General features: G+C 53.5%; 2 protein-coding genes, 1 long non-coding RNA gene and 1 other non-coding gene across 8 annotated transcripts; 3 read left to right on the top strand and 1 right to left on the bottom strand.

Moving 5' to 3' along the window:
* Window positions 1–9,921: 9,921 nt before the first annotated feature.
* Window positions 9,922–14,131, top strand: LOC144381024 (uncharacterized). The gene is made up of 2 exons (XR_013445429.1): window positions 9,922–10,085; window positions 13,325–14,131. It is a non-coding gene; the product is annotated as an uncharacterized LOC144381024 (long non-coding RNA).
* A 4,814-nt stretch (window positions 14,132–18,945) lies between these two features.
* On the top strand, window positions 18,946–34,428 carry SLC4A1 (solute carrier family 4 member 1 (Diego blood group)). Its single transcript, XM_036071252.2, has 20 exons — window positions 18,946–19,052; window positions 22,594–22,676; window positions 22,802–22,892; window positions 23,920–23,999; window positions 24,864–25,044; window positions 25,147–25,282; window positions 25,728–25,851; window positions 25,996–26,074; window positions 26,234–26,415; window positions 26,910–27,120; window positions 27,347–27,559; window positions 27,738–27,886; window positions 27,999–28,193; window positions 29,360–29,533; window positions 29,993–30,082; window positions 30,575–30,741; window positions 31,258–31,511; window positions 32,501–32,670; window positions 32,764–32,940; window positions 33,428–34,428. The coding sequence occupies exons 2-20, from the start codon at window positions 22,662–22,664 to the stop codon at window positions 33,506–33,508; spliced, it is 2,769 nt and encodes a 922-aa protein (XP_035927145.1). The 5' UTR covers window positions 18,946–19,052; window positions 22,594–22,661; the 3' UTR covers window positions 33,509–34,428.
* A 9,954-nt stretch (window positions 34,429–44,382) lies between these two features.
* LOC118522332 (U6 spliceosomal RNA) lies at window positions 44,383–44,489 on the bottom strand. The gene has a single exon (XR_004910574.1). It is a non-coding gene; the product is annotated as a U6 spliceosomal RNA (small nuclear RNA).
* A 7,527-nt stretch (window positions 44,490–52,016) lies between these two features.
* Window positions 52,017–68,619, top strand: UBTF (upstream binding transcription factor). 5 transcript variants are annotated; one of them, XM_036071257.2, is made up of 21 exons: window positions 52,017–52,970; window positions 55,916–56,052; window positions 57,496–57,671; window positions 58,207–58,290; window positions 58,388–58,543; window positions 60,975–61,039; window positions 61,325–61,445; window positions 61,807–61,917; window positions 62,257–62,390; window positions 62,545–62,686; window positions 62,994–63,035; window positions 63,161–63,274; window positions 63,368–63,523; window positions 63,930–64,085; window positions 64,188–64,298; window positions 64,673–64,761; window positions 64,864–65,053; window positions 65,783–65,830; window positions 65,938–66,009; window positions 66,104–66,247; window positions 66,343–68,619. In XM_036071257.2, exons 2-21 carry the CDS (start codon window positions 55,995–55,997, stop codon window positions 66,466–66,468), a joined length of 2,295 nt encoding a protein of 764 aa, XP_035927150.1. In that variant the 5' UTR covers window positions 52,017–52,970; window positions 55,916–55,994; the 3' UTR covers window positions 66,469–68,619. The 5 variants fall into 5 exon arrangements, with proteins under 5 accessions (XP_035927150.1, XP_035927147.1, XP_035927146.1 ...); XM_036071254.2 differs by lacking the exon at window positions 52,017–52,970 and adding an exon at window positions 53,278–53,433; XM_036071253.2 differs by lacking the exon at window positions 52,017–52,970 and adding an exon at window positions 54,659–54,788.
* Window positions 68,620–68,871: the final 252 nt, after the last annotated feature.

Raw genomic sequence — 68,871 nt, 5'->3', positions numbered from 1 at the left:
GAACTGTCTTTGCTGATCCAATTTCTTTAATAGTTGTGGATAATTTGGGTGTTCTGTTTATTCTTAGTTTTTTATTTTGACTTTGTCAATTGATTTCTCCATTTTTAAAAATCAACATCACTGAAGAATAGTTTACACACAATAAATGCACCCGTGTTAATTTTACAAGTCAGTGAATTTTGACAAATGTATACACCCGCAATAAAGATATGGAATATTTCCATCCCCAAAAAGATTTCTTTGTACCTCTTCCCTGTCAATCCTCTGCATCACCCCTCACCTCAGGCAACCATTAATCTACTTTCTGTCACTGTAGACTAGTTTTGTTTTTGTTTTTGTTTTAGAATTTCATTTAAATGAAATCATATAGGAGGTACAGTTTTGTGTCTAGCTTCTTTCACTTGCGTAACATTTTGGAAATTCATTCATGTTGTTGCAAGTGTCATTAATTCATCCCTTATTATTACTGATGGGGATTGGTGGATAAATATAGTGGATAAAGTGTATTATCCCATTGTATGGAGGTAACACAATTTATTTGTCCATTCACTTGTTGGTGGACATTGGGATTGTTTTGATTCTTTTTTACTATTTTTTTTCTTTTTTACTATTTTGGCTAACGCTACTACAAATAGTATTGTATAAATTTTCAATACTTGTAATCAAATATTTTTGTTTCTCTTGGGTATGTACCTAGAAATGGAATTGCTAATCATATGGTAAGTATGTGTTTAACTTTATAAGAAATTTCCCAAGTGGTTGTACCATTTTACATCCCTATCATCAATGTATGAGAGGTCCACTTGCTTCATATAGTTGCCAACATTCAGCATTTTTTTTTTAAAGATTTTATTTATTTATTTGACAGAGAAACAGCGAGAGAGGGAACACAAGGAGGGGGAGTGGGAGAGAGAGAAGCAGGCTTCCCGCTGAGCAGGGAGCCTGATGTGGGGCTCGATCCCAGGACTCTGGGACCATGACCCAAGCCGAAGGCAGACGCTTAACGACTGAGCCACCCAGGCACCCCAACATTCAGTATTTTTATTCTTTTTAATTTTAGCCATTCCGGGGGGTGTGCAGTGGTACCCCACCATGGTTCTTCTTTATTGAGGTATAATTTATATATAGCAAAATGTTTAGATTTTGAGCACGCCATTCACTAATTTAATAGATAGATGCACTCATGTATCCCACATACCAGTTAAGGCACAGAACATTTCCATAACCCCAAGGACATTCTCCTGTGCTTTGTCCCAGTTATCCACACTACCACAGAAGCAACTACTGACTTCTTTTTTTTTTTTTTTTTAAAGATTGTATTTATTTATTTGACAGAGAGACACAGCGAGAGAGGGAACACAAGCAGGGGGAGTGGGAGAGGGAGAAGCAGGCTCCCCGCCGAGCAGGGAGCCTGACGCGGGGCTCGATCTCAGGACCCTGGGATCATGACCTGAGCTGAAGGCAGACGCTTAATGACTGAGCCACCCAGGCACCCCGATCTTTTTGCATTTTAACCATTTAAGTGAGTATGTAGTGATATCTCATCGTGGACTTAATTTGCATTTCTCTGATAACTAATAATGTTGAGGTTTTTCATGAGCTTGTTAGCCATTTATTTTTGTAAGGGTGTGATGTGTCTGTTCAAGTCTTTTCCCATGGTTTTTTTTTTTTTTTTTTTTTTTAAGATTCTATTTATTTATTTGACAGAGAGAGACACAGGGAGAGAGGGAACACAAGCAGGGGCTGTGGGAGAGGGAGAAGCAGGCTCCCCACCCAGCAGGGAGCCCGATGCGGGGCTTGATCCCAGGACCCTGGGATCACGACCTGAGCAGAAGGCAGACGCCCAACAACTGAGCCACCCAGGCGCCCCCCCCCATGTTTTTTATTGAGTTGTCTGCCTTTTTCATTATTGAGTTGTAGGAGCTCTTTATATAGTCTAGATACAAGGCTTTTGTCAGATATGTATGTTGCAAACATTTTGTCTCAGACCATGACTTATTGCATTACTCAAGGTGCTGGATTTTGTTGTTTTCCAAAATGCTGGACTTGCTTCTAACAGGCAATTAGTTAACTTATTCATGATAAACTTAATTCTTTTAAAGCTTATTTTTTAGATGTTAGGGAAGGTCTAAATTTGCCTTTACTCTAAGGTTAAAGTTGCCCTACTAACTAAAGTGTTTGTTACCTTTCTGGAGTCTCTACTGAGTGTCCCGAGTGTTTTGTTTTGTTTTTGTTTTTGTTTTTATTCATTTGATACACAGAGATGCAGAGAGAGAGAGAGAGAGCATGAGCAGGGGGAAAGGCAGAGGGAGAGGGAGAAGCAGGCTCCCCACTGAGCCAGGAGCCCAATGTAGGGCTCGATCCCAGGACCCTGGGATCATGACATGAGCCGAAGGCAGACACTTAACCATCTGAGCCACCCAGGCACCCCTGTCCTGAGTGTTTTAACAAGGATTCTCCACTCTGGATGGCCAACTTAACTATATCCTAGTCTTCTGTAATCTCTGGGAAGTCTTTAGCTTACAGCAGGCCACTGCCTCTCTCAGATGTGTGGAGTTTCACCCCCACATACATGGCTTAGTCTTCAACAGCAGTCTCTAGGACACTCTGATGCATATTTCTGGAGCTCTTTGCATACATAGCTCCTTTATCTTTAGTATTCCATTCTGCAAATTCCAGTTGTTACAGCTTCCCCAAACTCTGATCTCTCAACTCAACCCAGCAAACCCACTGCTTTAGGAAAACTTCCCAGCACTGTGGTCTAGACAGTGCCTCCAGGCAGAAACTGGAACAATCATAGGGCTCACCTTGTTTTTCCCCCTTCTCCTAGAGATCTCGGCCCTTTACTGCCTATCATCAGTGTCTAAAACAGTTGTTTCATATATCTTTTCTAGTTTTCTAGTTGTTTACAGCAAGACAGCAAGTCCAATCCTTGTAACTTCATCATGATGAGATAGAATTCCATTTTTTCTTCTTGGTTTAAGTCAGAATTATTTTAAGTCATAATTTTCTAAGACATTGTCCATTTTATTGAAAATTTAAAATTTTTGGCATAAATTTATCCATAATGTCCTCTTATTTTTAATGCCCTTAAAATTGGTAGTGAAGTTTACCTTTTCATTTCTTTTTAAAAACATTTTTATTGGGGCGCCTGGGTGGCTCAGTTGGTTAAGCGACTGCCTTCGGCTCAGGTCATGATCCTGGAGTCCCTGGATCGAGTCCCGCATCAGGCTCCCTGCTCGGCAGGGAGCCTGCTTCTCCCTCTGACCCTCCCCCCTCTCATGTGCTCTCTCTCTCTCTCTCTCATTCTCTCTGTCTCAAATAAATAAATAAATAAATAAATAAAAATCTTTAAAAAAAAATAAAAAAAAAAAAAAACATTTTTATTTATTTTAAGTAATCTCTACACCTAACGTGGGGCTTGAAATTACAACCCCAAGATCAAGAGTCAGATGCTCTTCCAAGCGAGCCAGCCAGGCGCTCTATCACCTTTTCATTTCTGGTATTTGCAATATGAGATCTTTGTTTTCATGATAAATCACATGGAGGTTTTTAAATTTTATCAATCTTTTTAAAAAACTAACTTTGGGGGTGCCTGGGTGGCTCAGTCGTTGAGCGTCTGCCTACGGCTCAGGTCACGGTCCCAGGGTCCTGGGATCGAGCCCCACATCGGGCTCCCTGCTCAGCGGGAAGCCTGCTTCTCCCTCTCCCACTCCCCCTGCTTGTGTTCCCTCTCCCGCTGTCTCTCTCTGTCAAATAAAATCTTTAAAAAAAAAACAAAAACTAACTTTGTTTTTACTCATTCTGTCTATGATATTTTATTTTGGGTTTTATGTATTTTTACTCTTAGTTTTTTTTTTCTACTTTTAAGGGACTCATCTTGTTCTCCTGCTAAATTATAGAAATGGTACGTAAATTGTTTATTATAAACTTATTTTCCAATATATACATTTAAGGCCATAATTTTTTCTCTGAGTATTGCTTTAGCCATATCCCACAAATATTTTTTCATTCAGTTCAAAACATTTTAGAATTTCCATTTTGGTTTCTTCTTTAACCCATGCGAACCAGTAGAACAGATAGAGCGTCAGAGACATACAGATAGAGATATATAAGCACGTCTCTCTCTCAGTGAACATATATATGTATATACATGTTTATATATTTATAAATATATTTTAGATATTTATAGATAAATGTTTATATATTAAAAATACATATAGATATTTATATATAAGTACATGTAAATATTTATATTTGGTACATTTGATTTACTGCTTTATCACAAAGAAATTGGCTTACTCAATTGTGGGGGGCTGGTTAGGCAAGTCCAAAGTCTGTGGGGCAGGGGCTGACGCTGCAGTCCACAGGCAGAAGTTCTTCTCCATCAGGGAGCCCTTCCTTTTGTTCTCAAGGCCTTCCAACTGATTGGAAAGGACAATCCATATTATGCTTTACTTAAAGTCAACAGATTGTAGGGGTTAATCACATATACAAAATACCTTCACAGCAACACCTAGATCAGTGTTTAACTGAATGAGGGAGCACGATAGACTAGTCAAGTTGACATGTAGAACTAACCCATCACGCTGCTCTGTTGGAATCTGATGCTTCTCTCATGATTAGAGGTTATGAGTTTTAGGAAGGAAGAGCATGGAGTCCCATATTCATCCAATCATATCAAGTATACATACTATCGACATAATTAATGGCTGATGATGTTGACCTTGCTCATGGGTGAGGTAGCATTTGTCAGATTACTACACTGTCAAGTTATATGCCTCTTCCCCCCCTACACACTTCCCAAACTTCTTGAAGGGAGTCACTATGCACGGCCTACACTTGAAGAGTGGGAAGTTATGTTCCCCCTCCTTGAGGATGGAGTATCAATGTATATTATCTAGAATTTTTCTGCTTGGGAGATTTATCTCTTCCCCTCCATTTATTAATTTATTCAAACATTTAAATATATCAATACAGACTCATGGATATTTATTTTATACTTTGGGTTATAATCTAATACTACTTTGTTTATTTTTTTGCTCAAATTGTTCTAGGTTTGACCATTGGGAACTGCATGGTATGTATTTTCCCATCTTCTTACCTATACCTTTCAGCATCAGCGTGCACATTCAACAAAGATTTATTGAGCATCTGTGTGTGCCATGCCCTGTGATAATCATCCACGATCTACATGTAGTTTACTGTATTAAGTGGAGGGAATGAAGAGGAAGAAGGAAACTGGAAGTTAGAGCTATGAGATTTGAACATTAGCAAGGAGTAAAAGGCTCCGGTTTGGGCTATAGAAAGGTCATCAGTTATAGGGAAGCCAATGGATAGCTCCTTGATGATTTGGCCAGATAAGGTGGAAGTTTTGCAGTTACTCCCGGGTGTCTGGCTTGAGCAATGGGTGGATGGGGATGAGCTAGGGCAACCTGGAAGAGGACCAAGTTACAAGAGTGTGCAGAGTGTAAGGAGAAGACAGCTCAGGAAAGACAAACTTTGGGGAGCACCGACAAGGGCAGAGGTGATAGGAAGAAGATGAGCCAGCCTAGAAGATAGAGAAGAAACCATCAAAGAGATAGGAGGGGCACTAAAAGCAGACATTTCCAAGAAGGGAGAGGCCGCACATGTCAGATGCTACAGAGAAATCCAGCTGGGGAGCTGGGCAGTGTCCATTAGATGTAGCAACTAATTGGTTATTAGTGGAAAGGGGAGATGGGGAGATGCTGGACAGTCTTGGGCAGAGGAGGGAATGAGGGGTGAGGAAGAGGAGTTGAGCTGTGAATGGGAGAGCAACAGGGCAATCGTTGTAGGGTCAAGAGAAGATCGGTTATTTTAATGGGGTAGGCTTAAGTTCATTTGGGGCTGTAGAGAAGGAGGGGGGCGGGGGGACGACATTGAGGGAGGAAGACTGGAAGTGGGGGGGTGTGCTCAGGAAAGGTAGGGCGTCCCAAGGAACAGCCTGAGCCCCCTGGAGGGCGGGTGGTGTCACTACAGACAAGTTTACAGGAGTTGGGGGTAGGAGAGGTTATTTATTAAATTCTTTAAAGTCCAAGGGCCTTGGGGCGCCTGGGTGGCTCAGTCATTAAGCGTCTGCCTTCAGCTCGGGTTGTGATCCCAGGGTCCTGGGATCGAGGCCTGCATCGGGCTCCCTGCTTGGCGGGAAGCCTGCTTCTCCCTCTCCCACTCCCCCTGCTTGTGTTCCGTCTCTCGCTGTGTTTCTGTCAAATAAATAAAATCTTAAAAAATAAAAAAATGAAGTCCAAGGGCCTTTACTGGTGGAGAGAAATCCTCACTGGTATGCAAACTTGGTTTCATGTCCCATTTATTAACCTTCTGAATCTACTGAGGAATTGATATTGCTTTAAGCAATCAACATCTCTCTAATATTCACCCAACAAATTCACCCAAATTAGGAATTTGACAAATTTCTCTAAACATTTTTTTTTCTCTAAACATGTTAAGCATGAATTGCCTTTTGGCAATGACAATAAAACTAGGGAACGCTTACTATTGCGTTTACTACGTGCCAGGCACTGTTTGATGTGCTTTATATGCTGTATTTCATGGATCCTCACAACCTTGGGAGGAAGGTACTAGATATCACCTGGTTCCAGTTTGGCATCTGAGCAGACACTGAAGTCCAGAGAGGTGAAGTAAACTGCCCAAGCTCACACAGCTGGAAAATGCTAGAGTTGGAATATGAGCTCCTGGGCCATGGTAACTCTACTACAATTAGGCGCTGTAATGGAAACATGCTGATTTTTCGGAAGGCTTTACACACCTTAAACAATTGCCAAAACAGACACAAAGTCATTTCCAAACATAATATGTCTGGTTACCAGGCCAACTGAGGCTTCTTTGCAATGGTTATTTTCCAATGATCTAAACTCTGTCTTTAAAGTACAAAATGATGGGCACCTGGGTGGCTCAGTTGTTAAGCGTCTGCCTTCGGCTCAGGTCATGATCCCAGGGTCCTGGGATCGAGCCCCGCATGGGCTCCCTGCTCAGCAGGAAGCCTGCTTCTCCCTCTGCCACTCCCCCTGCTTGTGTTCCTGCTGTCGCTATCTCTCTCTCTCTCTGTCAAATAAATAAATAAAATCTTAAGAAAAAAAAAAAAGTACAAAATGAGGAGAGGGAACTTAGAACAACCTGGGTGTTGGGCCACATGTGGTCTGAGTCTGAGTGAGGACCTCCACAGCAGAGTCCTGGATGTGAGAGGACACGCCTGTGGTGGGATCATGCAAGGCTTGGGGGCTGCTGGGCAGAGGAGGCAGATGGAGGGGGGCCTACACACCGCAGGGCCTGGCCAACCTTGCCAGCTGCCCTCCAGGTCTTCCCATTTGAGATGGAGACGAGATGGCGGGACCCACCAAGCCGTGGGCCCACTCCTTCATGGACGTAGTACCTACAGCGTTTTGAGCACATCTGTTTACCTCTTTGCTACATCACGGTTGGGGGGCGGGAATCCCTGCTCATCCTGAGGTTTATAGGCCAAAACGATGTGTGACTTGGTGCCTGGGAGGCTTGCATGGGTTCTGGGCGGCTGCCTTTCTCTGCACAGTCCCAGGACCATGGGGTTTACTCTCTCCCAGACTTGAGGCCCCAGGCCCCTCAGCATGGGTTTGAGGCTTTTGTATCTCCAAGTACTAGTACGGTGCCAAACACATTATAGGGTAAAATAAATGTTATGGACCTACTCCTTGGATGAATAAATGAACTAACTCCCCGTCTTGTCAGAGCTGAGGCTTAGCAAACCCCATGTCTTGCAGCTATCCAAAAGACAAACTGAGACATCGACTGGAAACCCTTCCCCCCATCCTCTACTTCCCGCCCATATCAGACCTAGTATTTTTTCTCCAAGGCAAGATGGGTTAATGTCCCCTCCCAAGTCTCCCAGCTGACAGCACTGGATTCTGAGATAGGGGCCTGGGCCCTGCAGACACCACTCCCTACTCCCCACCCCACCCTACTCCACCCAGGGCCCCTTCGGCACCACTGGCTAGGCCCTAGTTGAAATTAACCAGTGTGGGGGACAGGCCCGAGGCTCTGGGTCCTGATTGGCTGCTCCAAGGCTTATTCAAAAAGAAACAAGGAGGGGCGCCTGGGTGGCTCAGATGGTTAAGCTTCTGCCTTCGGCTCAGGTCATGATCTCAGGGTCCTGGGATCGAGCCCCACATCTGGCTCCCTGCTTGGCGGGGAGCCTGCTTCTCCCTCTCCCTCTACTGTTCTCCCTGCTTGTGCTCTCTCGCTCTCTCTGTCAAATAAATAAATAAAATCTTTAAAAAAAAAAAACAAAAACAGAAACAAAAAGAAACAAGGAGCAGTGGGGGGGGGTGGGGAGGGGAGGTTGGTGAGCTTGGACTTGGGGGGCTCCCTGCCCTCCTCCAGGCTCTGGGAGGAGCAGCTGCTATTGAACTGAGTCTGTTGGAGCCTGTTGCTCTCCCCCCGGGACACAGAGGCGCACGGGAGGAATAGAGGTTTCTGAAGGTTCCCCCACGAGGTCTCCCCAGAGCTCAATCTTCCTGTTGGGTTTGGGGGTGGGCAGCTCAGGGTCCCCTGATTGGGACAGTCTGCAAAGGAGGAGAAGCTAGGGTCTGGGGTTTTGGAACCCGGAGGCCTTGCACCTCTCCTTCCCCACCAGCCAGGGCTTTGGGCGTCTATCCCCACCTGCTGGGAGTATCACACCTCAGGGTCCAGCATATGGAGGGCTCCCTCGAGAGACCCCTGTGCTGACAGGGTTTTCTCCTAACCATGGCACTAGGTCCTAATTATTATTACTATTATTTTTTATTTTATTTTATTATTTTTTATTATTTTTATTATTTTTATTTTTTAAAGATTTTATTTACTTATTTGACAGAGAGAGACATAGTGAGAGCAGAAACACAAGCAGGGGGAGTAGGAGAGGGAGAAGCAGGCTTCCCGCTGAGCAGGGAGCCCGATGTGGGACTCGATCCCAGGACCCTGGGATCATGACCTGAGCCGAAGGCAGACGCTTAACGACTGAGCCACCCAGGCGCCCTATTACTATTATTTTTTAAAGATCTTATTTATTTGACAGAGAGAGACACAGCGAGAGAGGGAACACAAGCAGGGGGAGTGGGAGAGGGAGAAGCAGGCTTCCCGCGGAGCAGGGAGCCCGATGTGGGACTCGATCCCAGGACCCTGGGATCATGACCCGAGTCGAAGGCAGACGCCCAATGACTGAGCCACCCGGGTGCCCCAATAGCTACTAATTATCAAACATGACTATGTGCCTAGAGCTCTGTACAGGGCTTCCTTCACGAAATCTCACACTACCTCATAGCCTCTCTGGGAGGCTGAATGTTATGAAGGATCTGAGACTTTATTTTATTTTATTTTTAAAGATTTTATTTAGGGCACCTGGGTGGCTCAGTTGGTTAAGCGACTGCCTTCGGCTCAGGTCATGATCCTGGAGTCCCGGGATCGAGTCCCGCATCGGGCTCCCTGCTCGGCAGGGAGTCTGCTTCTCCCTCTGACCCTCCCCCATCTCATGCTCTCTCTCTGTCTCATTCTCTCTCTCAAATAAATAAATAAAATCTTTAAAAAAAAAAAAGATTTTATTTATTTATTTGACAAAGAGAGACACAGCGAGAGAGGGAACACAAGCAGGGGGAGTGGGAGGAGAAGCAGGCCTCCCGCAGAGCAGGGAGCCCATGCGGGGCTCAATCCCAGGACCCCGGGATCATGACCTGAGCCGAAGGCAGACGCTTAACGACTGAGCCACCCAGGCGCCCCAGGATCTGAGACTTTAATGATATCTGGGAACTTACTCAGGGTCACACAGCTAGTAAGAGGCACACCACAACGCCCCTGCCCCCCCCCCACGCGCGCGCGCACATACACACACGCACATACACACACACGGACACACCCATAGGCCCAGGCCCTGGGACAGACCCTGCCATCAGCTGTCAGGCAGAGGTGCCAAACATCTGGCTCAGCAGATAGGAGGGACAGAGAAGGGATGGAACTGTTCGAGGCGGGAAGAGCTGTCCCTCACATCAGGCCTGGCCCTTTTCTCGAGGAACTTTCTGTCGCCTCCGCCAGGAAGGACGGTGAGAGAAGGAGGGCTGGGAGGGGAGGCCCAGACAGACAGGGAGGCCTACCTGCCCTGGAGGGGCAGCCACAGAGCGAGACCCCAGGGGACGCATATAAGACACAAGCCAAGGACAAGACAGGAAAGACAGAGGGGAAATGGAAGAGGACCTCCCCCAGTCCTGCTCCTGGTCAGGTGTGCCAGCCGCCATCTGGCCACAGCGACTGAACGGGAGCAAGTTCCTGCGCCTCCTCCCGATAGCCCCCTCCCCCCTCCCCCCTCCCCCAGCCCCCGGCCAGCAAGTGTGGAACTGCCCTCATTGTTTACTGCGAAGGCTTCCTGTGGCGTCACAACTGCAACGATCCGCATTCCATCAGCACTTTACTTTAAAACAAGCGGCACCGAGAGGGTGACTAGGGGAGACCCTTCCTTAATGCTGGGGTTCCTCCCACACAGCAAAAGTTGCCCTGGGGACCACAGAGGCAGCCTTCTAGACGCAGCACCCTGCCACCTTGGCTCCTGGCGTCAGGGACCCTCCGAGCCCAGAGGGATACTGCCTGGGGCCGACCCCTCGCTCCCATGCCCCCAGCGAAAGAGGCTGCGGCCTACTTCGGAGTAGGCCTGGGAAGGAGGGGGCAGGGACAGGCAGCTTCCCAGCGGAGCTTGATGGTTGGTAGCCCAAGTGAGGCCTGGGCGGACCCCACCCCACCTAGTTTGGAGCTCCCGCTGGGTGCGGGTCAGCCCTGAAAGGGGGACTGAGTCGCAGGGGGGCCGTCGGGAAGGGGAGGAAGCGCATGGTGGGGGTCCCCGCAGGAAGACCCAGAGAAGAGCAGCCACAATGGGGAACACGTGGCAAGTCAACTGAAGGGGAGGTGGCTGGCCTGCCGAAGGAGAGGGATGGAGCTCAGTTTTAAACATTTAACCTGGGGAAGGGAGAGTGCAGAGACCAGGACTAGGAGGGCAGGACCTGGGATCAAGAGCAAGTTCACAGCCAGGAGGCCCGGCCAGGATGTCAACAGAAACTAGGTCAGAAGGAAGAATTTGGACTTTATCCTGAGGTCGCCAGAAGCGGCTGGGAGTGGACTACGGAGTGCAGGGTCAGGGGGCCCCTGGTTACTGTGTGTGGTTCCCCGTGTGCCCTAGCCCTGTGGGAGGGAAGAGGGGACCGCTCTCCGCTCCCATGCATGGAACCTCCATGTATGGGGCCTCTCTCCAGCCCACTCACCTGTGGGTTCTCTGCTCCTCCCCAAAGGTCCTTCAGGTGTGGAGCTCCCCACAAACAGGCCTGCATCGCCCCTCCCCCTGCTGTCTGGGCCCTAGGTGGGCAGAGGTTGGAAGGATTCAGGCCTGAATGTGGATTCCGCTGGAAGGAAGGGGTTGGCCAAGCTGTCTGGCCTGCCCTCCAGGCCTCTGTAAGCCAGTAAGCCTAGTGCAGCCCCACCTGAGCCTGAGGGTCCCACATGGGTCTGGCTCCCTGGGGCGGCTTGACCCGGAACTCTCACTGACTGAGAAGAGCCATTTCCTTGAGGGTTTTCCCTCCCTGTCCTCATCCTAATCTTTGTACCCTGGCTGCCCTTGTGGGAATCCCGTTCCAGTTCCACGCTTATGAGCGGTGTGACCTCTGGGAAGTTACTTGAACTCTCTGTGCCCCACTTTATTCAGATATTGGGAGGATTAACAAAGAACTGCCTGTAGGACAGCTGGCCTTGTTGAGGGTGGTCTTTGCGCCCTGTGATCAAGTCTTTTCGTATGGCTGAGGAAGCAGAGGGTCAGAGGTTGCTGGTTAATGGGAAAGAGCGAGCTGGGAAGGGCCTAGAATTTAGCCTCCCCACCCTTGGCTGAGGTTTGTCCCAAGTCTAAACTCTTCCTCATTCCAAAGCCCTTCAGTCTCCGGGGATTTGTGTGCCATCCTATAGCTTCTCTCTCCACCTGTGGGCTGTGCTTTACCCCTGGGGACAGAGGCTAGACCACAGGGTCAGTGTTGGATGAGAAAGAACCAAAAAGGATTATTTGGACCAGGACCTGCTGGGTTGGGAAACAGAAGGAGCCAGCACTACGGGGGACAGGGACAGCACTGTCAGTGTTCTGCACCAGAGGGTCCCACTTGTCTGGAAAGAAGCCTCCTCCTTGAAGCCTTCCCTGACCACTTTGCAATCTAATCAGAGAACTCCTGGGGCCTGAGCAGTTGCAGCTCAGCCTTGGCGAGCAGGGTGCCCTGTTACTGCGTGTGGTAAGGGCCAACCATCTATGCGTCACTGAGGCATTTCTAGAGAGCTTTCCCACGTATTAGCTCATTTAATCCTCCCAAGGGCCCTGGGAGGGAAGGAAGATATGTTTACAACCTCCAGCCTAAGGTTCAGGGAAGTTTGAATGTCTTGCTCACCGAGCATCAGCTGAGACACAAGTCCTGGCCCCCTGGTTCCAAGTCACATGGTCTGTCCACTCCAGCCCTTCTCCTGAGGGTGGGGCTGCCTCTGGGCACGAAACTTAAAGTCCAAATTTCCTAGCAGCCACGGGAAAAAGGAAGATCTGAAAAGATAGGTAGGTAGTTCTCCCTCAGCTGAAACAAAGTGAAACAAAGAAACCTATTAGTTCGCCTGAAGTTTCAGACCTCTTCCTAGCGCTGGGTTCCAGGACGAACTAATTCATGGCTTCTATGTAACATCCTCACCCAGTGATCTGCGGAAGAGTTACAGAAACCTGTCCAAAATAACCAGCTCTTGTGTTGATCCCATTAGAAGCTAAAGGCATGCCATGGTGAGAACTCGAGGTGGAATTTCCCAGGGAAACAGCACTAATAGACTCCACGTGATTGTTTCCTGGCTTCTAACTTGATCCAGGGTGGAGCTGAGTGCTCAGAGGAGCGGGCACGATAGGTACAAAGAGTTGAACCAAAGCTGGAGCCACAGAGAGCAAGGTTCACGGCCCTGTTACCTCCTCTGTCACCTTAGGCAAGTTCCTTAATCTCTCTGAGCCTCATTTTCCCCATCTGTTTCCCTGAAATAGTTATTGTGGGGAGTCATTCATTCATTCAGTAAAAATTCAGAGCCTACCTGTGCCAGGCTCGGGAGATACAGTGATAGACAAGTCTAGCAAAAAACTTGCCCTCATGGAATTTATTTTCTAGTGGAAAGAGATAATTAAGCAGGAAACTATCAGCTGGTCAGAAAAAGAAGAGGATTTAGCAGGTGATATGATTCTGGCAGAGATGACAGGGCATCCTCCAATTTTCATTCTCCTTTTCTTCCCATGAACTAGAACTCTGGACACAAGACTTCCCAAAATAAAGACTACATTTCTAATGGAATATTACTCAGCCATCAGAAAGGATGAATACCCAACTTTTACAACAACATGGATGGGACTGGAGGAGATTATGCTAAGTGGAATAAGTCAAGCAGAGAAAGTCAATTATCATATGGTTTCATTTATCTGTGGAACATAAGGAATAGCATGGAGGACATTAGGAGAAGGAATGGAAAAATGAGGGGGGGGGAATTGGAGGGAGAGATGAACCATGAGAGACTATGGACTCTGAGAAACAAGCAGGGTTTTAGAGGGGAGGGGGGAGGGGCGATTGGTTAGCCCGGTGATGGGTATTAAGGAGGGCACGTACTGCATGGAGCACTGGGTGTTATACGAAAACAATGGATCGTGGATCACCACATCAAAAACCAATGATGTATTGTATGGTGACTAACATAACATAATAAAATTAAAAAAAAAAAAAAGACTACAGTTCCCAGGCTCCCTTGAAGCTGAATGGCCATGTGACTAAGTCCTGACTAATGAGGTGTAAGCAGAAACAGCCTCCAGGAAATGTCCTTCAAGGGAAGGGACACATCGTCCTTTACCCTTTCCTCCTTCCTGTTGGCTGGAATGCAGAAGTGATGGCTGAAGCTCAACCAGCCATAATGAACCACGAAGAGAAAGCCACTTGCCAAAGATGCCACAAAATACAAGTTACCTGGGTGGAGTCCCTGACACTACAGAGCACCAGGCCAGCCTGGGACCTCCTACTCCAGGTTTTACATCAAAGAGAAATAAACTCCTGTTTTGCTTAAACCACTGAGATTTTGGGTTTTCTCTCACACACAGTCCACCCTGATTTTCCTTGACACTGTGATAGAGTGGGGTGGTGGGTATCTCTAAATGGTTGGTCGAAGAAGGTTTTTTGCAGGGGTAACATTGATCAGAGGCCTGAATGGTGAGCAGGAGCAGCCGGGGAGCATCCAGGCAGGGTGGAGAGAGACAGGCAAGAATGATGCAGGTGCCTAGGGCGCCTGGGTGGCTCAGTGTCGGTTAAGTGTCTGCCTTCGGCTCAGGTCATGATCCCGGGGTCCTGGGATGGAGCCCAGCTTTGGGGGGGGGGTCCCTGCTCAACGGGGAGCCTGCTTCTCCCTCTCCCTCTGCCTGCCACTCCCCCTGCTTGTGCTCTCTCTCTGTCAAATAAATAAATAAAATCTTAAAAAAAAAAAAGAATGATGCAGGTGCCTTAGTGGAGCAGGAAGGGGGGTGGGGTGAGCAAAGGGCAGGAGGGGCCTGCAGTAGGGAGTGGGTGTCACCCCACGTTGGGGGAAGTCATGAAGGATTTTACACAAGGGAGTGATGTCTTCTGACCTGTTTCTAAAAGGTCACTCTGCAGGGCGCCTGAGTCGCGCAGTCAATTAAGCATGCGACTCTTGGTTCCGGTTTAGGTCCTCATCTCAGGGTCCTGGGATCGAGCCCTGTGTCAGCTCGGTGCTTAGCATGGAGTCTGCTTGAGATTCTCTCTCCCTCTCTCTCTCTCTGCCCCTCCTCCCCACACTCTCTCTCAAATAGATAAATAAATTTTTAAAAATAAATAAATATATAAATATATAAATAAATAAAATAAAAGGTCATTCTGAGTGCTGGAGGGCCCCTAGGGGGCCCAAGTGAAGCCAGGTGATCAGATGGGAGGCTCCTGGGGTGGTTGAGGAGTGAGATGGTGGGGGTATAGGATTCCCAGAGAGGAAGGCTGGGCTGGTTCATCCCTGAGCTCCTTTCCACTCCCACTCCCATCCCACCGCCTCCCCTGTTCTCCCACCCCCACACCCCTCACCTGCCCTAATGCTGACTGGTCCATTCATAATGTGCAGGGATTACCGCCCCACTTCCATTAACCCCCGGCCGGCTCTGCACCTCCGACTCATGCTGTACCTTACACCTCTGGTCCTTCCATGTGGGAGGCCTTGCTCCCTCTTCTGATGCACTTTTCTAAGACTCAGCTCAGAAGACTCCCTGGGGACATCTCCACTTCCCAAATTACTTGTCGTTCAGGCCCGCCCATCCTTTGTTCCTAGCCCTGTCATTGCACTCTGTGGTTGTTATGTGCTGCCATCCGCCCTGGACAGGGCCTCCTTGAGGGCGGGTGCTGTGTGGTTCAGTCCCCACGGCTCCTTCGCCCCCTACATAATCGGTCCCTTACCTGTGTCCCTTACCTAGAGCACAGGGCCTAGCAGGGGGATGTTGTCAAGCTCGATCCCTTCTTCATTTCATCTGGTCTTCACAACAGTCCAGAGAGGAAAACCAAGAGTGGAGAGAAGATATGGCCAGTTCAAGGTCACGTATCCACCTGGGTCGCAAAGCCTCCTGCCCCAGCAGTTCCACTGAGCCCAGATGTCCCAGCCATGGGGCACTTTCCCAGGGTTTGAGTCCCCAGTCCATTAGGGCACAGGAAGTCATATCTTCACCAAGAAATACCCACGGGCCCCTCCATGTCACCTGGCCAGATCCTGTCCCATCTGGCAGCCTCCTGGCTCCCTTCAGTGGGTTACACCATGCCATCTGGACATCCCCTCCCCTTAGCGGCCACTGCAAACCACGGCCGTCTTTGTCCTGAACGTGGGCCCAGATCTTCCCTCCAGTGCCTGCAGGGGGACTGTCCAGCAAGGCTTTGCTGGGGGCTTGGGGAGAGCCGCCAAACTCACCCAATGGGTACCCAAGAGCAGGTGTGAGATTATGAGCTGCGTCTGCCTTCAGTGGTCACAGGCCCAAGCTACTCCAACTAACACCTCATTGCCAAGTCTATTGCAAGGGATAGCTAGCTGAATTGCCATGAATTCCCCCCCACCCCACCCCCATGCCCCGCCCCGCTTCTCACGTGGAATCTCAGCCTCTGCTCCTTCAGGCCAAGAGAGAGAAGGCAGCCTCCTTCCCAAGGCCTGCTGCCAAGTCCTCACCTCTCACTGAGGACTACTACATCCGGGGATGATGGAAAGTGAGAAAGTCTCATCCTTCAGGAGAACTGTACTCCCTGCCCAGAAGTTCTCCCTCTGGGGTAACGTGTCCCAGTCCCTGATCTGGGCTGTGTGGTCTGGAATAACATCATACGGAGAGTGCAACCAAGTCACTGCTCAGGGTGGGCGTCCTCAGGCTCAGCCCGGGGGTCCACCCTTAGCGTCCCTTGTTCCTGCTGACACTTGGCCTTGGCTCCCAACCTTCCATGAGCACAGACTTGGATAAGGACACCCATGAACCTTGGAGAGGGGAACCTGGTAGGCTCTTCCCTTAGAACTAGGAAATGGGGGCGGGGTGGGGGGACAGGAGAGGGTGGTAAGAGGGACTCCATGGGAAGAGGGAATCAGGATACACACTCAAGGCATCCTGGGGCCCTGCTTCATTCCCCCAAATGCCAGGCTTTCTGACCATCTCCGTCCGGCCCAGGGCCATGGCTAAAGGGAGGTAAGCCCCTCTCTTATTTCCCCAGCGCCTCGCCCAGTGCCAGACTCATGGAGCCTTCAGATGAACCAAAGCCCAAGTTGGAATAAAATGAGTGATAGGAGCCATCGCTTCTTCCTGGAAAAGCATAAACAAGCAAAACGTGATGTTGGGCAGATTTGGGGAAACATCAGCATTCAGTTAGGGCAACGAGAACGACCCAGAACACGTGGTGTGAGTAGAAAGAACCAGAAGCCAATCCACTCTGCTGCTGCTTGCGTGTCTGGGGGGCTGTCAGGGGGGGTACCTGCAGAACAGCCCAACAGCTGGGCCGACCGTCCTCCTAGGCCAGATGTTCCCACGGCCACCCCCCAGCTGCCAGTCCTTTCTGGGCCGGGGAGAGGGGCTCCCGTGCTGCCTCCTGCCCCCAGCTACCTCTCGCTCCCGGGGCAGGCAGCAGGGCAGGGTGCCCGGGCCCTCCGGGCTGCGGTGAGAGGGCAGGGTCTGCACCTGGCGTTTGCTGTCGCCACCGCAGCCCAGTCTGGCTAGGGCTTGAGACAGATCCTCCCAGCCCAGAGTGAGCACCAGTCCTGGAGAAGGAGGAGGCATCCCCCAGCTGCCTTCAGCCAAGGCCTCCATTAGCGACTAGCATGGAGGCCGGGGCGGGGGGGGACAGGAGGGAGCACAGGGCCTAGCGTCAGGCGGGGAGTGGGCCCAAGGCCCTGCTCCTGCTCCCCCAGCCAAGAGGCCCGGGCCAGTAGCCCACCTCTTGGCCCCTGGCTTCCTCATCTGTCAGAGAACAGCAATAAGGACCTGACGTCTGCAGGGCTGGGCGCAGGGCTGGGCGCAGGGCTGGGCGCAGGGCCCGCACAGAGCCCCCATCAGTCCATCGGCTCTTCTCTTCACCTGGAAGCCGCTGGACTACTCTGTCCCTGCAGTTGCCGTCTGCGGGAACTGAGGAGACTGCAAGGATTAGGTATGACCTCCAGGTGAAGCCCCCAGCCAGTGCCCAGACACAGGAGGAATTGGCTGCCCCTTTCCGTCTCCGTCGGGCTTGGCACGGTGCCGGCTTGTGGTCGAGACCCAGGAAAGTGTGGGGAAATTGCTGGATATGCCATCTCTCTGTCCTGTCTGTCTGAATTGGCAATGGGGACTCTCCAAGCTGGTCGCCACAGAACCGGGCCCTCTCACTTTATAGTAAGGACACTGAAGCCCAGAGAGGGCAGACACTTGCCCAGGGTCCCACAGCCAGTGGGTTTTGGTGCTGGGCTAGGTTTCCCCTCTCGGTGCCCAGAGCAGTATCTACAAACCCCCCTTTCTGTCTGCTTTCAAGCCTCTCTTCATTCTTGCCCATCTGAACTCATCTTTCAGTCTCTGCTTCTTTAGCAACCAGAGCCCAGGGACAGGTGACTGGCCCCAGCACCCCCAGGAGCCGAGGCTGCCCTGCTGGGGGGTGTGGGCAGGGGCATGGCGGGGGCGGAGAATGCGGACTGCGCTGGCCTGGGGGCCTGGGCCAGGCTGCCGACAGAAGAGCCAGTGTGCCCAAACATTGGGGCTTTGTGAGCTCTGAGCTCCGTGTGGGGAAGGTTGTTTGTGTTAACCTGACATTGTTTCAGGTTCATTGGCAGCGTCTTAGCGCCCAGGGACCGGCTCTTTGGAGCCATCCGGGGTCTTAGGGAGCAGGTGGCTAAGGAGCCCTAGTCTGGGGCAAGAAGGCGAGGGGGCTGCCTGGATCCTCTGTGCACTGAGCAGGTCCCTGTGGGCGAGGCTGTAGAGCACGAACGAGTTCAGGGAAGTCACCGAGAGAGAAGAGAGAAGGCACCTGTGTCTCTTGGGGCCAGAGCAAAGGAGCCTGGCCAGAGTGAGGACAGAGGCAGGACGGGAGCATCCAGGAGCTGCGGGCACACCTGCCAGGAGGCTGAGAGTTCGAGAACCCAGCCATCGAACCTTAGTCCATGAAGGAAGACCCAGGAGAGTCCTTGGGAGCCAGGAGGGCAGCAGGAGGCCTTGGGGGCTGGCCGGCTGGGGTGGGGTGGGCCAGACGCACAGCTGTCCAGATGTGTGTGAGAGATAACTCTGTTTACTGGGCACCCAGAAGGAACAGGGCGGGGGGGTGGGAAGGGGCTCCCTGGGACGGTGGGGCGGGCAGATTAGGAGGCGGGGGCATGAGTCAGGGGTTTGGGAGCTGCCCCCGGGGTTTGGGAGCCAGGACTCGGCGCTGTTAGAGCAGGTGTGAGCTCAGCTGGTGGCAGAGGACACCCGTGGCTGCAGGAGTTCGCTGAGGGACCCCAAGGCTCGTAAGCAGGTGAGCAGGGCTGGGAGGGGCTGGGGTGGTCCTGCGGCACCTGTCCTGAGGGTTTCTGCAGGCACCTACCCTGAATCCGTGCCCAGGTGGACAGAGGCGCCCAACCTCCAAGGGGGTGCAGGTGGGTGGGATGAAAATGGGAGGATGTGTGTTCTTACCCCTAAGGGCACAGGCCCGTTGGCACCCACAGCTGGGGAGCGCGGGGCTGCAGGTGTTAGGAAAAAAAGGCGGGCACGTGGCAGCGGAGCTATGTGTGGCTGGTGGGGGGGGCAAATCGGATCCCCCTCCAGGTGTGGGTCCTTGTCAGGCTTCTATTTACCAACACCTTGGATCCCACAGACTCAGGTCTTCTCCCCCCAGCCCCCTCTTTCCTCCACACATGGGGACCCACAGGCCATCCTATTCCCCTCTTGTGAGGACAGTTATTCGCTGACACTGCTTCCCATTTGGGACACTTCCAGGGAGTCGAGCAGGCAGACCCGGCCCTGTCCCCAGCCTAGGGATTGTTTGGAGGGAAAGGAGGAGTCCCCCATCACCCGAGGATCTCAAAGCATTTAGGCTAATTCCATGGGAATTGCAGGAAGATCAGAAAGAGATGAAGATAGCAAGTCTGACCTTGATCCCCAGTCACACTGATAATGATGGCCAACATCCACCCGGAGCTCTTTCTGTGTCAGGCAGTGTTCCAAGGGCTTTATGTAGATCAACTTAGCGCTACAACAGGCCTATAAGGTAGGTATCATTACTATTACCCCATTTTGCAGAGGAGAAAACTGAGGTTTTCAGAGAGGTTGAGTCACTTGCCCACGGTCACACAGTAAGTCGCAGGGCTGGCATCTGAACCCAGGCAGGCCGACTGGAGAGTCCATGCTTTCAACCCATTAGCACTCAATCAGCTTAGAGCTGCTTTCTCTTCTGGAGGGCAACTCAGAGTGATGGCGAGAGATGCAGCTGGAGTCAGGTAGGCCAGGGTTTCGTCCTGCCTCTGATACCCACCTGCCAGAGGACCAAGACAAGTTAACCTCTCCGAACCTCAGCTTTCTCATCTGTAAAACGGGGCTAGTGACATTACCCACTTGGCAGAGTGCTTTGAGGATTCTAAGAGATGAGGCCGTATGGCTTTGTGCGGTATGGGGCCGATTACACAGAGACAGTGTTACACCACCAGGGAGCCCTCCCCATCATCTGGTCCCCCCCCCCCCCCCCCCGCGAAGCCTCTACCAGCTGTGCTCCACCTCCGGGGCTCCAGATGCCCTGCTCACCCTTATCTGGCCTTCCCTGGCTGGCAGTCCTGCCAGGTGTTTGATGAGCTTCCAGACGCAGGGCCGTGATCGGGTTCCAAGCTCTTATCAGTACCAGAGCAAGGCCTGCAGCTGGAGGGGGGGGGCCTGGGGGGGGCTGCAATCTGAGTCACAGCGGCACCCTCTAAGGCCCCAGCTGAGCTCCAGGCACCTCCATTCTCCCCTCTTCTCTCTCACTGAGGTCTCAGAACCCTGGTGGGAAGGCCCTCCCATTGTACAGTTGGGATGACTGAGGCCTAGAGAGAGGCTGGGGGCTGCCCAAGGTTATTCAGCCAGTCAGCGGCGGACAGGCAACCTCCTCTGGCTCTGGAGGCCCCTCTGACCAATCCACCTCCCAGACAGGAAACGGAGGGCAGAGTCCCAGCCCCACAGGCGGGACCTTTCACACCTAAGGCCTGAGACTGCTCAGGATTTGAGGCCCAGGCAGAGGAGAGAGCAAGGCCAGAGAAGGAAGAAAGAAAATAGAGGTGGGAGAAAAGGAAAGAGAGGGACAGAAGAAGGAGAGGAAAAGGTGCATGACTAGGGACCTCAAGGGGCAAATCCCGTGCAGTAGGGACGGCCCTGTCCTCGGGCTTTGGGACCGTCCCCTGGTCATCACTTCCCCTACTAATGCAGGAACCACTGCCCTTCTCAGTTTGGTGGGGCTCTGCCATACCCTCTCCCTCTCCCTCTCTTGGGACTGCAGCACCACCAGGAGGAAATGTCCCTGGACCGTTCTGTCCGTACGCCCTCCCTGCCCTGTTTCCCCCCAACAGCAGCCAGCCCCGTCTGGCATGCGCCTACCTCTGCATGCTCATGCTCACACCTGGACCATCCTTCCCCACCTGCCAGCCCTTCAGATCCCACCAGTGCCTCTCGGCCCAGCCCCAGTGTTCCCCCCTCAGAGACACTCTACCCCCAACCCCACCAGTCCATTCTACCTTTCGTCCTGCCATATGATCCTTGGCACCCAACACCTTCCGCTCATCTCTCATTTGTCTGGGGGACGTATCGTCTCCTGAAGCACTTTGCCTGTCACGTGTTCCCAGCTGCCTCCCCAGTCAGGGCTGAGGGCTTTTCGAGAGGAGAGACAGTGTCTTGTTCATCTCAGCTCCCACTGCTCAGCGCCATGTGGGCACAGAGTGGGCACGTCTGTCGCCCAACCCCAATCCCTGTTGCTGGGTGAGGGGGAAAGGGAGCCCCTCCACACCCAGGCTGGGGCCACCCTAGGGGACTTCTGTGCTCCCCTCGGGCTGGGCCTCACATTCCTGGGGTGAGCATACCTTCCTCTCTGCCAGAGATACAACTGAGCAAACCTGAGACACAGGGCTTGGTCTCCTCCTGGCTGGGTCCTAGTCATCCTGACTCCTCAGTTCCAGAGGCCCAAGCCTGCAAGGGGGAGCCACCCTTACCTTCACCCAGCACGTATTTATTGAGCACCTACTCTGTGGCAACCATTCTGCTAGGAGTAGGGGATTCAATGGGGACTGAGACATGGATCTTAGCACTCGAGTGGCTTCCCTTCTAGAGGCCTCCTCGGACGATATATACACAAGTGAATCAAGAAACCAGAAAATGACAGATTGGGTTAGTGAATGTTAGGGTGGTCAAGAAGGGAATCTGAAGAGCTGAGATGTGAGAAGGGATGAGGTGCGGGGGCAGAGGGTCACTGAAGATGTGGACAACTGTGTGTGCAAAGGCCCTGGGGCAGGAAAGGGCTTGGTAAGGCCAATGGGATAGGTGGGGAGCGAGCAAGAGAGATGGAGTTCGTGAAGGGGTGGAGGAGAGAAACAGGGCCACCTCATTCAACACCTGTGAGCCACTCCCAAGGATGCTACAGCCCCATGCCTAGGAGAAAGTAGCTGTTTCTGGGAGAAGGTATGTTGCGAAGACTCTCAGGGGAATTAAGTTCCCTGAAGAAAGAGCAGGTCATGCCCCTGGAGTTGGCTAAGTCCAGGGGATGGACAGGAAAAGAAGCCAGGTGAGGACTGGTGGATGGAAGAAGGAGTTGAATTTGAAGGACACCCCATCCTCTCAAACACCCTTTGACTGATGCCAGCCAAGTTTCCTCTTCCTGCCCCAGCTCTCCCGGCCCCTGTACACCTGCTCTCACCCCACAAATCTAGCTCCTTCCCACCCCCCCAACTTTCTTCCCCTGACCCCACTGCCTCTCAACATCTGGGATCCCCCTTGACTCAAATATAGCCTCCTCTGGGAGGAGGATGCCCTGGGCCTCACTCAGCCTGTGTTCCCCCCTGCAGGGACCCGAGGTGCGGGTTATGCTGGGGGCTTGGATCGCTGTGGACAACTGGACAATCAGGACAGCACCATGGAGGACTGGCAGGTGAGTCTTTCGTGGTGTCTGCCGGGCTCCTATCTGGGGGCTCTGGGAACCCAACCCTGGACTCCTACCTTCGTGGTGGCTCGAGAAGCCCTTCACAGCCCAGCCCTGATGGCCACTTCCTCTAGGAGGATCATGAAGAGGGGCTGGAGGATGCTCTGGAACAGGAGGAGTATGAAGACCCAGATGTCCCTGTGCTTCAGGTGGAAGAGCCAGTAGGTGAGCCCCATCTCTCTCTCTTGCTGGGATGAGCTGCTGAGCCCCAGACAGAGACAGTAAGGGAACTTGTCCTCTCCCTTCTCCACAAATCCCCCCCAAGCCCCAGGGCCAGTTCTCCCACAATCCTGGCTGATTGAAGGATAAACAGAGTTTTGTTTGAAATGATCACAGGAGGGGACTGGGGGGCAGGGGACAGGACTAGTCACCCATGGCCGGGCCCTTTGGTTTGGGACAGGGCAGCCAGGCCCGCCTGCGACAGGGCATGAGCCCACATGCCATCTGTGCCCGTCCCATGCTGACTTCTAGGCCAGGCCCAGGGCCTGTTCTGGGAACATCATTCTGTTTGGGGGCCTAGAGGTCCTGAGAAATGAGGGGCCATGGGGACCCCCAGGGCAGAGAGACATCGGGAAACCTTCCCAGCCCTGCCAAGGTCTCAGTTGGGGAGCCCCAGGTGGGGACCTGTTTACTGTCAATACGACTTAAGTGCTGGCAATTGGTACTGAAGATAAGAGGCCCCTCTGGGAAATGAGAGCTGGGAGTGGGGTGGGGAGTGGGGGGCAATATAAGGCAGACCCCACCCTGGCTCCCAGAGCCCCACTACGAGACAGGGAGAAGTACTGGGCTGGTGGGATTGCTGAGGCAGGGAGGAAGAAGGAAGGGAAGCTGGTCCCAGAAGGTGGCAGGAGAGGGAGGAGATCCAAGGAGAATCCGGCGAATTGCCCTTCAGGACTCTCCACCTTGGAGGTGACCCTCTCTGTCACCACTGAAGATGACTCCCAGGGGTCTTCCCAAGGCTCGGATGGGGCGTGAAAGGGCCAGGCTGGGCCAAGAACAGGCACAGGGAACCACAGACCCTTGAGCAGCAGGGGTGGGGCGGGGCTCGGGCACCCGGGTCCGAGGCAGCAGCAACGGGAAGGAGTGGGGCATCATCTGGGGCGGCTCTCGGAGGCTCACTGTGGGTGGTGCAGGAGGACCCTAAGGGGGGGGATTATCTGGGGGCAACGCTAACCTGCCTCCGGGTTTTCAGCTGATTACGCTGAGCCAACAGCCACAGACTACGACACCAGCCCAGGCCCAGACGCCACATCGCGCGCAGCCACCCACGAGGTGAGGACCCCCGGCATCGCCCAATTCTCTTTTCTGTGCTGCCTGGGGCACCCACCCTTGTACCAGGAGAAGGGAGGTGAAGAGGGATAGGCCCAGCTTCAGCATGGGGGAACCCCACAAACAGGTGGAGAAGGAGCTGGCATCCCGGGAAATAGGCAGAAGGGAAGAGGACACCCCTGCTGAGGGGGGAGACCTGGGTCCCTCTTCCACTGAGCAGGGAGCTCCCTGGGCAGAGATACAGTGACTGCCAGAGGTCTGCGCTCCCGCGGCCCTCTGGCCCTGGCCGGGCTGTCAGGGGCTCCTTGGGGAAGCACAGGATTAAATACGTGCCCCTCTGCCCAGGCCCCACGCGTCCCTGCTGGGCATCAGACTGTCTAGCTGGTTAGGAAATTGGATCTGCCCTCAGCTAGGCCCCTGGGAGCGGCCAGCTGGCCCCAAGGAAACCCAAGTGCATGCTGAGCCCACTCAACAGTCTTGGAGGCAGGAGACCCACCCGATGACTCCAAAGGCTTCTTCTTTTTTTTTTTTTTGCCCCTCCCAAGTGTCCACTCTAGCACCCCTTTTGGTCGAGAGGTTCTCCAAATGCCTCTGAAATGGGGTAAGGGTCTGGTCAGGGATTTGGGGAATAGAGCCAGAGTTGTGGGCTGTACCCGGCCCCCTACTTCCTACCTCGCTTAACGCACCCAGGCTGCTTCTCCTGCCAGTCCCCTCTGAGCTCAGGGTCTGCCCTGAGTGCTCCAGGACTCTGGCCCTCCTCCAAACATCTCTCAGAGCCTGCTGAATGCCCACCAAGCCCTGGACTGCCAGTCTCCGCAGGGCGCTGCCCCGGGCCCGAGACACTGATTCAGGCTTGTGGGGCTGCAGGTGTACGTGGAGCTGCAGGAGCTGGTGATGGATGAGAAGAACCAGGAGTTGCGGTGGATGGAGGCAGCGCACTGGGTGCGGCTGGAGGAGAACCTGAGGGAGGACGGGGTCTGGAGCCGCCCGCACCTGTCCTACCTCACCTTCTGGAGCCTCCTGGAGCTGCAGAAAGCCTTTGCCAAGGGTGAGCCCCGCCGGGCCCCTCCCCAAGACCTGCACGTACGGCGCGGTGGCGGGCCGGGGGGCCACCGTCCAGCCGTCCAGCTCAGCCCTCCACCCCTTGCAGGTACCGTCCTCCTGGATCTGCCAGAGACCTCCCTGGCGGGAGTGGCCAACCAGCTGCTGGACGGGTTCATCTACGAGGAGCAGATCCGGCCTGAGGCCCGAGACCTGCTGCTCCGGGTCCTGCTGCTCCGGCACAGGTGCCCCTGCCCGCCAGGACCTGGACTCCACAGCCCAAGGGCCCGCCTCCCCGGCCCATGGCCCCGAGCTCTCCCTGGAGGCCCAGGGGGCCCCTCCCCCCCCAGACCAGGGCCCACGTTTCTTCCACGATGGCTCCTGCCTCTGACACCCCTTGAGGGGAGGCCGTGTCTCCGTGTTCAGATGTGGGGGCTACTGGTCCTCAGGAGGGCAGGCTCTCAAGGCCCTTCCCTCCATCCGACCTGGCCCCACCCGGTCATTCCAGACGGAGACCACCCACTCGCATCCACAACACCCTGCCAAAGGAGGCTGACTGTCCTTTTGCCCCAGGGTCCCTCCAGTCTGCTCGGTGGGAAGCGCTACTTGATCCCCCCCCATGGGTCTCCGAGCTACTAACAGCCTGGCCCGAACAGCTTACTCAGCCCGTGTCCCCTGTGTGTTCCACAGCCATGCCGGAGACCTGGAGGCCCTGGAGGGTGTGAAGCCCACGGTTCTGACGCGTTCCGGGAACCCCTCACAGCCTCTGCTCTCCCAGCACCCCTCGTTAGAGACGGAGCTCTTCTGTGAACAGGTGAGGCCGTACTAGGGCTGTGGGGAGAGCCAGGAAGCGACCCACCTGAACAGGGTTAGAAACAGAGTGGTTAGGGAAGGAGGGGGCTGGATGCTCGGAGTGGCCAGGGGACTCCCCTCACTGGCCTCCTTCCAACGGGGACAGGAGGGCACAGAAGGGCATTCCCCGTCTGGAATTCTAGAGAAGATTCCCCCAGATTCGGAGGCCACCCTGGTGCTCGTGGGTAAGCAGCTGGGGCCTCCACCCCAACCCCCCCACCCCCACCCCCCACACTATACCTCCTGTCCCGGCCCAGCCTCCCTCTCCCCTCTCCCGAAGCATGGGCCCAGCAGCACCCCCTCAGCCTGGCCCGACCGCCTCCCGCCGCCCCTTCCCCTCGCAGGCCGAGCAGAGTTCCTGGAGCGCCCGGTGCTGGGCTTCGTGCGGCTGCAGGAGGCCACGGAGCTGGAGGCTGTGCGGCTCCCCGTGCTTGTACGCTTCCTCTTTGTGCTGCTGGGACCCGAGGCCCCCAACGTCGACTACACCCAGCTCGGTCGGGCGGCGGCCACCCTCATGTCCGAGAGGGTGAGGAGGGGCTGGGGAGGGGTGGGGGGAGCCTGAGGGCTGGGTGGCAGCTGAGGTCACTCCCTGGACGGGCCTGGCTCACCGGAGCTGTGCTAGACTGGCACGTTCCGTCTCACCCTGCTGCTTCTAGCCTGTCTGGCCAGGGGCAGGTGGTCTGGCCTGGCCCTGCCTGATCGGGCCTTGTCTAGGGCCACTCTGACCTGGGTCCACCCAGTTAGGTCTGGCCTCATCTGGCCTACTCTAGTTCCAGCTGGTCTGCTCTAAGCTACCCCGTTTGCTTTAGTGCTTTCTCCTTTCCCCACTCAAGGCCCTGTCTGCCTCCCCAAAACCCTTTTGTGGTGGGCATGGAAGTGAGGGGGGGCAGCAGGGCAAGCAGTTCCTAGCAAGAAGGAGCCGGGAGAGAGGGTTGTGGTTCCCGGAGGCCGTGGATGTGGACTCTTGGGTCCTTTCATCTAGCGGGTCCCGGCAGCCCTGACCCTCTCTCTGGCCCCCAGGTGTTCCGCACAGATGCCTACCTGGCTCAGAGCAAGGCGGAGCTGGTCCGCAACCTGGAGGGCTTCCTGGACTGCAGCCTGGTGCTGCCTCCCTGCGAAGCCCCCTCCGAGCAGGCCCTGCTCAGTCTGGTGCCCGTGCAGAAGGAGCTGCTGAGGAGGCGTTACCTGCTCAGCCCCGCCAAGCCCGAGCCCCGCTTCTACAAGGGTCTGGGTACCTGCCCCGCAGCCCCCACAGACCCTCAGAGACCCCAGCACGGCCCTGCGAGCCCCTGCCTCCCCTCCTCCCATCCAACACCCGGGTGTCCCCTCTCTCTGTCCTCATGCCTCCCAGCCTCCACGGCCACCCAGTTCCCATCAGAAGATTCTCCCCGCGATTCCTCTCTCCCCACGCCTCCTCCCGTGACCCCCTGTGATCATGGTCCTGTCCTTGACTACAGATTTGTATGGGGGCCCAGGGGCCCCTGCTGGGCCAGACGACCCTCTGCGGCGGACAGGCCTGCTCTTTGGGGGCCTGGTGCGTGACATCCGGCGCCGCTACCCCCACTATTTGAGTGACATCACAGACGCGTTCAGCCCCCAGGTCCTGGCTGCTGTCATCTTCATCTACTTTGCTGCCTTGTCACCTGCCATCACCTTCGGTGGCCTCCTGGGTCAGTGCCTCTGCATGACTCCCTAACCTTCACCTCTGACCCTTTGGCCTCTGTGTCGGCCCTGCCTTCTGACCCAATGGGACAGTCTGGACCCCTACCATAGCCTGCCCGTGCAATGCTCTATTAGAGCCTGGAAACGACCTCTTGACCTTGACCACACTGTAACTTCTACCCACAGGAGAAAAGACCCAGAACCAGATGGGGGTGTCGGAGCTGCTCATCTCCACTGCGGTGCAGGGCATTCTCTTCGCCCTGCTCGCGGCTCAGCCCCTGCTTGTAGTTGGCTTCTCAGGACCCCTGCTCGTGTTTGAAGAAGCCTTTTTCTCGGTAGCTCTGTTCTGGCCCCACTCGGACCCTGTAACCGGCCCTGGCCCCACCTGCCTGATGCACGGTGCCTGGGCCCACCTGCCTGACCCAGGCCTCTCTGACCCCCTTGCAGTTCTGCACTAAAAACAACCTGGAGTACATTGTGGGCCGCGTGTGGATTGGCTTCTGGCTGGTCCTGTTCGTGGTGCTCATAGTGGCCTTCGAGGGCAGTTTCCTGGTCCGCTTCATCTCCCGCTACACCCAAGAGATCTTCTCCTTCCTCATCTCCCTCATCTTCATCTATGAGACCTTCGTCAAGCTGATCAAGGTGGGGGCCGTGGCAGTGCGGACGCACGTGTGTGTGCGACTCTGTGCACAAACGATGTGGCCGTGCGTGTCATTGCACATGTGTCCTTATGGCACGTGTGTGGCCGTGTCTTCATCGTGCGTGGCTGTGACCACATTCACGTGGACACCCCAGCTGCCTCTGGGCCGGTACTCTGGCCATGACCGCGCAGAGCGCCTGTGCCCAAGGGTGGGGGCGTGGCGCCTCCGTGTGCGCATGTCCGGGTCACAACCGCGCCCAGAGTGACCACAGGCGAGTGTGTGTGCGAGACTGAACACGGGAAAGTGCGTTCATGGAGGGGCAGCAGGGGTCCCAGAGGCTCTGCTGCCCCCCCGCCCCCTTTGGCACTCACCCTCAAGAAGCACGGGGCCTGCGGGTGGAGCACCCTGCCTCCTCAGCTCCAGCACCTTCAACTATGCCTACCTGGACATCTGCGTTGGATATGGAGGGAGGGCGGACGCCGCATGTCTGCCTCTGATTCTGTTGGTTGGTGGGGCTTGCTGTTTCCAAGTCTTTGAAGCCCTTTTTAGGACCCTCATTGGCACTTCTTTTTTTTTTTTTTTTTTTTTAAGATTTTCTTTATTTATTTGACAGAGAGAGAGACAGCGAGAGAGGGAACACAAGCAGGGGGAGTGGGAGAGGGAGAAGCAGGCTTCCCGCAGAGCAGGGAGCCCGATGCGGGGCTCGATCCCAGGACCCTGGGATCATGACCTGAGCCGAAGGCAGGCGCTTAACGACTGAGCCACCCAGGCGCCCCATCCTTGGCACTTCTTTCCTGCCCACCCGCCTTATGTCTCTGAGACCCTGCATGCTCACATGCACATGTATACTCATTGCCACCGTGGCCTGCCCCACCCAAGCTGAGCCTGGTCTCCACTCCTGAAAACCAAGCTTGTGAATCCCATTGTCCCTCTGTTACCCTGTCGGTTGAGGAAGAAGATAAGAGGATGGATGCATGCATGATGGATGGATGCATGGATAGATAGATAGATAGATAGATAGATGATGGACAGATTGATGGATGGATGGTGGGTGGTTGGATGATGGATGAATGGATGGTGGATGATGGATGGATGAATGGATGGATAGATGATGGACAGACTGATAGATGAATGAGAAGAATAGGATGCCTTGGTTTTCTGCTGCAGATCTTCCAGGACCATCCACTTCAGAAGCATTATGACCACAATGTGACGGTGGTGCCCAAACCTCAGGGTCCCCTGCCCAACACAGCCCTCCTCTCCCTTGTGCTCATGGCTGGCACCTTCTTCTTCGCCATGATGCTGCGAAAGTTCAAGAACAGCTCCTACTTCCCTGGCGTGGTCAGTACATTCTCCCCCCACAGCCCTGCTCTTGCCTTCACTGTCCTGTCCCAGTCCAAAGCACTCTTCCAGGTTCCTCAACGCCATTAGCTCTCCTTCTTACCCTAGATTCCCATTCCCCATTCCAAGCTCTCCCTGAACCCCTCCTCACTTAGGCTTTCACTCTTCAGGCAAGCCCATCTCTCCTTCTCAGCCTACCCAGGCTGAGAACCTAGTGGGGAGCCAGGGACAGTTCTTAGAAAGGGGTGGAGAAGCTGTGGGGCCGGCAGTGGGGCTGGGCCAGGGAAAGAAGAAAGGAGGCAGGTACCTTGAGGTGCAGGACAAGGCATTAGATGTTGATGGGTCCCCTGGGAAGAGCAAGGCCCCCCTGCATGAAGAGACGGCAGGAGTGGGGGCAAGTGGGAGGCAGGAGGTGGGGAAACAACTGGGCGCTGACTGGGTTTTTCCACCTGCCCTTAGCTGCGACGGGTCATTGGGGACTTCGGGGTCCCCATCTCCATTCTGATCATGGTCATGGTGGATTTCTTCATCGAGGACACCTACACCCAGGTGACACTCTCCTCCTACTGTCAGCTGATTCTCCCAGTATGCCCCCTCCCAAGAACAGCTTTCCCAAACATGAAGCCAACTAGAACTCCCCTTACTCATCCCTGCCTCCCCCGAGAGCCCCAAGTTCTTCCCACAGCCCTACAGGACCCCTCTGGCTGAAGCAAGGGCCTGGGTCAAATTGCCTTTTTACTCCTTAACCCAGGGCAGTAGGAAAGAATCTGCTTTGGAGCCAGGCAGATCTGATTATGTATCTCAGGTCTGCCACCAAATAGCTGTGTGATGCAAGGCAAACGGCACAACCTCTCTGATCCTGTTTCCTCATCTATAAAGTGGGGAATGAGAAGATGTATGTAAAGGGCTTAGTGCAGTGACTGGGTACAAAGTAGGTGCTCAGTATAAGTAAGTTCCCAAGTGCCCAGGACCCTGGCTCTCCCTGCCTCCCTTCCCCCATTCCCCTGCCCCAGTGTTCTCACCAGAATCCCCCTCCCACAGAAACTCAGTGTGCCTAAAGGCCTCTCAGTGTCCAACTCCTCAGCCCGGGGCTGGGTCATCCACCCACTGGGCATATATTCGCATTTCCCCATCTGGATGATGTTTGCCTCCGCCCTGCCTGCCATGCTGGTCTTCATCCTCATCTTCCTTGAGTCCCAGATCACCACGTAAGAGCCAGGGGCAGAGCTGGGCCCGGGAGGGTCTGGGGCAGGGAAAGGGACAGGCTCCAGGCAGCCATGACAGCAAGGACTGAGTGCTAGTCTTAGTCGAACCTGGGGCCCTCCTCATGAGCAGGAGTGATGGATGGGCAGGGGCAGGGGCAGGTTCTGTGGGACCTGACAGGGTATAATTTGGGGAGGCCTTTTTAAGAAAAAGAATACAAAATGAGAACTGCAAAATGAGGTGGCGTACCTCAGAAGGGACCTTTACCAGCTCAGCTTCATTGGCTTCAGCGTAAATCTACCTGTGGACGTTCTAGGGGATATCTTGAAATCCTTCTACTCTTAGAGTCTGGATTCTCCAGAGAGGGTGGGAGGGAGGGGAGCAAGGAACTCCAAGGGAGAGGAACACAGCAGGGTAAACTAAGATACAGAGGGACCCAAGTATGGAGAAGGAGGGAGGGGGCAAAGAGGGTGGGGGCGAGGGAGACCACTGCTTACCCCTGACCTCCCACACCCCCCAAGGCTGATTATCAGCAAACCAGAGCGCAGGATGATCAAGGGCTCTGGCTTCCACCTGGACCTGCTGCTGGTCATAGGCATGGGCGGTGTGGCTGCCCTCTTTGGGATGCCCTGGCTCAGTGCCACCACTGTTCGTTCTGTCACCCACGCCAACGCGCTCACTGTCATGGGCAAGGCCAGCGCCCCAGGGGCTGCAGCCCGGATTCCGGAGGTCAAGGAGCAGCGGATCAGTGGGCTCCTGGTTGCTGTGCTCGTGGGTGAGTAAGGGTTGGCCACACTCTCTGGCATCTGGCCTTGCTTCTGGCCCCCAGCCTCTGCCTCTTAGGATCCAGGGCCTTCTGAAGCCCTGCCCACCCTTTCGTAGCCGGCTCTCCCCACATACCCCCTGCCCATGTCTCCCCAGGGTCCTTTGTTCATATGAGGGAATTCTGGAGGAAATGCCCAAGGCCCAAGCACGGAGATAGACATCTGAGCAGGGGAGGAAGTGGGCGAGGGGAAGGGGGGCTCCATACGGAGGCCTTCTCTAGATAGGACCCGGTATTCGAGCTTTATCCAACATAAGCTTAGTGAACAGTGGGTTCCAGCCCTGCTCTGCTGCTGACTCAGTATCCCTCCTCATCCTGGGCCTCAGTTTCTCTGTGCCATTAGTGGGTTCATTAGATGCCCCTGCGGTCTCTCTAGCTTGGCTGCTCTGTAACTGATGTCAAGGGCAGAGCTCCGAGCATAATCTGGGGTGGGAGAGGAGAAGACAGAGGATCACTGGGGTCAATCCAAGTTCTGGAGCAGCTGAGGGTCCAGCCGGGCTCAGTGTGGGCTGCGCCCATGGTCACTGATGGAGTCGCCAGGGAAGTTTCTTAAAGGAGGCGAAGTTGGTGTTAGCTGGAGAAGGGTTAGGGTTTGGATAGGTGGAGGGGGACGGAGGCATTCTGGGCTGGGGTGATAGAAAAGTTGGGCTTCTCTGACCTCTGTGAACCCCTGAGGCTAAAGGAATAGGCTTTGATGTCCTGCAGGCAGGAGTTTGACTCCCTGATCTGCCACTTAGTAGCTGTGTGGCCTCAGGCAAGTTGCTTCACCTCTCTGAATCTGTTTCCTCATCTGCAAAATGGGGTAATACCTATTAAGAGGATCCACAGAAAGGGCTTCATATGGTACCTGTGGTTTCATTCCCCAGCCCCTGATGCTGTCAGCCCTCTGGGCCCCCACCCCCCCGGCCCCCAGGGCTAAGAGTTCGTGGTTCTCCCTGCAGGCCTGTCCATCCTCATGGGGCCCATCCTGTCCCGCATCCCCCTGGCTGTGCTGTTTGGCATCTTCCTCTACATGGGGGTCACGTCCCTCAGCGGCATCCAGCTCTTTGACCGCGTCTTGCTTCTGTTCAAGCCGTCCAAGTACCACCCAGATGTGCCCTACGTCAAGCGGGTACAGAGCCCTCCTGGCTGCCCAGCCCCGAGTGGGGGGGGGGTTGCCGGGCCCCAGGGCAGGGCAGGCAGTAACCCCCACCTCCACCTGCAGGTGAAGACCTGGCGCATGCACTTGTTCACGATCATCCAGATCATCTGCCTGGCAGGGCTGTGGACGGTGAAGACCTTCCCCAGCACCTCGCTGTCCCTGCCCTTCGTCCTTATCCTCACGGTGCCTCTGCGCCGCCTCCTGCTGCCGCTCATCTTCAGGACGCTGGAGCTCCAGTGTGTGCGTGGCTGCTCCCCACCCTTACCCTGCGGACCTGGGGCAGGAGGGAGGGCAAAGGAAGGGCAGAGGCAGGAGGCCCGGACCCCAGAGCTTGGGGGCAGGGAGGGGTTAAGAAGCGCACAGGGTGTGTTCCCCGTGAGCTGTCCTGACCGTGGAGCAACTCAGCCTGTGGTTTTCTGAGTCATTTTGGAATTCTCCCACGGTGTGAGAGTTGCCATGGGGCTACCCTGGCGAAGGGGTGTCCTGCCCACCCTCTGTAGGCCCTCCCCTGCCGGGGCGCCACATCCCCAGGGGCCCCTCACGCTTTGGAAACAACTCATCCAGACCAAACCTAGGCGTTGAGAGGGCAGGACATGACTTGTCCAAGGTCCAGTGAGAGCCAGGCCGTCTCCTCATTCCAGAGGTGCTCTCAGTACTGGGGGGAGGGCTCATCTGCCCCAGCCCGCCCCGGAAGCTCACCCTCTCTCCTTCCTATTCTACCCTCCAGCTGGATGCTGACGATGCCAAGCCGACCTTCGATGAAGAGGAGGGTCGGGATGAATACAACGAGGTGACCATGCCCGTGTGAGGGGAAGGCATGGGCCTCCGAACTCCCTCCTCCCTCCCACTTCCCCACTCTCCCAGGAAAAGCAGAAGTTCACGGGTATCTCATGGACTCTCAGATTCCTCCTGGGGTAGCAACTGGAGCCCCGGGGTTGTGGGTGGGGGATGGAAGGGGTGTCTAGAAACCCTTCCATGAGGGGTAAACCAGCTTTTATGGCTGGAGATGGTCAGTAGGGTCTACGTCGGGGAATTCACTGTGCAGTCTCTCCTGCCACCACACTGCCACGTGGGGCTCCCAAGCTGGAGGACTTAGATCTGAGCCAACCTCTTCACAGCGAAGACAGGGGCAGGAGCAAGGGAGGTAGAGGGGGTGGGGTTCAAGTTCCTGCATGCTGTGTGACCTTGTCAAGTCCCTTGACTTCTCCAGCCTCTGCTTCCTCTTCTGTAAAATGGGTATATTTATAATAATACCCACATTACAGGATGGTTACTGAGGACCAAAGATAAATGTGAAAAAGGGGCCTTGTCAACTCTGAAAGGACTATCATATGGTAGTCATCATTCTTCTTCCCGCCGGCCCAAGGTCACACAGCTCCTGAGCCTTACAGCTGGGATCTGAACCAGGTCTCCTGACTCCGAGGCCAGAGCCCTATGCTCTACCTCAGTCACCCACCTTCCCATGCTTAGAGATGTCCCTGCTGACTCCCCACCTCCCCCTCTCTGTTCCTAGCCCCATCCCGGGGACCCTCTTCTCTGGGGCAGAGGGAGGTGTCCTGGTGAGGGCAAAGTGCAGGTGAGGATACAATCAAGGCTGGGACTCAGGACTCCAAAGTGCTCACTCCCTCCTCCCATTCACGCATTCATTCATTCCACAAACATTTATGGAGGGCCCCCGGACCCCGCAGATACAGAGGCAACTGAGATGAGACACTGCCATGGGGCAGGGTGGGGGGGTGGGGGGCAATGCACAGTCTGTTCTAGATTTGGATGGGGGGGGTGGGAGGAAACGGGGCGGGGGAAGGGAGGGAGGTTTGTAATTTATTGATTGTATTTTCTAAGAGCTCTCATTGTACTCTGGCTTCACACAAACACCCAGGCCTCTAGTTTGAGACGCGCTGTCCACGATCTCACCCCAGCTGAATCTTGGGGAGAACCCAGATTTGATCAACTGGGGTAAAGGCCAGTGGGCTCTGCAGAGTATGGGCATAATCTATTTTTTTACAAAACAAAAATATAAAAAAGAGCTGAAAGAACTGGAAGTGGTGAGAATTGGTTGAAACGGAGAACCAGGGGCTGGGGGCCCCTGACGGGAGGCTCTCAGGTGCAGCCCTGAAGGCTGAGAGCCGCCTCTCACCACTTCACCGTCCTATGCCTCAGATTCCTCATCAGGAAAGTGGGGACGATAATGGTACCTACCTTGTAGGATTGTTGTAAGGATAAAATGAGACAGTAAAGCGCATGCTTAGCACAGCCTGACCTCAGGCCTCAGAGGAAGCGCTCTGTAAACGTTAGCTGCTGGTGTGGTTATCCTCACTGGGATGCCGCCCCAACCCCCCCCACCCCCACTCCTTGAGCACTGCTAAGGAAAGTGGAAAGACCACTCTGCTATCACCCTTCCCCTTGATGCTTGGTTATAGGTTTTGCCAATAAACACGTCTGTGGTGGAGTGATTGTCTTGTTGGCCTTTCCCTCCCAGAGCCGGAGGGGGGGAGCTAAGGGGTCTTGGTTGGACCGGGTGGACGTGGCATGCATGGTGGGGAGCTGGTGCCAGAGTTGTGACTGGGGTGGGGGAAGGGAGAGCCAGGCTGGGGGGTGGTAGTGGCTCTGGGGGCTGGGCCAGAACTGGGGGCCCGGAGTCCTGGGGTGGAGAGGGCCAGCCGCCAGTGAGAGGGTGGGAGAGCGAGGGAGGACACGTTTACGCTCCAGACATCCTTCTTCAGAATAAGCAAGATCCCTGTGCTGCGGGCCCCACGTCCCTTTGGGCTGGTCAGCGCCTTCACCAGCACTCATCACGCAGGGCAGCGCCTCTGAGGGGGACCACCAGGGAGGGAATGCGGTTTGCCCTCCGTTACAAAGGAGCAGCACCTCACCACCAGCCTTTCCACGAGCCCTCACTCTGGTCCCCATGGAGGACCAGCTGCTTCCAGCAATTCTAGGGGGCTGCTGAGCCCAGGGGTCACTCAGCCCTGAAGAGGAGGCTGCCAGAACCTAACCCCCCCCACCCTTCTCAGCCTTCCAGCAAGAGGTCAGTGCAGGCCTGGGCCGCCTGGTTCCTTCCCTGCATCTATATTTACTTGCTGCCTATCCCCAGCTGACCCCTCCTGGGCTGCCCAGGGCAGCCACCCAAGGGCCAGAGAGCCACCTTGGCCCCAGGGAGAGCAGTCCCGGCTGTCCACTCCTACGTGCAGCAGCTTCATGTCCCCGCAGCAGCTGGCCTGTCCCCGGGGCTTGCCAGAACCTCATTGGCCACCTTGACCCGGGAAGGCATTAGGGAAGTGTGAAGGCTGCAGAATTCAATCCCATCGACTTCCTGCCTGTCCTGAGGCCTTCCTCCCCTTGCATTTCCTGCCCGCCCCCACAGATGCCCTGACCCACTCTCTCCACCCCCCTGCATTTCCTCTGAGAGCTGTCCTTCTGCCCCACTCCCACCCCCCAATACATACACACTCCCTCAAAATCTCTGCAGTTTTAAATCCTGCTCACTCATTCAACCCCATTTTTTAAAAGATGTATTTATTTGAGAGAGAGAGAGAGCAGGCAAGCACACATGAGCCAGGGAAAGGTCAGAGGGAGAATGAGAGAATCTCAGGCAGACTCCCCACTGAGCACGGAGGAGCCGACAAGGGGTTTGATCCCAAGACCCTGAGATCACGACCTGAGCTGAAATCAAGGGTCCAGATGCTTGGGCGCCTGGGTGGCTCAGTTGGTTAAGTGACTGCCTCCGGCTCAGGTCATGATCCTGGAGTCCCAGGATCGAGTCCCATGTCGGGCTCCCCGCTCGGTGGGGAGTCTGCTTCTCCCTCTGACCCTTTCCCCTCTCATGCTCTCTCTCACTCTCTCTCTATCCAATAAATAAATAAAATCTTTTAAAAAAAAAAAAAAGAGTCCGGATGCTTAACCGACTGAGCCACCCAGGTGCCCCTTGTTCAACCCCTTATTGAAGACTACATCACTGTGAATTGGTTGCTGGAATGAGGTCCACACTTTTGTGTGAGCACAAAGTATAACCCCACTCCAGGTAAGGGAATAATTCAACAGAATCTAAAAGCTCTATACCTGAAGATATTCTTTTTTATATCTTTTTTTTTTTTTTTTTAATTTAGGTAAACCCTACTCCACACATGGGGCTCGAACTCAGGACCTGAGATCAAGAGTTGCATGCTCCACCAACTGAGCTGACCCCTATACCTGAAGATATTCTTTACAGGACTGTCTGTGGAAGCAAAAAACTAGGAAGAGGCCAAATACTAAGTAAGAGGAGAGTGGTAAATTACAGTAAATCACTCTACCTCAATATAATAGACCACTAGGGTGGGTCCTACAAATAATAATGATGAGGGTCACCTGGCTGGCTCAGTCGGTAGAGCATTGGACTCTGGATCTTGAGGTTGTTGGTTGGAGCCCCACATTGGGCATAGAGATTACTTAGAAAACAAACAAATAATAATGATGATGAAGAAGCTGTTGGATCAGCTTGGTGTAATCACATGATCCTGGGTCTCCGAGGTCAATGAGTTTGGAATTCTAGCTTTGTGATTTAGTAGGAGATGGACAGACACCCCATTTCTGAGCTCAGTTTTCTGCATCTGTAAGATGGAGGTAATGATACTTCACAGTATTACTGAGAGGATAAATCGAAATCATATACCTCGAGGTCCTAGCCCAGTGCTAGCATTTAGTAAGCAAAATGTTTATTCTTGTTTCTTAAGCAAGGCATGAAGTACTGTGACCCTCAAGGTGACAGCCTCCCACCAACAGATGTGCACAGGAATGAAGCTTAGAGGCTTAGACAGGAGAAATGAAAATGCCGCCGTGGTAGAGTTATAGGGGATATCGATTTTTCCCCTCCTGCGTCTGGACCCCTGGTGCGAAGGGTTAAATCCATCATCCTCAATTCAGGGTAGATTACCATTGACCATTCTTCTTTCTTCCTTTTTTAAGATTGATTTATTTATTTGAGAGAGAGAAAGAGAGTGGGGGCAGGGGGGAGGGGGAGAGGGAGAGAGAGAATCTTACGCAGATTCCACACTGAGCGCTGAGCCCGACAGGGGACTCGATCTCACGACACTGAGATGGTGATCTGAGCCAAAGCCAAGAGTCAGATGCTGTACCACCCAGGCGCTCCTGACCATTCTCCTTTCTTTCCTTCTTTCCTTCCTTCCCTTTTGTCTCCATCCCCTGCTCCTCTTTTACTCTCCCTCCATAGGCAACTACTCTAAAAAGTTGAACACGTATCTTTTTGTGTGGGCACGTTCTTGAAAAGATGTCATTGATATTGTTTTACATTTTATTATGGAATTTTTAATACATGCACAATAATAGACACAAGACTTAGCAAATCCACTCCTGGATTTGTTTATCTCCCAGACTCAAAAATTTTCAAGACTTTGTCTTGAGGGCGCCTGGGTAGCTCAGTCAGTTAAGCGTCTGCCTTCGGCTCAGGTTATGATCCCAGGGTCCTGGGATCGAGTCCCTCATTGGGGTCCCTGCTCAGTGGAGAGCCTGCTTCTCCCTCTGCCCCCCGCCCCGGCTCATGCTCACTCACTCTCTCAAAAATAAATAAACAAAATCTTTTTTAAAAAAGACTTTATCTTGAAATCTTGCCTACATCTTTGCCTAAAGTACGTTTCTTTCACCTTTCTCTTTTTTCCTTTTGCTGAACTAAATACTTTAAAATGAACCTCAAACATCGTGCCATTTCACCCTATACTCTTCAGCTATGCATCCTCCCACCAACACTGAACATTTTCTTATCAACTGCAGCACCACTATCACATCCAAGAAAATGAGCAATAATCTAATATCCAATCTATAATAAATTTCTCAAGATGCCTCTTTGCAATTGGTTGGTCTTGTGCATGTGTGTGTTTCTATACATTATCATCATCGTGTTCTAGTCTTGGCTCAACAGGTCCTCTTTCCCGCCCTGCACTATGGTTTTAAGATCCAGAAGTTGCTCTTGAACACTGAGTTGCTTTAGCTCTCATGGGGCACCGCTGTCTTTGGCCTCTTTACTCTTCCAGGGAGGTACACCCAGTTGCACACTACTCCCTTCCCACAAAGGACTTGAAGAGCGAGTAAGGGCATGTCCCCTTAGGGTTCTGGTGAGAATCTCTTTGGGTTATGTACCCAGGGGCCAGGAGTGGATTTGCTAAGTCTTGGGTATAGACTGTCTCGACCTGACTAAATATGGCTATATTTCTCTCCACATTGTCTGCACCGGTCCACACTCCCACAGGCAGCCCAGGAGTTTCCTATATCCCCATATTAGTGACATTATTCAGCCTTTTTGATTTTTGCTAGTCTGACTGAGGTATTACCTCACTGGGTTGTTTTTGTTTTGTTTTGGTATGGTTCTTGCATCTCTCTGGTCACTAAAGACTTTGAGCATCTCTGCATTTGCTGATTAGTCTTTAAGATTTCCTATTATGCAAACTGTTTTCTCATACCGTTTGGTCATATTTCTATTGAGGTTGATGCCTTTTTGGATGTTGATTTGCAAGAGGTTCTGGAAGACCCTACCCTTTGTTGGTTTTAGACCTTGCTAAAATATTCTCCCGTCTTGTCATCTCTCTCTTAATTTTGTTCACCTCATTGATCAGAAATCTTTAATTTTGACGTTATTAAATACACCCAAGAAGAAGAGTCTGGACTTGAATCAGTAGATACCAGCGAGTCATTGCAGGTTCTTGAGCTGGGGAGTGACATGATTAAAGTGATTCACCTGGGAGCTACATACAGGAGGGATTGGCTACAAGGAGGCAAATTGGGAATCTGCAGGTCAGTGAGTGAATGGCAGAGGCAAGCCCACATAGCCACCGCCCCCATAGGACCTCCAGTCAGCACGGGAGCCCGGCATTCAACAAGAGTGATGAGTATCTGCACGGAGTTGGGGGAGCAGAGGGGGCTAGAATTAAGCACGGCTTCCTGGAGGCAGAGATATTTGTTCTGATTCCTAAGGGGAAAGTAAGAGGTGGCCCAGTGATGAGAGAGGGGGAATGGCTTGAGGGAACAAGGGTCTAGAAAATGAATACATTCACGGGCACCTGGCTGACTCAGTCTGTAGAGCATGCGACTCTTGATCTCGGGGTTGTGAGTTTGAGCCCCATGTTGGGTGTAGAGATTAGTTAGAAAAAAAAAAAAGAAAGAAAATGAATATATTCAAGAAATACCCTGAAGATAAAGTGGGTGAATTTGGTCAGCAAAGTCAAATGACATGGTGGAAAGCCTGCTGGGTTGGCAGGCCACATGGTGATCTCAGAAAGGTGTTTCTTTCCTGGGTACCTGGGCACAAAGCCAGATGACAGGAGGTGAGGAAGTGCTGGTAAGGAAGCAGAAGCAGGAGGTGTGGGCCACGGTTGGGGAGCTGGGCAGGAATGGGTCAGGCAGAGAGCGCCCAGCTGACTCTTCTTCACAGTGATCCAGAGACTGCTTTGCAGGACACATTCATAGGCAGGCAACCATATCTCTTTTTACTGTAAACCACAACTTCATATTTCAATTATGAAAAATTTGTACGTAAAACATTTAAAATTATAGACCTATCTAACACAGAGAATAAAAGCCTCCAAAAAAAACCCCAGTAATCACTGTTAATCATTTAGATATTCCTGCAGATTGATTTATATGTGAACACTAATTTACCTATTTTTAAAAAATAGATCATACATAATTTTTAAACACAAATTCAAATGCATGAAACAAAAACTGATGGAATGGAAAGGAAAAACAGATAAATCCACAATTATGGTAGGAAACTACAATCACTCTCTCAATAAGCCAAAGAACAAGTAGACAGAAAATTACTAAGGATATAGAACACCTGAAGAGCACTAACACCCTAGTTGACCTGATTTATGTTTGTAGAACATTCCAACTAACAATAGCAAAATACACATTCTCTTCAACTGCACATGGATCATTCACCAAAACAGACTATATTCTGGGCCATAAAACAAACCTTAAGAAATGTAAAAGAACTGAAATCATAGGAAGTATAATCTATGCCTGTAACAGAATTAAATTAGAAATCAATACAGAAAGACATCTGGAAAAAAACTCTAAATATTTGAAAACCAAGCAAGTCACTTGTAAATAACCCATGGATCAAAGATGAAGTCATAAGGGAAATTAGAAAATATTTTAAAGTGAATGCAGATGAAAACAGATCAAAATTTGTGGGTTGCAATTAAGCAGTGTCTCAAGGGAAACAGTATTAAATACTTAGGTCAGAAAATAAGAAAGATCTCAACTCAGTAGTTTAAGCTTCTACCTTAAAAAACTAGAGAGGGGTGCCTCGCTGGCTCAGTGGGTAGAGCATGCAACTCTTGATCTCAGGGTTGTGAGTTCGAGCCCCATGTTGGGCATAGAGTTTACTTAAAAAAAAAAAACAAAACCGAGGAAAAGAAGAGCAAATTAGAACCAAGTCAGGCAGAAAGAAGGAAAAATTGAACAGAAATCAATGAAATCGAGAACAAACAATAGAGAAAATCAGTGAAACCAAAAATTAGTTCTTTGGGAAAAAAATTAATAAAATTGATAAACTTCTAGCCATAATGACCAAGAAAAAAGGAGAACTGTAAATTATAAATAATAGCAATTAGAGGACATCACTACAGGCTCTAAGACATTAAAAAATAGCAAGGAATACTACAAACATAAATATCCATAAATTTCACAACTTAGATGAAATTAACAAATTCCTTGAAAAACGCCAACTGTTAAAGCTCATTCAAAAAGAAATAGATACAACAATAACAACAACCCAATTCAAAAATGAGTAAAGAACTTGAATAGACATTTCACCAAAAAAGATCTACCAATGGCCAATAAACATGTGAAAACATGATCAACATCACTAATCATTAGGGAAATACACATCAAAACTACAATGAGATACCACCTCATTGTGAGAAAGAAAGAAAGAAGGAAAGAAAGAAAGAAAGAAAGAAAGAAAGAAGAAAGAAAGAAAGAAGAAAGAAAGAAGAAAGTAGAATAAGAAGAAAGAAAGAAAGGAAGAAAGAAAGAAAGAAGGGAGGGAAGGAAGGAAGGAAGAAGGGAAGGAGGGAAGGAGGGAAGGAGGGAAGGAGGGAGGAAGGAAGGAAGGAAGAAGAAACAGAAAATGACAAGTGTTGGGATGTGGAGAAATTGGAAGCCCTGTGCAGTGTTGGTAGGAATGGAAAATGGTGCAGTTGCTGTGGAAAACAGTATGGTGCTTCCTCAAAAAATTGAAAATAGGATTACGATATAATCCAGCAATTCCACTTCGGGTATATACTCAAAAGAATTGAAAGCAGGGTCTCAAAGAGATATTTATATACCTAACATTCATAGCAGCATCATTCATAATAGCTAAAACTTGGAAGCAATCCAAGTGTCCATTGATAGATGAACGGATCAGCAAAATGTGTTATATACATACAATGGAATATTACTTAGCTTTAAAAAGGAAGGAAAGGGGCGCCTGGGTGACTCAGTCGTTAAGCGTCTGCCTTCGGCTCAGGACCTGATCCCAGGGTCCTGGGATGGAGCCCTGCGCCGGGCTCCGTGAGAAGCCTGCTTCTCCCTCTCCCACTCACCCTGCTTGTGTTCCCTCTCCCGTTGTGTCACTCTCTGTCAAATAAGTAAAATCTTTAAAAAAAATAAAATAAAAATAAAAAGAAAGGAAATTCTGACACATGCAACAACGTGGATGAACCTTAAGGACATTACACTAGGTGAAATAAACCACTCACAATAAGACAGTGTATGACTCCACTTATAGGAATTACTTAAAGTAGTCAAAAATCATAAAGACAGAAAGTGGAATGGTGATTGCTAGGGGCTGGGGAGGAGGAATGAGAAGTATTGTTTAACGGGGGCAGTTTCAGTTCTACAAGATGAAAGGAGTTCTGGAGGGACGCCTGGGTGGCTCAGTTGGTTAAGCATCTGCTTCGGCTCAGGTCATGATCCCAGGGTCGGGCTCCTTGCTCAGCAGGGAGCCTGCTTCTCCCTCTCCCTCTGCTCCTCCCCCTGCTTGTACACCCTCTCTGTCTGACAAATAAATAAATAAAACCTTTATTTTAATTTTATTTTTTTTAAAGATTTTATTTATTTGACAGAGAGAGACAGCGAGAGAGGGAACACAAGCAGGGGGAGTGGGAAAGGGAGAAACAGGCTTCCCACTGAGCAGGGAGCCCGACGCAGGGCTCCATCCCAGGATCCTGGGATCATGACCTGAGCCGAAGGCAGACGCCCAACGACTGAGCCACCCAGGTGCCCCAATAAATAAAATCTTAAAAAAAAAGAAAGAGTTCTGGAGATAGATGGTGGTGATGGTTGCACAACATTATGAAGGTACTTCACACCATTGAACTGTAGACTTAAAAATAGTAAAGATGGGGGCACCTGGGTGGCTCAGATGGTTAAGCGTCTGCTTTCGGCTCAGGTCATGATCCCAGGGCCCTGGGATCGAGTCCCGCATCGGGCTCCCTGCTCAGCGGCGAGCCTGCTTCTCCCTCTGCCTCTGCCTCTCTCTCTGTCTCTCCCTGTCTCTCATGAATAAAATAAATAAAAAATCTTAAAAAAAAAATAGTAAAGATGGTAAATTTTATGTTAAATGTATTTTACCACAATTTTTTAAAATGGGAAAAATAGGGCGCCTGGGTGGCTCAGTTGGTTAAGCGACTGCCTTCGGCTCAGGTCATGATCTCGGGGTCCTGGGATCGAGCCCCGCATCGGGCTCCCTGCTAGGCAGGAAGCCTGCCTCTCCCTCTCCCATTCCCCCTGCTTGTGTTCCCTCTCTTGCTGTCTCTCTCTCTGTCAAATAAATAAATAAAATCTTAAAAAAAAAAAAAATGGGAAAAATAATACATTAAATTAAATAGTATAGCAAAGAGGAAAAAACAAAAACAAAACAAAAAGAACAACAACAACAACAACAAAGAAATAAAGACTTCTGGATTGTGGTCCAGCATATAAGAAGCCTGGAAATCTTCACTCTGTCCTAACAACAAGTAAAAAGCTGAACAAACTGAAAGATCAACAACTCTTCTTAGATCTGTCAGAGAAGTGAGATCACAGGGCAAACTGTCCCTGCCCAAACTGTAGAGACAAACAGGCAGATGCAGAGAATCACAACTTACCTGACCAAAAACCTCCACAGGGAGCAGTGCCAGAGTAGGAAAACCTGAACTATAATTGACGAATTTCTGGAGGCTTCGTGTAGACGTATCTGAGAGGTAAAAACTCCAGGGGGACCCAGTCGTAGGGGGACCCCAAGCCTCTGTGAGTTTTATCTCCAGGGGCTCCACCAGTCCTCACAGTGAATATCAGAGAAAAATCCCCTCATGCAGGGAGAGAGGAAACGGAGCCATTTTGAAATATGCCAGAAGGGCGCCTGGGTGGCTCAGTCGTTAAGCGTCTGCCTTCGGCTCAGGTCATGATCCCAGGGTCCTGGGATCGAGTCCCACATCGGGCTCCCTGCTCAGTGGGAAGCCTGCTTCTCCCTCTCCCACTCCCCCTGCTTGTGTTCCTGCTCTCGCTGTCTCTCTGTCAAATAAATAAATAAAATCTTAAAAAAAAAAAAAAGAAAAAGAAATATGCCAGAGCATTTTGCTCTTTTTTTAAATTTTTTTATTATTTAAATTTTTTTATTAACATAATGTATTATTTGTTTCAGGGGTACAGGTCTGGGATTCAAAAAACATGGAACGCTTCACAAAGTTGCGTGTCATCCTTGCGCAGGGGTCATGCTAATCTTCTCCGTATCGTTCCAATTTTAGTATATGTGCTGCCGAAGCGAGCACGCATTTTGTTCTTCTTTACTAGGTTTGCCCTCAGGAGAAACTATTTTACCAGAGCCTAACCTGCTGGGGTTTTATCAGAGCATAACCTAACTGGGAAGGGAAATATCCAGCTCCAGCCCCCTGTAGCCATCCTGTCCCACCTAAAGGGAGAAAATAAATCAGAAGCATGGTGAAGTTCACTCATGTATGCCTATGTGTAAGTGAAATGGATGGCAGCAATGATACAAGGGATAGGAGGGAGGAATTAGGAATATTTTGTTATTACAAGGTACTTGCAGTACCCATGAAGAGGTAGAGTGTTATTTGAAAGTAGACTTGGATTAGTTGAAAATATGTATTGTAAACTCGAGGGCAACCACTAAAAAAAAGTAGAAAAAAAATGGCATGATGAAAAAGGAGAGAAAATGGATTCATATAAAATAGTTAAAATCACAAAAGGCAGAAAAGTGTGGAAGACAAAATAGAAACAAATGGAAAACGGTAAAAATATGGTAGATATTAATCCAAGTATATCAATGATCACCTTAAATGTCAATGGTCTAACTACACCAACTAAACAACAAAGATTATCAGAGTGGGTCAAAAAACAAGATCCAGCTATACATTATCTATAAGAAATGCACTTCAGACCGAGTCAACTTCAGAAACAAGGAAAGTTGTCAAGGATGGAGAAGGGCAAGAAAACATAATAACACTTAATGTGTATGAGCCTGACAACAGAGCATCAAACTATATGAGGCAAAAACAAATAGATCTGCAAGGAGAAAGAGATCAGTCTAATATTATATTTGGAGACTTTAACACCCTTCTATCAGAAATAGACAGGTCCAGCAGGCAGAGCATCAGTAAGGACATGATTGAACTCAACAGCACAATGAATAAACTGTATATAATTAACATCCATACACTACTCATCCAACAAGAGCAGATAACACATTCTTCTCAAACTCATGTAGAATATTCACCAAGATATATCATATTCTGGGCCATAAACCACACTTCAGCAAATTTAAAAGAATAGAAATCACGCAATGTCTACTCTCAGCCCATGATGGAACTGAACTAGAAATCAACAGAAAAACAGCTGGAGGGAAAAAAAGCTTTCAAGATGAAGCAACATACTTTTAAATAACACATGGGTCAAAGAAGAAATCTCAAGAGAGATTTTTAAATATTTTGAACTAAATGAAAATGAAAATACAACTTATCAAAATTTGTAGAATGCAGCAAAAGCATTGCTTAGAGAAAAATTTATAGTATCAAATTCAAATATTAGAAAAGAAGAAATATCTGCAGCACCTGAGTATCTCAGTTGGCTAAGCATCGGACTCTTTTTTTTTTTTTTTTAAGATTTTATTTATTTATTTGAGAGAGAGCGAGTACATGAGAGGGGGGAGGGTCAGAGGGAGAAGCAGACTCCCCGCCGAGCAGGGAGCCCGATGCGGGACTCGATCCAGGGACTCCAGGATCATGACCTGAGCCGAAGGCAGTCGCCCAACCACCTGAGCCACCCAGGCGCCCTAAGCATCGGACTCTTGACCTCAAGGTGGTGAGTTAAAGCCCCAAGCTGTAGGGCGCCTGGGTGGCTCAGTCGTTAAGCGTCTGCCTTAGGCTCAGGTCATGATCCCAGGGTCCTGGGATCGAGTCCCACATCGGGCTCCTTGCTCAGCAGGGAGTGTGGTTCTCCCTCTCCCTCTGCCCCTGCTTGTGTCTCCTCTCTCGCTGTGTCTCTCTCTGTCAAATAAATAAAATCTTAAAAAAAATAAAAAAATAAAAAATAAAGCCCCAAGCTGGGTTCCATGCTGGGCATGGAGTCTACTTAAAAAAAAAAAAAAAAAGAAGAAGAAGAAGGGGAAAGATCTAAAATCAATAATCTAAGCTTCCACCTTAGGAAACAAGAAAGAGAAGAGACATTTAAATCCAAATTAAGCAGAAGAAAATAAATAATACAAATCAGAGCTGAGGGGTGCCTGGGTGGCTCAGTCAGTTGAGTGACTGACTCTTGGTTTCAGCTCAGGTTCTGATCTCAGGGTCCTGAGGTCAAGCCCCACCTTGGGCTCAGGGGGTAGTGTGCTTGAGATTCTCTCTCTCCCTCTCCCTCTGCCCCTCCCCCCCAAATAAATAAGTAAATAAATAAATCTTAAAAAAAAGAATAAAAATCAGAGCTGAAATCAATGAAATTAAAAACAAGAAATCAATAGAGAAAATCAACAAAACCAAAAGTTGTGTTTTGTTTTGTTTTTTAATCAGTAAATCTCTAGGTAGGCTAACTAAAAAAAAAGAGAAGACACAGATGGCTAATATCAGAAATGAAAGAGAGGACATCACTACAGATCTCATGGGCATTGAAAGGATATACAGGAATATTATAAACAACTCCACAAATTTGATAAATGGATGAAATGAACTAATTCCTTGAAAGGATACAGTCTGCCAAAATTCACACAAGAAGAAATGGACAACCTGAATAGGCCTATCTCCATTAAAAAAATTGAATCAATAATTAATAACCTTTCAAAACAAGAAGTACTAGGCCCAGATGTGTTCACTGCTGATTTCTACCAAACATTTAAGGAAGAAATTATACCAATTCTCTACAATTTCTTCCAGAAGATAGAAGCAGAGGGGATACTTCCTAATGTATTCTGTGAAGCCAGAATTACCCTAATACCCAAATCAAAGATTATAAGAAAACCATAGATCAATATCTCTCATAAATATAGATGCAACAATCCTCAACAAAATATTAGCTAATTGAATTCCACACTGTATAAAAAGAATTATACACCACCATGACCTGAGCCGAAACCAAGAGTCGGATGCTCAACCAATTGAGCCAGCCAGGCGCCCGACCACTGCCTTTCAGTATCATACTGGAGGGGCGCTGGCTGGCTCAGTCGTTAAGCGTCTGCCTTCGGCTCAGGTCATGATCCCACGGTCCTGGAATCGAGCCCCGCATTGGGCTCCCTGCTCGGCGGGAAGCCTGCTTCTCCCTCTCCCACTCCCCCTGCTTGTGTTACTCTCTTGCTGTGTGTCTCTCTCTGTCAAATCAATAAATAAAATCTTAAAAAAACAAAAACAAACAAACAAAAAAACCACATCATACTGGAAATCCTAGCTAATATAATAAGAGAAGAGAAACAAAGGAAAAGGTACACAAATCGGGAAGGAAGAAATAAAACGTCTTCGTTTGCAGATGACATGATCATCCATGTAGAAAATCTGAAAGAACTAACAACAATAAAAAACCTCCTGTAACTAATAAATGATTATAACAAGTTTGTAGTACCAAGTTAATATACAAAAGTCAATCATTTTCCTATATACCAGCAATAAACAAGAGGAATTTAAAATTTAAAATGTATTATCATTTATATTAACACTCAAATAAAGTGAAATACTTAAATATAAATCTAACAAAATATGTATAAGAACATATGAGAAGAACTACAAAACTCTGAGAAAAGATATCAAAGAACTACCTAAATGGAGAGATTTCCACATTCATGGATAGGAAAGCTCAATATTGTTTTGGGTTTTTAAAAAAGATTTTATGTAGGTATGTATGTATTTATTTGAGAGAGAAGCAGAGAGACAGAGCACGAGTGGGGGAAGGGGCAGAAAGAGAGAGAGAGACAGACTCCCCACCGAGCGAGGAGCCCAACACAGGGCCCAATCCCAGGACCCTGAGATCACGACCTGAGCTAAAGTCAGACATTTAACTCACTGAGCCACCCAGGCGCCCCAGAGAGCTCAATATAGTTAAGATGTCATTCTTGCCATTTTGATGTGTAAATTCAAAGCAATCCCAATCAAAATCCCGTCAAGTTATTTTGTGGTTATTGACAAACTGGTTCCAAGGTTTATATGGAGAGGAAAAAGACCTAGAATAGCCAATACAGTATTGAAGGAGAAGAACGAAACTGGAAAGCTGATACTATTCGACTTCAAGACATACTATAAAGCTACAGTAATCAAGACAGTGTGGTATTGGCAAAAGAATAGACAAATAGATAAATGAAACATAATAGCCGAGAAATAGAGCCACATAAATATAGTCAACTGTCTGACAAAGGAGCAAAAGCAATACATTAGAGGAAAGATAGTCTTTTCAACAAATGGTGCTGGACATCCACATGCAAAAAAAAAATTAATTAATCTAATTACACCTTATATCTGTCACCAAAAAATTAACTCAAAGTGGATCATAGCTCTAAATGTAAATCACAAAAGTATAAAACTCCAGAAGATAAGATAAGAGAAAACCTAGATGACCTTGGAAGTGGTGATCATTTTTTAGATACAACACCAAAGGCATGAAAGACATAATTGATAAACTGCATTTTATTAAAAAAAAAAAAGTTCTGCTCTACAAAAGACAATGTCAAGAGAATGAGAAGACAAGCCATAGACTGGAAGAAAATATTTGCAAAAGATATATCTGATAACAGACTATTATTGAAAATACACAAAGAAGTCTTAAAAGTCAACAATAAGAAAACGCACAACCTGATCGATAAATGGGCAAAAGATCTGAACAGACATCTCACCAAAAGAGATCTGCAGAGAGCAACTAAGCATATGAAGATATTTGACATCATATGCCATTAAGGAATTGCAATAAAATAATGCGATATCACTACACATGTATTAGAATGGCTAAAATCCAAAAATATTGACAACACCATTTGGCAATATTATTAATGTCCAATATATTTATATTCTACGATACAGGAATTCCACTCCTAGAAATATACCCAGGAGGAATGAATGCATATATCCTCCAAAAGATATGCACAAGAATGTTTGAAGCAGCTCTTTTCTTAATAATAAAAAACTGGATACATCCCAAATGACCATGGAAAGTAGAAAGGATAAAGTGTGACGTATTCATACAATGGAATACTACATAGCGATGAAAATTAAGGAACCACAGCTACATGCAACATCACAAATTAATCTCTGATGTAACGTTGAATGAAAGAGGCTAGGTGTAAAGGAATTACATACATATGATTCCACATATATGAACTCCAGAAACAGGCTAAATTTATCTCTCTATGGCAATGGAGCTCAGAATACGGGTGACATTTGGAGGGGAATATTGACTTTGAATAAGTTTGCTAGATGCTAGAAACATTCCATACCTTGATCTGGGTGGCAGTTATATTATACACGTATAATGATATGCTATGTATACATGTATAAAAATCAAACAGTAAACTTATAATGTGGGCACTTTATTATCTGTAAAAAAGGGAAAAAATTTATCATTTTTTATTTTTTAGCTATAAAAAAAGAAAAAATAGGGGCGCCTGGGTGGCTCAGTTGGTTAAGCATCTGCCTTTGGCTCAAATCATGATCCCAGGGTCCTGAGGTCCTGAGATCAAGCCCCTAGTCAGGCTCCCTGCTCGGTGGGGAGTCTGCTTCTCCCTCTCCCTCTGCCCCTCCCCCCCGCTAGTGCACAAGCACTGTCTCTGCCTCTCTCAAATAAATAAAATCTTTAAGAGAAAAATAAAAAAGAAATAAGGGACAGCAGCTCGGAAAAAAAAGGAAGAATTCTTTATGTCATCATCTTGAATAAACATTAAAAAACAGAACATTTCCAATACACGTTAAAATACGTAACTTTGAAAATAATGTTCATCTGCATACCATCAAATAAATAAATAAATAAATAAATAAAACCGCTCCGCGTTCACTAGGAATTCAAGCACCACACTTGGGTTAATGCGTTCCAGGCACACTTAGGGGTCTGATGTGAGCTGGTGCTGGGATACCAGCAACCAGGGAAGGGCTGGGCCCAAGTGGAGAGTGTGTGGCTAGGATCATGCCTTGTCACCAGCCTGGGCTGGGCCTGTGGAATGCTGAGACTCTGCTTCAAGGTACACGACAGAAAACTGGAAGGGAGGGAGGGTAAATTGGGAGAGGGGGCAAAGAAAAAGGACCAAGGGCAGATTCCCCATGCTCTGGCCCATAGCCCAAGTCCTAGACTCCTGACCTCACCAGAGACGCAATAGATGTAAAACAAGGCAGTTGGTTTCCAAGTGGGAAGAGCGCCAGCCATGATTTTTGCTGCCCAAGGAATGAAAAATCAATAATAATCATTTTTATGATTCATGTTCATCCTGTTTTATTCCAGAGCACTTTACCGAAAGGCCCCTTGTCCCAGCCAAGAAGCTCAGGGCCAGCATCCAGGACACCTGGACTCCAGATCTCTGTGTGGAAGACTTGGAACTTTCTGGGGATCTAAGTTTCTCAATTGTGGCAAGTGACATTGTGGAGCATTCTACAGTTTATATACATCCTCTCAGTTGACCCTCCAACCCCTGGGAGGAAAGCAGAGAACACAGGACTGCTATTCTCATTCTATAGACAAGGAAACAGGATCAGATGAAGTTAAGAGACTTGATCAAACGCACACTGTTTAAAAAGGTGGGGAAGCTGAGAAGCTGGGAGCTGTGACTTCTGACTCCAAACCCTTTGCTCTTTCCCAGTCAAAATAAGAAAGTCAGTCCCTGCCTTCTCTAAGTACAGTCTGAGATGGATTGATCCTACGCAAAATGCCCTGGGTATGTTCCAAGGGCAGAGCTGGATTTGTGGAGGCTTAACTTGTACAATGGAGGGGGGTCTTTAACAAAAATAATACCAAACGATGAAATAAAATTAAGAACAGGGCATTGCACAGGGCCCGCAAATGAGGGGCCATTAGCTCAAGCATCATTAGCAACAAGGTAAATCGGCCTGTCCTACGCGCCCAGCCCTCTCAAAAATCCGGTCACACCAGATCTTGACCGGGGTTTCCTCCCTGTTTGTAAAACGTGGCAGATGTGGGCTGTGGAAGTCCTGGGAAAGGAATCCCATTTCTCCCAGGAGACGAGAGGAATTACAGCAGCAGCGAGGCCGTTGAGTGAGGATGGAAAAGGCCGTGTGCCAGGGCAGAGTCCAAAGGGGCTGGTGACCCAGCCGGCCGCGCTGTGGGCAGCACGCAGTGTGGGCAGCACGCAGTGTGGACGCGGGAGGCCGGCAGCCTGCGAGCCCCCGGCGCCCGGAGCAATGGCTGCCCGGGGAGCGACGGCCCAGACCGCAGGCGAGCCTGTGGGAAGCAGGCGCTCTTCAGTCTTCTGGCTGCCTGCGTTCCTGACAACCCTTCCTCCGAGGAGGGGAGGCAGAGACGGACGACCGCAGCCGTCGGCAGTGGGAGGGTGGATGGTGCTCCCCGCCCGGGCCTTTCGACCCGCGGTCCGCAGGGCGGTGGGGTGCGGGAGGCCTACGCGAAGGCTGCCCCGCGGCGGCTCGGGCGGCCAGGCCCGGGTGCCAGGCTCCCCTCGCGGCTCCCCGCCGCCGCCGCCGGGGGGAGAAGCGCGGGGGGAGCAACGCCCGCGGCCTGCTTTCCCAGGGCTGGCCGAGCCTTTTTGACAAGCTGATTGCATGGCGGGGATTGGCTGGTCCGGGCGTGACGCCGGTAACAACAAAGGTGGAGTTGGAAGAAATTAGATTAAAGGAGAGGGGAAAAAAAAAAAAAATTAAAGGGGGAGCTGGCTGGGGACAGGAGGCAGCGGCCGAGGGGGGCCATGCGCGAAGCGCGGTCTCCCGGCTCCCACTTCGCCCCGGAAGCCCCTTCGCGCAGACCCACCGGGATTAGGCTCTCCACCCCAGCCCCGGCCCAACTACCGAAACCGGGGGGGTCGGGATGGCTGCTGCTTCTTGAGAAATCCCCCTAACTCCCACCCTGACACCCCTTGCTACGGCCCAGGGGGAGAACTTTTTGCTCGGACACCTCGGATCCTAAACCCGGCGGAGGTGAGGGGCTTTGAGAACAACGAGAGGCTCGCTCTAAAACCCGGAAGGCCCTCGCGGGGAGCCGAGATCCGGCGAGGCGGGGTGCTCCCCCGGTTTTTCAATGTGTTGCAAATCTAAGAGCTTCTTTCTTGCCTTTTTTTTTTTGTAACACCCCCCTCCTTTATCCCCCACCCCCTCGCTTTGGCTTCAGGGTTGCAAAAGCAAAGAGCAATAAAAAAAAAAAAAAAAAAAAAAAAAACCGCGCACACACTCAGACACACACCAGTGGCGACAGGGGAGAGTTGGAAAGACGCAGGAGAGAAGCAGGAGGCAGGAGGCAGCGGGGAGGGAGCAATGGGAGCGGGAAGCAGGCAGGTTCCCTCGCAAATCCCCCTCCGGCCCCACGTCGCTTCGCCGGCCCCGGCAGGGGAGCAAGGAGCCGGGCTAGCAGATGGAGGAGTGGAGCTCGCTCTAGGCAGCGGGCTTGGCCGGAGAATGGAGGAGCCGCCAAGCGACCGGCTGATTGGAAGAGAAACGCAGAGCGATGGAGGCGGGGGTAGGAGGACGATTTCTCTGCGGGGACTGGCGGCGGCGTCTACGCCCGGGTCGGGCGCTGCAGAGCTTGGCTAGCTTTCAACCCGCGCTCGCCGGCTCCAGCCCCGCGCGCCCCCACCCCCAGCCCTCCCGGCGGCTCCGCAGGTGAGTGCGAGCTGGGGGCAAAAAACCCCAAAAGTCTCAACACGCCCGCCCTGCCCCCCCACCAAAAAAAAAGAAAGAAAAGCATTTTTTCTTTTTCTTTTTTTAATTTTCGTGCAGCCCCCATCGCGGTGGGAGGGAAGGGGGTGAGGCTGAGTGGCCCGGAGGAGGCGGAGGGGCCAGGCGAGGCCGGGGTGGCCCGGGAGGCGGCGGCGCCGAGGCGGCTCTGACGGGCGAGCGCTCGGAGCGGCGCTGCGCTGCGCCGAGGCGGGCGGGCGGGCGGGCGGAGCGGGGCGGGCGGAGCGCGGCGCGTGGGGCTCGCCATTAGCCGTCGCTCCGCTTCGCCATCTCGGGCTTTGTCTGGCGACTCGCTGCCCCGGCGTCGGCTGCGGCGGAGCTGCGGCTCCGCTCTTCGGCCCGCCGCACCCCTCGGTGCCCCTGGCCCGCGCTCCCATTCACACGCTCGGTAAGTGAGCCCGGGCTCCGCGGATTTCGGGGGAGAGGGGTTGCTGCGAGTGGCGGCGGCGCCGATCTCCATGCGCCCGGGCAGGCCTGGGGAGCCATGCCGGGCTGGATTGAACCGGCTCCCAGCGCGGGTCCTCCGCCGAAGCCCGTCGCTCCCTCGCCGTTTCGGGGTGTAAGGAGCAAAGGGGATTTTTTTTTTTTTTTTAATTTGCAGGGAGGGCATTTTGTACGGGTAATTTTTTTTTTTTTAAGTTTCGTGTGTGTTCCGTTCGGCAGCAAGGGGACCGCGAGGTAGGCGCCGAAGCCTGGCGCCGCGATGGGCGTGCGTGCGCCCCAAGCCGGTGGCCACGCTCCGGGGAAGAGGGTGGGCGCGGAGCGCCCGCTCCAGGAGGCGGGAGAGGGGAGCGAAGTGAGGACTGCCGTGAAGCCCGAATCTCAGCTGGGAGGACTTGGGGGAGAGCTCCGAAGCAGAGCTGCGGGCACCCCTCAGCCTCCCCGACCGCCGGGGGGCCCTCCGGGCACCCTCTCTGCGGCCGCGCCTCGCGCCCTCCCTCCCGCGCCGGCCAAGCTTGCTAGTTCCCCCGCGGGTCTGGCGAGGTCGCTCTCGGCGCCCGCCCGCCCGCCTCGGCTCCGAGCCCCGCCGCCATCCGGGCGGCTGCGTGTCTCCCTGCCCCGGCCCCCCCCCTCCCGGCGGCGGCGGCGGCGGCGGCGGCGGCAGCAGCAGCAGCAGCAACAGCCGCCGCCGCCGCCACCACCACCAGCACTACCACCACCACCCCCCTCCCCTCCTTCCTTCCCTCCGCCTCGGCCGCCCGGGTCCCCCCAGCTCCCGCCCCTCCTCCCAGCTGCCCCCCGCGGAGCCCGCCCGGGCAGGCTGTGGGAGGGAGCGGAGCCGGCGAGGCGGGCGGGCTGGCGCTCGCTCCCCGGGGGTCGGTGTGCGCTCTACGGGGAAGGACGCGCTCGCTGCCCCGCTTCTCCCGCCCCCCCTCCCGCTCCTCCTCCTCCCTTCTCCCTCCTCCTCCCCGCTCCGGCGGCGGAGGCTGCGGCGGCGGCGGGGGGTGTGCGAGCTGAGGCCGGGGCCGGCGGGCGGGCGGCGGGCGGGCTGCCTGCAGGCGGAGGGCGCTGTGCTTTGTGCTTTTCGCCGCGAGGAGCAGCAGGCAGCAGCAGCCACAGCCGCCGCCGCCACAGCAGCAGCCGCCGCCCCAGCGCCGCCGCCGCCGCCGCGCCCGGAGGAGGAGCCGCTGCCGCCGCGGGAGGGAGCTGCGGCTGTGCCCGGCCGAGCGGGGGAGGGCGCCGCCGCTCAGAGCCGGGGAGGGAGCCGCCGGAGCGGGAAGCCCGGAGGCCGCGCTGCGCCGGGTAACCGAGGCTGCTGAGGACGCGCGCCGGGGTCGGGGCCAGGCGGCGGGGAGCGAACCGCGGGTGCCGTAGACGCCGGGGGGGAACCCGGGACGCCCTCCAGGCAGGGGACTGGACGAAGGAGGATCAGGGCACTGGAGAGGACGCCGAGAGCCGGGGGAGGGGAGGGCAGGAAGCGAGGCCCGAGCCGAGCCCCGGCCGCGGGCACAGGAGCCCGCGCTTCTCCGAGCCGGCAGGCGCAGTTCTCGCTGGCCGCCGGAGGGGGCGGCGGGGCCGGTGAGCGCTGCGCCCCCGCCTCGCGGCCGCCGTCCTCCCGCCCTCTCCTTGGCTCGGCTCCCCGGAGGCCGGGGCGGGGGCGCCGGCGGGGCTGGGCCGCAAGCTCGGGGGAGGAGGCGGCGGTTCCCGCCGTGGTCGCGCCTCTGCGCTGGGCTCCTCCGTGCGCGTCGGGGTGGCTGGGCGGTGGCGGCGCCTCTGACCGGGGTGGGTGGCTCGGGGGCGGGGGGGCAGGCTAGGCCGCTTCTCTCCGGCTGCTCGCCCGCCCAGGCGGGCGGGGACGGCGTCGGGAGCCCGAGGGGGGGGGCGGCGGGAATCCGGATCCGGTCCCCGGGGGCGGTGCGGCCGCTGCACTCCCGGGCTGGCGGCGGCTGCGCTGCGTCCGGGTCCCCGCCGGGTTGCGGAGGCGGGGGGAACCGGCCGGGGGGAGGCGGGAGGAGGAGACTGCAGCGCGTGCCCGCTTCCGCGGCCGCGCGCGCCCTTTACCCGCCCTTCCTCCTCCCCCGCCCTCCAGCCTGGGGCCTCCCCGGGGCGGGCGCACAGAGGAGGAGGAGATTTTTTTTTTTTTTTTTTTGGCCGGGGTGGGGGAAGGAGGGCGGAGGGCGGGCGCTAGCTGCACGCGGGAGCCGGGAGCAGTCTCTCGCGTGGGCAGGGGAGGGCGCACGCGGTGGAGCCGGGCTGCAGGGGGGGGGGGTGGCGCACTCCCACACCCACCGACCCATTAGGTCTCCTGGGGTCTTGGCAGGGTCTCCGCGAGAGGTGGGCTTGTGCCCCCCTCCCCTTTGGGGGAGGGAGGAATAGAAAGTCCCTCAGCTCGCATCCCGCCTGAGTGGGGACTGGTGTTTCTCGTTAAGGGTAAGGTGGTTTCACCGCGGGTTGCCCGGCCAGCACGACCGAGGAGGTGGCTGGAGGAGGCGGCTGGACGGCTGAAGAATGAACGGAGAAGCCGACTGCCCCACAGACCTGGAAATGGCCGCCCCCAAAGGCCAAGGTAGGAGCTCTTGAACTTATGTGCTCTTTTCCCACATGGCTGGCTGCAGGGCCCACTCCCCTTCCAAAGGGGTCGTCTGCATTCTCTGAATTGAGATGAGGGGGGACATCTTCAGTTTTAGGAGTCGAGTTTGGCCAAACCCAAGTTATTTGGCCTTGAGGCTATGAACCGTATTTTTCACGCTCCATTCTTCGGTTAGAGCGGGAGAAGGAGGCCTGTGCCAGCCTTCTTTCTGGGGTCCCCAGGCAGGCCAGAGTGTGTCCTGTCCTCACCCAGTGTCCTGGAATGGGAGGAGAGATGAGGAATGCGGGGGAAAGGGGACAAGAAAGGGATTGGGAAGGCTTTTCAGGTGTTTTATTGTTATTCAGAGGACAAGGTTCTTGGTCAGGCAGGTGGAGAGAGAGGGTATTTTGGTGGTTTGAGACTCCAAGCCAGAAGGAGGTCCATAACCAGACCCTACCCCATCCAGTGGGGATCCTGTGTGTATGAGGGCAGGGGGTAGGATGAAGCTGAGCATCTGGCCATGACTGGGGGACACTGGGAGGAGAGAGGATTATTGGCCCATGTGACACACCGTGTGGAAGCCCTGACCCAGGTTATCAGATGCAGATGCAAATGAAGAGCCCTTTTGACTCCTAGCCCTGGATGTCTGTTCTCCCTGCTTACCTTCCAGGGTCGCTACCCTCCAGAGAGGCCTACTGGAGCTGTATTTCAGTGGCCGGAAATAGCTGGTTCAGACCCCTTTTTTGGCCTCCATGGGGAGTTGGACCCAGAAGACAACTCAGAATTCTGGGGGTTCTCCCTGGAGCCAGGGCCGTGACAGCCTTTGCCCACCTGTCTGTCTTGCCTCCCAGCTGTCCTGTATGGTTCTTCCATTTCCATTCCATTTTTCTTACTTGCCCCAAATTACTCACATCTCTGACGTTAGTTTACGGTTGTGCAGGAGAGAACCGTCTGCACGGGTTCTTACTTCCCACACTCCATCCTCAGTCCTTGCACATCTATGGGATCCACCTAGAGCTTAAACTAGGCAACACATTTAGATGTGTTGTGCCTCCCTGCTTCTCTCCCCTCTCCCAGTAAGTTCGCTGCTGGCCCACCAGGCCCCAAATCACCGCAGCCTCATTTCTTTCTCTTCCCCACAATAAATAGTAGCCTGAGGCAGTGTGGCATGTTAGAAATGATCATGGTTTTGAAGTAAGCCAGACCTGACTTCAAGTCTGGCTTTCTAGGTATGATGCTGTCTGGACTGGAATTCCTGTTCTAATCCATATGGTCACAGTTTTCCCTTATGACTAGATCATGTCTTGTCTTTGCCTTCAGATCGGAGGTAACCAGGGATTTGGGATGCTCTGGGAAAGAAGGATTGAGCACTTAAGGACTGGGGAACAGATGAGGGGAAAGCATGAGCTGGGCATGATTGCTTTTCTTACCCCTCCCCAGACCGCTGGTCTCAGGAAGACATGCTGACTTTGCTGGAATGTATGAAGAACAATCTTCCATCCAATGACAGCTCCAAGTTCAAAACCACCGAGTCACATATGGACTGGGAAAAAGTAGCATTTAAAGACTTTTCTGGAGACATGTGCAAGCTCAAATGGGTGGAGATTTCTAATGAGGTAACTGAATACCCCCCCCCTTTCCTGACACATCTACACGAACCCCTGCCTCAACCTTCCTGGTGGGGGAGAGGAAACAGAAGTCTATAAACAGGAAGGAAAGAGACCAGGCGAGGTGCTCATGTGGTCGCCCTTGTGCATTTGGGAGGTGGCACGGTTGACAGCGCCGGCCTAGAGTTCTCAGTTCTGCCACTTTCTAGCTGTGTGGCCTTGAATACTTACCGTCTTGGAGCTTCTGTCGCCTGAGCTGTTCTGGGGATTGAATGAGGTGCTGGCATGGACAACACGTCGAGGTCAGGTGGTCACCTTGTTGCTGTCCTTTGGTGTGTGTGGACTGCCTGGTCCTCTGCCGGAGGCACGGGCCAGCGCCTCGGTGTCAGGGGCTGAGTGGTGGCTGTTGGCCTCTGCCCTTCCCCCTTTGATAAATTCAGTCTAGTGGAAAATAGAGGAGACCCGTTGGAAAAGGGGGGTATGCTCTGGGGTGGTGTTTCCCTTTCCGAACTTCCCCTTGCACTCACCTCCTTTCTTCCTCCAGGTGAGGAAGTTCCGAACATTGACAGAATTGATCCTTGATGCTCAGGAACATGTTAAAAATCCTTACAAAGGCAAAAAACTCAAGGTGAGTTTCCAGGAGGAGGAGCATGACATGTAGGAGAGGAATGGGCCAAAGAACGGATACTGTCTGACTTTCACCATGTCCTTGACCCTCCTTCCAGAAACACCCGGACTTCCCAAAGAAGCCCCTGACCCCTTATTTCCGCTTTTTCATGGAGAAGCGGGCCAAGTACGCGAAGCTCCACCCTGAGATGAGCAACCTGGACCTGACCAAGATTCTGTCCAAGAAATACAAGGAGCTGCCGGAGAAGAAGAAGGTGGGGGGAGGGGGGTGAAACGGGGAGGAGGGAAAAGGCAGGGAGCAGCTGGTGCAGTGTAGGTCAACTGTGGGGGAAGGCTTAGAGGGACTTGGCATCGGGGGGTGGTCAGCAGAGCAGAGTGTAGGGCCTCGGGCAGCCACACTCGATCTCCTCCCGGTCCCACACATGGTCAGGTACAGGGACTGTCGAAGGCGTAACGTGGACTGCGGCAGGTGCTCAGTCCAGCCTTTGACCCCACAGACAGTCCACAGTTTCTGTCACACAGCTCGGCTTCTGTCCTCACGTGCTCTGTCAGGCTGGCCCAGCGGTTCATCCTCTGACGTTTCCCACTGTGGTCTCATCTGATGCACGCAGTATCCCCATACAGGGAACCCCTGGAGAAGGGGTTATTCTGATTGTGTGGGCACAGAACTGAGGCTCAGGAGGGACTCGTGTCCTGGGTCCCCCCACTAGTGACAGCGGAGCAGGACCCGGGGGCGCTTCTCGCTGCCACATCCACACGTGAAGTGGGCTTCCTTCCTCCACGCACACGTTCGCCCGAGGATGCCCCGTGTCCCTTGTGGCCTCCTGCTGTCCCGGGCCGTCAGAGATCATTGACCTTGGGCAGAGGTTACCCCAGTCTCCCAGGCAGGGTTGGACCCAGTCCCGCACGGTGAGGTCAAATGGACCCTCCCTGGGGTTTGCAGCCAGGCCCTGAGCGAGATGGGGGTGGGGTGGGGAGATGGACAGCAAGGGTGCCGGGCTGCGAGGCGGAGCCACGGAGAGGGGTCAGTGAGGGGCAGCGGGAGAGAGAAGCGGGCACACTGGGGGAAGAAGAGACCGAGCTGCACGTAGCCAGCTCTCAGGAGGCGGCACTGGCCGCCGCCCCACGCGTAGCCCTCCGTCTTCCCGGTCCGTGCACTCTGGCTGCAGGCTCACGTGCCCCCTTGGTTCTGCACCCGAAAAGGAGCCAGCTTGGCGGGGTGAAGCCAGCTGTCTCCACTGCCGCCCAGGCCCAGCCGGGGTAGGAAGTGGCGGAGTTCTCCTTGGCCCCTCTGACGGGGAGGGCGCAGAGCAGACCGTACACACGACACCCAGACACTCAGGGTGTGGGAGGCAGAGGCCGAGGGTCCCAGGACCAGGGAGGGCTAAGACACCACGCGGTAGAGCGGACAGGGTGCTGGCCTGGGCGACCCAAGACTTGGGCCCGTTCTCGTGACTACCCCTGAATTGCTGTGTGTGTGACCTGCGGTAAGTTCCTTCGTTTCTCTGGACCTGGTCTTTATCTGAGGTGCGGAGGGTAAGCCCGACCCTGTGCGTGACTTCTTGTTCTGTGTGAGGAGGACTGAGACTGGGGCAGAGTGGACTGGGCTCTGTTCCCCGTTTTCTGCAGGAACCACAGGGGAAAGTGAGGCTGTCTCTTCCTGTGCCTGGTGCCTCTTCTGGGAGAGGCAGGGGTTGAGCTCAGTTGCTGTGAGCCCCTGGACCCTTCCAAGGCTGACTCTTGTGACTCAGGGGGAAAGGGAGAAAGGAGAGCTGGACGTTGAGTGGTAGCCAGTAGAAGAGGAGAGGAAAGGGACCGGTGGGAAAGGAAGGGTGAGGAATGGAGAGGCAGAAACAAAACAGGGAAGTAGTTGGGTGATGGCGGGAGGGGAGGCCAGCCCTGCAGAAGGAGGTGGAGGAGAATGAAGAGAAGCCAAGGCAGAGGAGAGCCAGTGGGGTGGGGGAGGGAGGGCTGGAGGAGCCTGCCAGCTAGGAGCCGGGAAGAAGGTGACAGGAAGGGGTTCAGAATGGGGAAGGCATGTGAAGGATAGCCAGGGGACCGGAGGTACCACTCAGTGGATCGGGAAGAAAATCCAAATTCAGGAGACCAGTCTGTTAGAGTGTCGTTTACATTGCAAGAATTCACTCTGGGTGCCTTCAACACCGTCTTCCCTCAGGCCTTGAAAGCAGGACTCAGCCTGCCCCCTGGCCCTGTGGGCCACCTTGGAGGCAGCAGACCAATGCCGGCTGCCACAGACATGGGAGGAGGGAATGATAGGGGCAAGGCCTACACCACCTCCTGACTCATCATGGGGAGTTCTGCGGTGTTGGGGAAACTGGGAGAGGTAGGGTTGGTAGGGTCAGGGGGAGTCCCAGCCCTGTCACTGCTCACTGGGACTGGGTGAGGCCGGGTCCCACTTCTGGGACTCTCCCTCTCAACAGGAGGGACTAGGATGTAGAATGTGTTCTGGGAGACCCCAGTAGCTCCCACTGTTTGGTTCTAAGCCAACAGTCTGGGCTACGGTTGAGTCTCCCCAGCCCACTGGAAGGCAGGCCACCATCCCCTGCCAGCTCGCGCCACCCTCGGTTTGTCCACATCACCGCTGGGAGGCAAAATAGCAAGGACTCAGTGGCTTTTATAGCTCAGGCTTTGGGTCGTGGATGACCCCATCCCCTCCTCCCCCAGATGAAATATATTCAGGACTTCCAGAGAGAGAAACAGGAGTTCGAGCGAAACCTGGCCCGGTTCAGGTAAGGCAGTGGAGCCCAGAGGAGGGTCACAGGGCACTGGGTGTGGCAGGATAGGGTAACCCCGACCAGAGCCTCGGGCTTGCCATCTGTGAGGCATGGAAGACGGATGGGTCACGTGTAGACCCTAGTGGGTCATGCTCAAGGGCAGGGACAGGCAGGTAGCCACTGTCCCACTCGGCCCCAGTTGATAGGCCGCCGAGCCTCGGTGGGTGGGGCAGCTAGCTGGGGTCTCCCTGGCAGGACCCCCCAGCACCCGCTGACTGTCGCTCCCCACGCCCTGGCTAGGGAGGATCACCCTGACCTAATCCAGAATGCCAAGAAGTCGGACATCCCCGAGAAGCCCAAAACCCCCCAGCAGCTGTGGTACACCCACGAGAAGAAGGTGTACCTCAAAGTGCGGCCCGACGTGAGTGTCCGGCCGGGGGGGACGGGGAGGGTGCGTGGTGGTGGCCAGGGGGGAGCCGCGCCAGGTCGGCCGGGCACGGTGCAGGGGAGCAGGAGAGGAGGCCCCTCCCCAGGGCTGGGCTGCATGGACAGGGCCTGGGCCAGCTGGCGTGTGAGTGCGTGCGTGTGTGCGTGCGTGCGTGAGCCTGTCCCCTTGCACCTAGGCGGGACCCCCGCCTCTCCACTTTTCCCCTCCTGGCCTGTGGGGGACACTCATGTGACCTCCTGTGGCCTGAGGGGGCGGGGGCCTCTGTGCCCCCCTCCCCCCGCCCCTCTCCCTGCCCCTGGCTGCCTGTGTGTGTCTGACGGCTTTTGGTTTGCAGGCCACTACGAAGGAGGTGAAGGACTCCCTGGGGAAGCAGTGGTCTCAGCTCTCGGACAAAAAGAGGCTGAAATGGATTCATAAGGCCCTGGAGCAGCGGAAGGAGTACGAGGTTAGGCTTCCGCTGCGCTCCTCCCCATCCGGCTCTTCAAGAGCCTCTGCCCTCTGACTCTGGCCTCCGCACTCTGCGGGAGGCAGTCACTCCCTGTCCCTCCATTGAGGGAGGGGCCTTCTGGGCCCCTCACCTCTGCCCCTACCTTCCCTGCCCCCCCCCCATGAGATCTCAGGCTAGGGCAGGGCAGGGCGCCATATCTCGTGTGACGTAGCAGACACACGGCCACCCCCCAGCTTTTGCTCCCTGCCTCCCCTCCCCAGCGGCTCTCCCCCCCCCACCCTGGCCCCGGCTAACCCCACACCCCGTTGCCCTCCATTCCCCCACCTCACTCTGCAGGAGATTATGCGTGACTATATCCAGAAGCACCCTGAGCTGAACATCAGTGAGGAGGGCATCACCAAGTCCACCCTCACCAAGGCCGAACGCCAGCTCAAGGACAAGTTTGATGGGCGACCCACCAAGCCACCTCCGTGAGCGCTGCCCTGGGGTGGGGGTGGGGGGTGAGGGGGCCAGTGAGCATCTGGGGAGCTCGGCCAGGCTCTGAAGCCGAGGAAGCCAGCTGCCCTGGTCCCTCGGGGAGGCCGCTCAGGGAGGACACGTCTCCTTCCCTGCCGGTCCTGACAGGAACAGCTACTCGCTCTACTGCGCCGAGCTGATGGCCAATATGAAGGACGTGCCCAGCACCGAGCGCATGGTCCTGTGCAGTCAGCAGTGGAAGCTGCTCTCCCAGAAGGAGAAGGATGCCTACCACAAGAAGTGTGACCAGGTGAGCTGTGCTGAGGAGGACTTCCGGAGACGCGTAGGCCTGGCCTTGGGAGTTGAAGCAGGAGATCTGACCCCGGCTAGGGTCAGTCGGTTACTGGGCAAACGGATGTCGGGCCCCTGCTCCAAACTCGGTGTGCTGGGTCTAGCACCTGGGCTGCTCAAGGCGGATGGCCTCAGGCCTCGTGTCTACGGCCCGTAGAGGGAGTCGAGGCCCTGTCCAGGCTGTGCACATCTTGTAGAGGGTGATTGTGCCTTGAGAACCAGCGGGTCCGCCCCCAGACTGACCCTGACTCCCCCCCTTTTTCCAGAAAAAGAAAGACTATGAGGTGGAACTGCTCCGTTTCCTAGAGGTGAGTGTTCCTGTAGGTGGGGCATCGGGCAGACACGGGCCTTGGGATTAAGGCCCTTGGGACCCCCTGGGAGCAAGCTGGCCCCCAGGCGCACAGCCCCATGCCACCTCTTGTCTCCGGACCAGAGCCTGCCTGAGGAGGAACAGCAGCGGGTCCTCGGGGAGGAGAAGATGTTAAGCATCAACAAGAAGCAAGCCACCAGCCCAGCCTCCAAGAAGCCCTCGCAGGAAGGGAGCAAGGTGCGCAGCGGGCACAACTGACTGGGGGTGGGGGGGGAGGTGGGGCTCCCCGCCAACACCCCCAGGACCCAGACCTTCTTTGTCCACCTACAGGGCGGCTCCGAGAAGCCCAAGCGGCCAGTGTCAGCCATGTTCATCTTCTCTGAAGAGAAGCGGCGGCAGCTGCAAGAGGAGCGGCCCGAGCTCTCGGAGAGCGAGCTGACCCGGCTTCTGGCCCGCATGTGGAACGACTTGTCGGAAAAGAAGAAGGTCAGGCTCCCTCGGCCCACAGGGGCTCAGGGCCGGTCCCGGCCGCTCCTCCCCCAGGGGCTAGCTGCACTTCCTCAGCCTTGGCCTGTGTGAGCCACACGTCTGCCTGGGCTCAGATGCTGAGCCTGGGAGCTCCGCAAGCCGGAAGGCAGGAAGCTGTTAGCCAAGGGCCCGGGCTCCCCAGGGAGCAGAGCCGGTTGGCGCGCTGAGCCCCAGGCTGGAGACATCTGCACCAGCCCACGCCTCTGAGCCTCTGAGCCTCTGAGCCTCTGAGCCTCTGAGCCTCTGAGCCTCTGAGCCGCCCCGCCCTGGCCAGGGCGGTGGGGGGAGCCTTGCAGTGCTGGACGGGGAGCGCGCGCCCCCTGGGGGCGGCCGGAAGGCTGACGCCCCTGCCATCCCTCCGCAGGCCAAGTACAAGGCCCGGGAGGCGGCGCTGAAGGCCCAGTCGGAGAGGAAGCCGGGCGGGGACCGTGAGGAACGGGGCAAGCTGCCGGAGTCACCCAAGAGAGCTGAGGAGATCTGGCAGCAGAGCGTCATCGGGGACTACCTGGCCCGCTTCAAGGTGGCAGGGGGCCCGAAAGGGGTTGTTCCGCAGCCTGCCCACGCAGGCCGCCTCCAGCCCCAGGTGACCCCTCCCATAGCTGACACCCCTGTTTGTCTCCAGAATGACCGGGTGAAGGCCTTGAAAGCCATGGAGATGACCTGGAACAACATGGAGAAGAAGGAGAAACTGATGTGGATTAAGAAGGCAGCCGAAGACCAAAAGCGATACGAGGTGGGAAGAAGGGCTCTGCTGGCCTGCTCGGTGGGCTCGGGGGAGCCGGCCGCCTCCCTGCGCTTCAGCGGCCGGAGCACCCTTTCCTCGGTGGGTGGGCCGTGGAGCCAGGAGCCCCAGCCTTGGTTGTGTGACCCTGAGCAAACGTCCCACCTTCCCGCTCAGAACCTCAGTCACATGTCCGTAGATGGGGGCGGTGGTACGTGTCCCGTGAGTGTAGTTGTGATAGCACTTGGGATGGGCGGCGCCTGCCCCAGGTGTGAGCTCCCCGGCTCTGCCTCGGTTTCTAAGGCACTGATGGCCTGGGGCGGGAGGCAGAAGTACTTCCCGGTGGGGGAGTGCAGCGAGCGTGACCCTCCCGGGTGTCCCCGCAGAGAGAGCTGAGTGAGATGCGGGCGCCCCCCGCTGCTGCAAACTCGTCCAAGAAGATGAAGTTCCAAGGAGAACCGAAGAAGCCTCCCATGTGAGTCAGAGGGCCGGAACCCACCCTGGCCGTGGGGAGGGTCACGGCCGGAGGGTTGCTGGGTCGGCGTCTTAACCCTCCCTGCGCCGCCCCACCTCGTAGGAACGGTTACCAGAAGTTCTCCCAGGAACTGCTGTCCAACGGGGAGCTGAACCACCTGCCGCTGAAAGAGCGCATGGTGGAGATCGGTAGTCGCTGGCAGCGTATCTCCCAGAGCCAGAAGGAGCACTACAAAAAACTGGCGGAGGAACAGCAGAAGCAGTACAAAGTACACCTGGACCTCTGGGTCAAGGTGAGAGGGCTGGGGACCCTTGGAAGAAGGAGGCATCGTCTGGCTGGTCTGCATTCATGATTTCATTCAGCGTCCGAGCAGGCCTATAGGGTAATGATTGCTGTCAGAGAAACCGAGGTTCAGAGAGGTTAAGTAATCTACCGAAGGTCACGCAGCTAGTAAGTAGAATAATCCAGATCAGACTGCCTTTTCCTATCTCCAGCTGGGACCGGCTCCCCTTCTGCACCCTGAGTGAGCAATCAGATCTGTAACATGGGGAGGGTCCCTATGTGTTCCCCAGCTATCCAGGCAGGTTAACCAGGGGCCCTGGGAGATAGCAGGGTGTAAGTGTCCAGAGATTTGGGGAGCCCCAGGCCCCCTCATCTGTGGCTCCAGGCTTGCGGGGTGGGAGTGTTGATACCAGGGTGTGGTGATGGTTGTGGGGGCTTCTCTGAGCTGAGGAAGGAGTAACTCTGGAGCCTCCGCTTGGGCAGAACAACAGGAGGGACACGAAAACCAGTAGTCCTAGGGCGGGGTAGCCCAGAAAAGGGTTCGGGGCATCTCGAGAAGTAGTATTGGAGCTGTGTTCTCGGATCCTGGGGGGGCTGTCTACAGAGACCCAAGGTATGGGGAGAGCAGCAGGGGCAGAATGGGGTCGTGGTATGTGAGGGCTTAGCCTGCTGCCTGGCGCTTGGTCACCTGCAGATTGGGTGGCGTTCCAACCTTTACCTCCCCCTCTGTGTCCCACAGAGTCTGTCTCCCCAGGACCGGGCAGCATATAAAGAGTACATCTCCAATGTGAGTCTGGGAGCAGGGCGGCGCCAGGGAAAGGGAGGGTTTGGGGGGGGCCGATGTCTGGAACTCAAGGCCGCTCCCTTTGTCTGTATCCCCATCCTTTCCCCCAGAAACGTAAGAGCATGACCAAGCTGCGAGGCCCAAACCCCAAGTCCAGCCGGACTGCCTTGCAGTCCAAGTCGGTAAGGAGCTCCTCCCAGACGGGGTAGGGTGGGGGGATCCTCCGTGCCTGGAGGGGTGTGGCCGAGACCACTGATGTGCCTCCGCCCCTCCCAGGAGTCTGAGGAGGATGATGAAGAGGACGAGGAGGATGAGGACGAGGATGAAGAGGAGGAGGACGAGGAGAACGGGGACTCCTCTGAGGATGGCGGGGACTCCTCCGAGTCGAGCAGCGAGGACGAGAGCGAGGACGGAGATGAGGTCAGGCGGCAGGGCGGGGCGGTGGGGGGAAGGCGGGGGGGGGGGGGGCTTGCCAGGACTGCCACCTGGTGACCGCGTTCCTTGCCCCCCCCCAGAACGAGGAGGATGACGAGGACGAGGATGACGACGAGGAGGACGATGAGGATGAGGACAACGAGTCTGAGGGCAGCAGCTCTAGCTCCTCTTCCTCGGGGGACTCCTCGGACTCTGATTCCAACTGAGGCTCAGTCCCACCCAGGGCTCCCCTCCCCAGCTGACCACCTTTGTTTCTCCCCCATGTTCTGTCCCCTGCCCCCTGGCCTCCCCCACTTTCTTTTTCTTTTTCTTTTCTTTTCTTTTTTTTTTTTTAATCCGGCGGGGGAGGGGCTGGAGGAGCCCAGGCCAGGACTCTGCAGCCTCAGAGACACCAGCCCTGGGGGGCCCTCCAGGGAGCGCAACCATCAGACTGAGCCACCACTGGACCGGCCCGGCCCAGCCCTCTTCTGCACTTGCGGTTCCGTCATGGACAATGGACCTGGGAGTGGGGTGGGGGGGTCCCAGAGAGTTCGGTGAGGCCCTCCACGTCTGCCGCCCGACCCATGGGAGGGTGGAAGCTTGGGGAAGACCCCTCCCTTCCCAGAGGGGCTTGCCGACTGGACCCCTACATTGGAACTGGAGGCAGGGAACGTGGGGGGAGGAGGGCAGGAGCCTCAGAGAAAACGGGCGCTGCCCCGTAGCCCTCTCCCCTGCCCTCTGCAGGAAGGAGCTGCCTGGACCCACTCGCGGGGGGAGGGGGCAGAAGTGTTTTTTATATATGTGTATATATTTTTTTTTTTAAGCTCTGAGCTGTCAACGAGACGTTTCCTACCGATCTCGGCTGCCGTCTCTGTTGTCATTTCTGGGAGAGGGAGGGTTTAGGGGGTAGGTTTGGGACTTTTTTAAAACGGTCTTGATGCGAATGGAAAAGTGTGTGCGCGTGTGTCGCCTGTACATAGCATGGATGCACCTGTGGATGTGTGCATAGGCGTGTGTGTGTGTGCGTGCGCGCGTGTGTAAGAGAAGGGGGAGCCCACCTCAGTCTGTGAATCTGGTGAATGGGTTGGTGAGGGCCAGGGAGACATTGATTCTGGTGGGAACAGGCTGGGGCAGCCCCTTTCTCCACATTCTCTGCTTTGCCTAATCTCTGATTCAGTTGGGGGGGGGGTACTGAAACCACTCTAACTTTCCTGTAGCTGCTTCCCTCGAGGGCCACGTGACTCTGAGCCCGCTGCTCTCCAGCGGGGCATGGGGAGGGGGCCAGACTGGGTGAACCTAAGAGCATTTATTTAGTGGGAAAGGCCTTCCCAGTTCACCCGAGAGGTTGCCTGGCCACCTTAGGCTCAGAAACTGGGCTTCGAGAAATATATTGGAAGCTCTTAACATACACCCCCTCCTGCCTTTCCCTAAAACCTCCAGAACCCCCTACCCCCATTCCCTTTGATTTCTCAGGTCTGCTCCCTTCCCCACCCCTCCAAACCCCCCAGCTGGGGAAGGGGTCTGCAAAGGCTGCTTTTGCAGCTGTCCCTCTAACCCTTCCTGGCCATCTCGAAATTTCTGGTACCCTAATTCCTTGGACCCTTAATAAGCCAAGCCACCTTATCTCTGTGGATTGAAATTTTTACTTTTTGATTAAATTTTGGCGCTTTTTTCCCCCCTTACAATCATGTCAATGACCTATTTAGTTGGGGCTTTGTGCTTTTCCGCCTTCTCCCTCTGAATGAAAGCCAAGGGGTGGAGGAAGAGTGGGAATCCACCCAGGGGGTGGGATGGGAAAGGTGGGTCCCACTCCCAAAGGAAAGCAGACAATCTGCTTTGCCTTGGACGTGGTGCTGGGGGTGGGGGAATTAGGGGAGGATACTCCCCACTCCCACTCCCCTTCCTTTGTCCTGACCCTGATATAGGGGTTCATAGGTTCTATTTCTTCCCAAGAGCCCCTGCAAAGAACCCCATTTTCCTGTTTGAATGCCCCTATACTGTTGTGTTTTAGTGGAATGTGTTTTCATTTAAAAACAACTTTGAATGGGGCACTTTTTTTTTTCCCCGTTTTAAAAATCGAAAATTCTTACAGTACGAACAGGGCTGTGGGGATGGGGGTGTTGGTGCTGTAAGAGGTCACTCTGAGTGCATTTTGGCACTGGGATGGGATGGTTGGAGTGGGAGGACCCCCCCCCACTCTCTCCCCTTTTTTTCTAATATTTAAGGAGTGTTTTTGTAGGTTTCAGCAACAACCACAACTTGAATTTGTATCATGGGAGGTGGGAGGGAATGTCTTAGAGGTGTCTGCCTAAGCTTAAGGCCAACTGTAGAAGTTTTGTTTTCCCTCTTTTTGTACAATAAAGTGAAAAACAAAGGTTTGACTTGCTGTCTGCTCACTGGAATCAATGAAGGGCGGGGTGCGGGGGAGATGCACCAAGTTCAGTGGGGAAAGACTCTCGAAGCCAGCTTGTTTGCCCCTTCTCTCTAGAACCATCTTTCTCTTCCTAAAGATTCCATAGGCAGCCTACCTTCACATTTTTCTGTGCTATTATTGCACTTCCGTTTCAGTTCACCTTGGGTTGTCAGACCACTAAAGACAGAATTTGGGGAACAGATACATTATTTTCTCC

Source organism: Halichoerus grypus, chromosome 2 (genome assembly GCF_964656455.1).
Source record: "Halichoerus grypus chromosome 2, mHalGry1.hap1.1, whole genome shotgun sequence".
Lineage (NCBI taxonomy): Eukaryota > Metazoa > Chordata > Mammalia > Carnivora > Phocidae > Halichoerus > Halichoerus grypus.
The sequence above is the reverse complement of the archived record's forward strand: the minus strand, read 5'-3'. Positions and strand labels throughout refer to the sequence as shown.

What these genes read in the sequence shown, in the direction of transcription:
- SLC4A1 (XM_036071252.2), top strand. An exon ending in CCACCCTCATGTCCGAGAGG is followed by an intron (nt 26,416 to 26,909) that starts GTGAGGAGGGGC and finishes TCTGGCCCCCAG; the next exon opens with GTGTTCCGCACAGATGCCTA. An exon ending in GCTCCTACTTCCCTGGCGTG is followed by an intron (nt 29,534 to 29,992) that starts GTCAGTACATTC and finishes ACCTGCCCTTAG; the next exon opens with CTGCGACGGGTCATTGGGGA.
- UBTF (XM_036071257.2), top strand. Translation starts at nt 55,995, where the DNA reads ATGAACGGAGAAGCCGACTGCCCCACAGACCTGGAAATGGCCGCCCCC. An exon ending in GGGTGGAGATTTCTAATGAG is followed by an intron (nt 57,672 to 58,206) that starts GTAACTGAATAC and finishes TTCTTCCTCCAG; the next exon opens with GTGAGGAAGTTCCGAACATT. An exon ending in AGAGCGAGGACGGAGATGAG is followed by an intron (nt 66,248 to 66,342) that starts GTCAGGCGGCAG and finishes GCCCCCCCCCAG; the next exon opens with AACGAGGAGGATGACGAGGA.